Source organism: Tupaia chinensis, unplaced genomic scaffold (genome assembly GCF_000334495.1).
Source record: "Tupaia chinensis unplaced genomic scaffold, TupChi_1.0 Scaffold000341_1, whole genome shotgun sequence".
In the NCBI taxonomy this organism is placed as follows: domain Eukaryota; kingdom Metazoa; phylum Chordata; class Mammalia; order Scandentia; family Tupaiidae; genus Tupaia; species Tupaia belangeri.
Window position 1 is genome coordinate 5,029,258 of NW_006159835.1, and position 66,600 is coordinate 5,095,857.

General features: G+C 42.0%; 1 pseudogene; it reads left to right on the plus strand.

Annotated features, from left to right (window-relative positions):
• Positions 1 to 50,059: 50,059 nt before the first annotated feature.
• Positions 50,060 to 60,651, plus strand: LOC102491598 (60S ribosomal protein L5-like; annotated as a pseudogene).
• The last annotated feature ends 5,949 nt before the right edge of the window (positions 60,652 to 66,600 follow it).

Consider the following 66,600-nt stretch of genomic DNA (forward strand, 5'->3'; position numbering starts at 1 on the left):
CCAGGATGTGCTAACACAGAAGGCCTGCGTTCGGTCCTCCCATTCCTGTTTGAGAGGTAAAGGCTGTCATTAGGAAAAACAGAAGTTTCGTTATCTTCAGGAGTGTATTTTTGAGATGTATTAAAATCAGTCATGTTTCAGATCCTCAGTATTATGAAACAGAAGTCCAGCGATGTCTCCTGAGAGGACATTTAAAGATGCAGATTGCTGTTAATAATCATACTAGGGCATGTCGATTGAGAGTCAATGATCGTCTGGGAGCTGCCATTTAGGAGGCCTCTGTGGGGTGCTGAGATAACCAATCACAAAGGACAAGAAAATTTTACTCAATTTATTTGTTACATTTGTTTGTCATTGTGTTGTGAAATAAATGCTTTTTCGACTCAATATTTAAAAACATAATATAGACTTAGCCAGTGTATTCAATATTATCTCTTAAAGTGTCCTGCAGTTCTTAGTAGCAGGTAGTTATAGTATCTATAAATATGTAGTCCAGGGCTTTCAATGTCCCTTTAACCTTTTACAATGAAAATGAAACTGAATCTTAAACATTCACTCTTTCATCCCATAATCGTGAACTTATTATGTAGTTTGTACTGTGTTGACGCCAGGGTATGAAGGTGACTAAAACAGACTTGGACCCTCTGTCTTCACAATTACAGTCTAGAGGTGTAGACTTCATTGCTCACCAAAACAACTTGGCGATTCTAGCCATACCAGGGCTTTTGTGCTTACATGAACTCTATTCTAATGTTTTTGTTTGTTTGTTTGTTTGTTTTTAGTTTTTTTTGCCCTAGGGTACATATACTTACCAGGAAGAAAGAGACAGAGGCAGAGAGACAGTGAGAGGGAAAGTGAGAAATCACCCTCCCCTGGGGGGGGAGAGGTGGACAGCCACGCCACAATCCCGTCTCTATTCTCTTGGGATCTTGAGCACACATGCACACATGCTCAGCATGATTTTTGAGACACTGGTCCAGGACTCAAACCGCATGTGGGAGTCTAGCAATGTAACCGCTACACCATGGACTACTCTCTTGACAACTCAGGTTTGGATATACTGAGAAAGATCACATGGTCATAATGGTTATTCTGAAGACTTAAGCCTTAGCAAAAAAAGAAAGAAAAAGTTAAACCAGCTAGTTGGAGATGAAGTGCATGGATGTATCCATTGTTACCTGTCTGTTTGGACTTCAAAGATTCCCAAATTTTCTGTCTTCTACTTGATGGAATACTTTGGGTTTTCAAGTTGCTGAGAAGGTGAGGTACAGGGTAGTAAAAAAGCATGTCCCTGGAGACTGACATAACCTGGGGCTGGAAAGATTTCTCTGAGCAGCTGGTATTGGGCTGTGATCTAAAAGATTATTCAAAATGATGCAAGGAAGAGGGTCAGCCAAGGTGGGGAGAGGGGTCTGCTATGCTCTTCACCTGGGCAAAACCCTGAGGCACATGCACCCTGCCTTCTAGGAACTTCTGATTTAGGGGAATGTCCTTCCTACTCCCCCGACCCCAGCCCAGTGAACATCTCTTCTCTGCAGTCCAGGAATGCTTACTGTCAGAACTATTCATTTGACTTCTTTCCAAATATACCTTGTTTATCCATTAATTCATTTATTTAATAAATGCTTAACTACAGAGATCCAAAATAAAGGAAACAGTCATTTTCTACATGCCATTTTATGCAGCCAAACATCTGTAAGGTATGTTTTTCTGACTCTGATCTGGCTTTGTTCGCTACATTACAACCTCGATAGTATGAGGAGATAAGTCTTCCATCACTTGCTGTCCCATTCAGTGACTTGCACATAGTTGGCACTCACTAGCTGTCTATGACCCCCGGTGACCTCCGCGCTGATCTCTCACATGGCAATTATATGCCGCACTTTAAAAATCCCTGGCAACATCTTACAATGTTGAATGTTTCTAGCCTAACAAAAAACATAATTAGGAAGGTAAATCTGCTGAAGCTGAAACAAATCATTTAATTCATTCCACAAGCCAAATGGAAAATGATTTTGAGATTATCCACCGTATTGGGTTATCTGCTCTACTGCTCCGTACCATTAGCTCAGGCAGTTGGGAATTGCTTGCAATTCACAGAGAAGCAGATTGTGTTTGGTTTGCGTTGGCTGTGTACCCTTCTCTGAAGTGGCTGCAAGTCCTCTCCAACTCAGCGAAGGCAGCCAGTCAGGGTAGCCCATAAGCCAAATCGGTTTCCCCCACGTTTCTGCTTCTGTGTGGTGGAGGCCATGTACGCAGAGGTATGCCTACCTTCTTCCATCTACTCTCCTATAAGCTGTAGGAGGTATCTGGTAGATAAATAACTAGTCATTTGAGTTTTGGGGTGACATGTGCTTTCCCATTAACTTTTCACCTTTCATAGGTATGAAAGTGCCCGATTTAATTCATTTTCCTTCACAAGAGGTGGGTGCTGCCTCTGTTTCCAAGAGGTTTTGGAGAGGCATTCCAACCATGCAGAAGATCCCTCACCCATGATAGAGTTTGGGGTGTCGAGTATTTTAGGAGCTGAATTTACTTAGCTGCTTTAATGTAGTTCACACTACTGTGAAATCTTTTTTTGTTTCTCTGGCTTTTGAAAATTCATTTATCTAATACGGCAGAATAGGGTAGTACTTAAGTGAGACACTTACCTCGAGTTTGATAGGAATATGCCCTTAGACTAACTTGCCTTAAATCACTGAGCACATTGACAGAGAGCAACTGAGAAAGACTGGAGAGGTACAGCTACGAGGAAACTGAGGTCTACTGCTACAGTTGTAAAGAGAGTTCAGATGTCTACTCAGAAAACCTGGCAATGAGCTCCTCGGTAATTGATAGGAAATACAAAACATACAGACGGATGAGTATATAGATAACTAGTAGATATAAAAGAACTGGTTTTTCTCTGTGGACTTACTGTCAGTGTGGCTAGAAAGTTACTTAAAAAGTTTTCTTCATCGCCTTCGCCTGATGAACCTGGGCTCCCTTCTGACTTTCAGAGCTGTGGAGGGTGTCAATGCTACTCATGGTTTATGAATCTGTCTGATCCTGCAGAGCCAGTAATGGGCCACTCTGGCAAGGCTCCTCTTAGGTCAAGAGAGGCAGACCCAGACATTGGCAGGTGTCATACTTTATTAGGGAAGCTGCCTTATGAATTTGGCTGCATGTTCTCAGAATGTAAGAAGGCTGAGGTCTTGAGGGGGACGTAAGTTAATAAAAAGAAAACACCTGACTCAAAGCAGATTTCTTAGGTTGATTAGGCAATTTGCTAATATCATAGTATAAACAATGCTTTTCTTATGCTAATCCAGATAAAATTAAGACGACTGAGAATGTCTCATAAAAAAATCATTTTTGTATCAATAATATTGATGTAATCTAGATGCAAGATGGTCCCATCTACCTTACTATGCTTTTGTAAAAACATGAGAGAGTCATGGGACTCATAAATCTAGCAAGATGGTAGGATGGCATTCACAATGGAAATTATCGTCTAGACATTTTGCTCAGGGAGCAAATCCACTTATATACACACACATATATTTACACACACACACACACACTCACACACACACACACACATACTAATGTCTAAGAGCACTAAAGAACACTTGCTGTCTGAACTGTGATAGCAGTTCAGTGGATCTCTTTTATGCATATTTTCTCATTCCCCGTACCTCTACTTGAAAGTTGTCTGAAAAGGTAAGGGCATATGGTGACAGTAAGAAGCCAGGGTTCAGGCATTCCACCATGAAGAACTGAATTCTGCCAACAACTAGGTGGCTTGGAAGAAGACTCCAAGCTCCAGGAAGAAACACAGGCCTGGATGACATTGTGGCTGTAGCCCCAGGAGAGCCCTAGCAGAGGAGTCAGCTAATGTGCTCAGACTCCTGGAAAACAGAAGCCGTGAGATAATAGATGTATGCTATTATAAGCCACTAAGTTAGTGGTAATTTGTTACACCATGATAGAAAATGAATATGATGATTCTCTTTGTAAAATATTTCTTCACAAGGCTTCTTGTGGCATGGTGGTTAAGGTAGCTAGATCCTACATGGCCAATGACACAGTTCAAGGCCTGGACCCAGGGGCTTAAGAAACACACCAGGCGCATGTGTGTCTGTGCCCAAAATCCCAAAAGAAGGGAGAAATAGAGGAGAAGGGATTGTGGAGTGACTATGCCCCATGGGGGCATGTTTTTTCTCCCCACCCCCAGCCCAGACCCTGTTTCTCTCTGGTGAGCACATGTATCCTCTGGCAAAAAATTTAATAAATATATTCCATCATAAAACTTTTAAAGAGAAAAGCAACCAGACATTCCTATAGGATTCAACGCATGAAGCTGTGATTTACACTTGTACATCACAATATAAAGCAAGGGGCATCTGTATTACTAACCAATTGTCTACGCCCTTCAAGGGAGGCGTGTTGGTAGATAGCGGAGCTGTATTGTACCTCTGAAACATCTGACTTGTCCCTGGCACCCCTGCTGTTGCAACCCTTTTCTCAGTTGTCTTAGCACAGACACATTTAATCCAAGAAGAGGTTATTAGTCCTGAAGGGCTTGGGGGGAGATGTTGATGGTGACAATTCTCCTTCCTCTACTAATAGCTCTAACCCTCCTAGAATTTCAACTAAAGCTGAACATTGAGAATCTACAGGGTTATCCAGACAGACTTTCATGCTGGTCCTTTTCTGTTTCACCCCAGGGAGAATCTGGCCAACGATATATTCATTGCTATTTTCCCCATTATTTATTACTTAGACAGAATAGCATGATTAATTATTGATCATAGACCAGTAACTGATTAAAGTGTGGTTCTGATCAGCAGTCAAAAGTCATTTGTTTCCAGGCATTCATAGTTCCTTCATGGAGAGTGGCAGAACAATACTCTCTTTTCAGTGCATAAAATATGACACCTGTAGACAGGTTGTAGTTATAAGCCAGTAACAGAGCTCTTCAACTGTACTTTGTCTTAATAAATGTGAAATAATGATTTGCCAAAAGAGAGAAACTGGAAGATTTACATGTAGAGAATATGATGTGAAATATAATGGGAGGATTCTAATTAGAATTGTTTCTCATGGACTAAATGCTTTGCTGAAGAGAAACTCACTAGGAATAGCTCTTTGCCATCTGGGAAGCATATAGAATTTTGTCTCATGCCTACTTTATTTCTGGGTTTATTCTCTTTCTCCATCCCTTTCTCAACTTGCTCTTCTCTCTCCCTTCTCTCGTTTCCTCCCTCCCTGTGTCCCTCCTCTGCATTTTTCACTGGGCAATCTACAGTACGAGTTGGCAAACTATGGGCAAAGGGTCAAATCTGGCCCACTTGTTTTTATAAAGTTTTGGAACATGATTAGGCTCATTCATTTTCATGTGGTCAGTAAGTGCTTTTGTACAACAATGGCAGTTGAAAAGTTATGATAGACACCATATTGTCCACAATAATAAAGAAACATGTCTCCATTGCTCTGGTAAGTGTATGGGAGTCAGTCAGCACCCTATGAGGAAGAAACTCTCACATGCTCACAGACTGCTGTGGCCACTGGGTACAAGCAGGTTTGCTTCAAGAGGAAGGTATCCTTGCAGTTCTAGTGAATGCCTCCCTACCATCCCTGTCTGATCTTGACTAGAAGCTCAGTTCATTCCAGACATAACCAAACATACTTTTTTGTTTGTTTTTTTTTCCTCTTTTAAGAAAAATGGGCTGTCTGAGAACTTAATTTTATTCTTTAAGGATGCCATTTTAGTCTTCCTAGGATGGCTTCAGACCAAGTAAAAACAAAAAGTCAATGATGAAAACCAAAGAAAGACCAGAAGCCAACTGTGTCAGATTTGTAAATGCTTTTTATCAGAACATGAAGTGAAACTGGTACAAGTTTGCCCTCTGCAAAAAAGAAAATTGTACAAGAACATGTTAGTCGTTTGAAAATAAGTTTTTTAAAAAAATCAAGCAGCAGACATTTGCCCCCTCCAAAAAGAAAAAAAAAAAAAGAAGTCCACTAAATTATGTCATATCATCACATTTCACATTTCTTTGCCTAGTTATTAAGACATCAATTCCTGCACGAGAAAATTTTAATCCAGACCTTCTCTAGAGGCTAAAGGAAGCGCCATTTGTTGAACGTGGAGTGGATGACAGTTGAATAAACTGGCTCATTTGGACTTTTAGATTTATACATCAGAATCTGGAATCTCCTCCCTGGCATTGTAAAGTTCTCTAACCCAGAAATAGTAAAAGCTTCTGGAAAGGTGATGGTGTTGAATTATAAGCCCAGGACTTGAGTCAACCGAGTTTATCACTGAATCCCCCTTTCTTTATTCTTGGCCTTGATCAAGTCGCCTGCTTTCTCTCAATCCTGTTTTGTTCACCTGTAAAATGAGGATAGTAATAGTGATGTTATGTGACAGTCATGATGTTCTCGTGAAGTAATATACATAAGACAATTAGTACCACACCAAAGGCATAGGAACTAATTAATAAATCTTAGCTACCTTTGTTTGAATGTTAATGTTAAAGTAATTTCATTTCCAAGAAGGGTTGGGGGATAGTAGGAGATGACTTAGACTTTAAACTTCATACTTCTGTTCACATATATTTAGAAGGTGCTCACAAAGTAATTAAAATTAGAATGGTGCTTACTGAGCAATTTGTGAGCACAAATTTCTGAATGTCTGCTTAAAGAATGGACAATAGAATCTTTAGGAGACAAGTCTATTTACCCAACTTCCATTGAATAAGCATTATGTGTTAGACAGTGGGCAATGGCTCAGGAGACAAAGACAAATAAAATATTATTCTTGGCTGAAGATTATATAGTCTATTTACTCTATGGACATGTTAACAGATTATAATTCTGTGTGAAAAGTGACATAGTGGGGCTTATGGAATTCAGACAGTATCAGGGCGACAAGAAAGGCCTCATGAAGAAGAAGCTTTTGAGCTGAAATTCAAAGAATAAGCAGGTGTTTTTTTTAGGCAGACAGGTGATAGGGGGACATGCCAGGCAGAAGGATCCATGCAGAAAGACAGCAAGGCATGAAAGAACATTGTCATTCAGCACTGCTGGAGCATAAAGCATGTGTAGGAAACAGTGGAGCGAGGTGCAGCTGGAAGGTTGGCTAAGCTCTTATGCTCCCCAAAGCACTCAGCTGAAGTCCCATAGGTGAGAGGGAGCCACGTAGTAGTTCTGAGCTAATGAATCATCTGATTGAATATTCTTGTTAGAAAGATAATCTGGGGCTGGCTCTGTGGCTTGGTGTTAAGGCAGCTGGATTCTACATGGCCAACCGTGCAAGTCCCAGACTCGACGGGCTTGAGAAGCACGGCAGGTACAGGTGCATGAGTGTGTGCACATGCCTAAAGTCCTGAAAGGAGTGACTAATGGAGGAGAAGGGATTGCAGGGGATCATTCCCCATGTGGGTGGTACTTTCTTCTTTCCCTCTCTCTCTCTTGCTGGTGAACACACGTGCCCTCTAGCAAAAAGTAAAAAGAAAAAAAGAGAAGAAAAGATAATCTGGTTGGCAGTGTGCAAGACTATTTGAAGGCAGAGAAGCAGGGAGATAGATCACTTATGAGGCTATTACAAGTACTGAGGCAGGAAATGATGAAGTTCTGACTCAGGGTGTGGTAATGAAGAGGAAGTGATGCTGAGGAGGTAGACACTGATACAAACTGATAGGAGTTGATTGGTATTTGGGTGCAGTCTGGTTTAGATGCTCAGATCACTCACAGTATTGACAGAAGTTTGATGTATGCATCTTAAAACTCCTGTGATTTGAGGTGGGATATAGAACACAGCACGGATTCTTTCTGGTTTCTCCTGGAAGGCTGATGTTGGCCAGCTATATTAGCTTATCCTTAAAACTCTAAATGGATTAGGGACTCGGTCCTCCTAGGTCAATCCTTTTTGATAGTTATGTGGCTGCATCACTTACTTAGGTCAGATTAAATCAAGGTCAAGGAGTGCCCACAGTCTGTGACTCTTACCTTGTCATAAAAAGAAATTAGCCTTATTGGTAAAAATGGATAATTCATATGTTCTCTACAAATATAGCTTCTTAAAAACTCTAAATAAAAACTCAAATTTCTCAGAGATCATATTGAAATATACTATTTACAATTATCCAACCATTCCTCTATCTATTCATGTATCTGTCTGTCCATCATTGATTATCTTTGTCTAGCCACAGAAACCGCGAGTGAGTTTTAACATAATATAAATCAGCTCAGACGCCATTACCATCATGAGAAAGTCAGGAAAATTCAAAATTTAGATTTGAAAACATCTTTTGTCAAGTCTAAAATATACAAAGTCTGTTTGTTTCTGTGCTCTCATAATGCAAATTTTGTGCTGTTAATATCCAGTATATAATTTTATAAATGTAATATAAGCATTTTGAACATATAGGATTTTTTGTATGTGCTCAAAATATTTCTTTTTTAAAGGGTGCTTTCCAATGAAGTAATTGGAGAGAGATTTTTGGTGAGGGTTAGGGTGTGCATTTGCATGTGTGTGTATGTGCCTGTGTGTGTGTATATATATATATTCAATCCGATTCTTAAGATATGCTAATCTCCATAGCACATGTAATATTAAAAGAAAATTTGGTAATACTTTAAATGTTCTATCATTGTGAATTCATTTTATATTCATTGTAATAGCATTGATCAAAATGAATTCATTTGGTATTCATGTAGATGTCACATGTACTTCCATAGGTGTTTCATTGTAAATTAGCATTTCTCAGAGGACACTTAAAATAAGTGTTACTGAAAGTCCTCATTACACATATTGCCGAGATTAGTACATTAAGGATCATGTACTTACATAGTACTAATGCATTTCTGCCACTTAAAATACTACATTACCCATTTCTGATATCTAGCAAATATCTAAGGCAATTTTGAGAATTACTGACATCCTCAAGGAAGTGGTACTTTTATGATTAAGCAGGTTGCCTATATTTCGCTCTGATCTTTTTTTAAACTAAAGTTCTGTTAAATACAAAAAAAGGATTAAAAGTGAAATTTATATGATGACAACAATGATATTTAAATAACTTCCATATAGTCAAGCACCCAATGAAAGTAGAACCTTATCTAGATTTTGTTTTTGACAAATCATCTTGTTAAAAAAATCAAATAAAGACTGTGGATCACACTGAATTTTCCAAGAAAATATTGAATGTTTGGGTATGCCATTTTTGATATTGTCTTAGCTCAAGTGAAACAAACACACACGCAAGTGAAGGATCATCTGTCTTTGCTATTTATGCTCTCATTGTAACTTTACAATGGCTATTTGGAGCAGAATTTTTGTTGAGATCATCATGGCTGTTGGGAGAGAATAGTGTTGGCATACTCAGGTGACATCTGATTACAGAAGAATTCATGACTAGGTTCTCCACTGCCCAAGGATTCTGATAGAAAGTTCTGATGACTGGCATGGCAGTGGCAATGGGCTTACAGATAACAGGGTGAAGCTCTGGGACTTACCAGGATCTTCTGAATGCTGGTTGGGATATCTGTCTTAGTGTTATACTTTAAAAAGGTACAAAATACAGTTTGGGGAATAGGATTTTCTATTATATTGTTGATGAGAATGCAAAATGGTACAGCCACTATGGAAAACACTTTGGTGAGTCCTCCAAAAAATTAAAACTAGAGCCATCATCTCATTTAACAATCCCACTTCTGGATACTCATCTAAAGGAATTGAAATCAGGATCTCAGAGGGATATCTGCCATCCCTTTGTATTGCAGCAGTATTCACAACAGCCAGGATGTAGACACAATCTACGTGTCCATGGACAGATGAATGGACAAAGAAAACATGATATAGACACACCATGGATTATTATCCAGCCTTAAGAAAGGACATTCTGTCATATGTGACAATGTGAACAAACTGTGAGGACAGTATTCTATGTGAAATATAATTACACTTATATAGCAATATAAAATAGCCAAACTCATAGAATCACAAAGTAGAATGGTGGTTGCAGGGATTGGGAAGAAAGGAAAATAGACCCTAATCAAAGGGGCATAAAAATTGTACAATTAAAATTTGTTGAGAGTTTGGCTCTCACGTGTTCTTAGCACAATAAAATTAAATTAAAAACAGAGAATAGGATTTCCCAATAAAAAGCTGCACCCTAAAGGATTTAGGGTCACACAAAGGAAAACTCTTAGAACTAATAGGATGCCTTAGTTATCGACTGTAGATCCAAAGTTCTTTTTACTTTTTAGATTCATTTGTTTTTACTTTCTTCTCTGCCTGGACTGTCTGTTTGCAGTCTACACCTGTTACCACATCCAAGGACTGTCCCTGAGATGGACCTTTTCCCTTCAGCCACACAGTCAGGGAACATCACCTTATTTGGTGCTGACTCAGTGGGAGCCAAATTTCCAGCAGGCTACCAACTCACACCTGCAGAATTTGCAGGCACATCCGTTTTGCAAACACACAAAATGGGTAATTGGGCACACAAATGCCTATTTGCATTGCAATTTGGCATTTGTATACACAGTGATGGATTTTTTCATGTGCAAATGTGGGGGAATACAAGTGCAAAATGGATGTCCTTAAGTAGGAAGGGTGCCTTTAAAAACATATATCTTTTCAAAAAGCTGCTAGAAATTTGAGGAACACCAGAAAAATGGGTAAGTGCATAGATATAGTTCATTGCTGTTCCACTCCCACATCCTGGCAAAGTACTGATAGAACCTGGTACATTTGTTACTTTTTGAAGAAGGGCTGTGTCTCCCCAAATAGGCAGGACATCCAGAGGTTTTTCAGCATAACAAAGGACTTACCTGAAGTATTAGGAAGTCAGTTAATAAATATTAATACCTGAGCTCTAATGAAATCTGAGGAGCATTTACGCCCTGGAGTGTTTGGTATTTTGTAACGAGTGCCACACACTGGTTTTGAGGTGCATTGTTCTGTTTAGTATTAAAATTACTCACACATACAGAAACAATTTGGAGTCAAAGATATTTGCAACCAATTGGAGTGATAAAGAGAAAAAAGCAATGGTTTCTCTTGCACTGGAAATGGATGCAGAGATTTAAAGTGCTCCACATGTTTCAGCTCATACTCTGGTTTCTCTAAAGCTCAGTGCTGCCCATGCAAACCTCATCATTCCAGAAGGGCTTGGGAAGGGAAGCTAGGAGCACCTGAGGTGCTCTAAGCTGTGACTTGGGCCTGGACCCTCCTTGGCCAGTGTGCAGCTTACCTGTGTCTGCTCGTTGTTCCTGGCTCTGGCCCTTGGTTCCACACGTTAAAGTCCAGATCAGCCTCAGTCCCTTCTGCTCTGGCAGAAACTCCTCTTGGCTGTTTTGGACACTGGCTTTCCTGCTTTCTCCTCTTCTCTGGCAGTGCATATGATGCTCCAGGGAACCTGCTTCTAGGAGGGCCTGCCCTATGGCTCACCCAGATGGTTCAGACATGAACTTCTACCCAGCAACTATGAGTATCAACCAAGGCTTTGCCCCTGGTTCTCCACTACTCCTCAGAACATTCTTACCTGTTCTGAGCTCACTCGTGACTTCTAATTGTACCTGTAGCCCGATCTGCACCACTGTCCTGTGTTTGCACAGTAACATCCCAGTGCAGATCTGGCTTTTCTCTTCTCAGTTTCCTCCTCCTGGTATTCCTAGTCTTCATTTCTCTTTGTTTTGTTTTGTTTTTTCCTTTTTTTTTTTTTTTCATCTTCTTTGGTAACTTTTTTGTCTTCATCTCTCATCACACAGATGATTAAGTCTTGTTTCGTAATCACTCTTAGGTTCTACACTTTTTAACTTACTAGAGCTACCACTGTCTAGTCCCCTTATGGTTGGGTAATGGTATGTCTCTTTGCTTAATTATTGTTTCATTAATCGTCCTGTTGACTATGGCATTCATCTGATTATGCACTAGAGAGATTTCATATTATCAGAATCACATTCCAGCTTCCTATCTTGACCTTCAACTTCATTTTTCATAGTAAGAATAGGAACTTCTTGAAGAAGTTTCTCACTCCGGACAAACTTTTCTTTAGCCTCTGTGCCATTTCTCATGTGAATTTCCCAACCTGGAATGTTTTCTTTCTTCTCATGTTAACTAAACCCCCAACCATCGAGATCTCCACAAACACTTGACTCTTTAAAATAAACTACTCTAAATTGTCCCAACCCAACCAAAGTTTTGCCATTTCTGGATCCTACAGCATTGACAGCCTTATACCAGAAGCTCTGCATGGCTCAAACAGCTTTTTGAATGACCTTTTCAGGTCTTACCTGAGACTTGTATTTCTTTAGAGGTGGCCACTCTCTTTTGTAATTTTGTGTCCTTTTCGATACTTAGCACACAGCTAGCTAGTTGTATAGAAAATGCTTGCTTAATACTTCTTGACTTTGTTAGACTTTGCACCGACAATGGCTGCAGATTAGAGAGAAGGCTGAAGAGTTAGTAGCTGGGGGAAATTCGTGAAGCTCCATTAAATATTCTCTATTTACAATGCTGCCAGCACACCAGGTTATTATTATTGTTTTATATTTAAGCCCTGGTTCCTCCCCTTTCCTCCGCCTCCAGAGTAACAAGAGCCTAATAGGTTTCATGTATAAGTGCCTATTTTTATTAAAGACAAGTGTAATCTTTTGTAGACCAAATGTCCCTATCATAAATGCTAACGGAGAAAAATATTAGGACTCATTTATTTATGAACCTGTTAATAATGAGGTGCAGTTATGAAAAAAAGGCTTTCTCAGCAAAAGCTCCTGAACAAACAATGCACACTGGGGAAAAAGGAGCTAGTTAGCCTTCTTGACTTAGATAAAGCTATGGAGAAATGACAAGTGCCAGTAATTAGCGCAGCCTCTTCAACAAGATAACCCTATACATCTTTGTCTATTTCAATCACCGAAGACTCCGATTCCGTGTAAAATTAAACCTTGGATGCCATCAATTTCTGTTAACCTCTTTATATTGTTCTGTGTTCATGCCTATGTGATAGATAGATTTTGTCATTTTATTAAATGGTGACATCTCTACAGACACGTGACCTAAAAATCTGTTTGCTCCTTAGCAAAGTATTCTTAATCATCTCCTGTATGTCTCTCAACTGGAGGACTAGATTTATTCCCACAGCTCAGTGGTGAACACCTTGTCTTTAAGAACTTTGCGCTTCTGTTTGTTGGAGCTCCCTGGCATTTGGCTCTTCACCCTAGAGCTGCCTACCCCCCAAATAGTCTTGTTAGAATACTGGGCAAAATCTAGATTGTAGATCAAGTTGTTTATTATAGTCACATATCCGCTAAGAAAACCATGATTTAAAACATCTTTTCCCCTCTATATTTATTTCTGCCTCCTCACCCAGTACACTCTTCAAGCCTGTTTTAAAGGCTCCTGATTATTCACAGCCTCAGCAGTTTTTTTTAATCTGGGCTCTTTTGAAATTTTGTTACTTAATATTCTTTGCTGCCAATAGGTTTTTATTAATTTATTCATTCATTATTGCAAGGAATAACAATAAAGATTATCATCCAAATTAAGAAATAATTAGAAATTATAAAAAAAAAAAAAACAAAAACAGACACACAGTTTGACCTTGGAGTCCAGGCGTGTCTATACTACGTCTTATGCTGACCTGTGATGGACACGCAGTTTTGAAAGCTGCCTCCCGAGACTGGACAGGATTGCGTCTCATTTAAGAGGGAAGCCTCTAACCATAGCACCGGGAAGCATCGCTTAGATTAGAAGTGTACGGAGATGTTTTTCTTGGAATGTGCCCTAAATTTCCTACTTTTGGTCACTAACATCCTTCCAAATTTTATTACACTAAAATGTAGCCACCATTAATTTTGCCCAGTCTGTATTTCTTCTTGTCCTTTTCCTAGAAACAAGGAAAGTAAGTTGAATAAGCATTTTTTTCCTTTCTTAAAATGCCAGAGAGTATGTGTCCTCGAGAGATAGACGCACAGAGAGACAGCCAGGGGCAGGGGCAGGGGGAGATCTACCCAAGAGGGTGCAGTCATGCCACAAGCCCTTCTCCTGCACTTTCTTATCTTGTTGGGATCTGGACATGCCTATGTACCTGGTGTGTTTTTCAAGCTCCTGGGGCTGAGTCTGAACTGCAGTCAGCCATGTGTGAGAGACCTCTCTTAACTGCTAGGTTTTGGGGCCAGTTCACATTTTTGTTTCAATGTGTTTTTCTTAACTATGTTGTGGTGTGTGTTTGTTTTCATTCATGAGACAGCATAACTGAATGCGTAGTCCCTATGGTGCGAGAGGTGCCAAAATTCAGCTTCTGTAAACTTCTCCTCACTTTGAGCTCGGATCGTGATGGGTCCCTGGGAAATATTATAAGCTATCATTTAAATATGTATTTACACAATATTTTAAAGCACATATTATCCAGCCAGTAGAGCAAAACAGTTCACAACCAGAAAACGGAATGAAGCGCATTGTAAAGCTGTTTAAAAGCACAGGTTTGCTTTGTGGCAGAGGGTGAGGGAGATTATGGGACAGGTGCTGTTTATCTGGGCCTGTGTTCACCCTGTTGCTGTGATCAGTTTCCATGACCTGGGGCTTCCCCCCTATGGGTTAGCTAGAAAGGACCATTGAGACCTGAGTCACTCTGATCTCTCAATCTGTGACGTTTTCAGTAGTTGAAGAGGGAGATAGTGATGGAAGTGAAAGACAATTAGAAAATTAGAAAGTAAATGAAAAGGAAAGATTAGAAGAAAAGAACATTGATGTTTTGGAAATAAAACCTACCAGGGTAGCTATTCTGAGCTATAACGGAGTACATGTCGCTGTGGGAAAAGCATACAGAAATGTTCTCTTTGCTGGATAGTGGCTAAGATCCGGGCTGTGTGGATTATTAGCCAGCCCCTTAAAGTCTGACTGACCATGAGAGGAAACCCTAAGGCAACACAGATTTGAGTTCTATTTGAAAGCTCTATTAAACAAACAAATAAATAACAAAAGGAGTGACTTAAGTTTTAGAAAAAGCTGCTGTTCAGAAGATACCCCTAAATCCTGAAAAGTTTACAGAATTCAACACTCCAAGTCATATTCAAGTTTTCTTTCTCAGCTCGAGATCCTCCCACTTCCTGTTATTTTCTGTGTCCCCATCTGATGCTCCAGTGCTGGGCAAGGTCTCTGAGAAGGAACTGTCATTTCTGTCCAGCTGCCTGCATTTCCTTTTTGTCCTCTGTGGTTTAAGCACCTACACTCTTCTTCAGACATGCCCCAACTTTCAGGTATGAAATAAATGTCTCTTCCTTATTAAAAAAAAAAAAAAAAAAGCCTCATGTGGTTTAATTTTCATTATTTTTAGGTGTTAAGTTTTAGATTAGCATACTATGTCTTAAACTACTGTATTAGAATGCTGCTTGACTCACTTCCAAATTGAAGACCTTTTAAAAAAATTGAAGCAGTCCAATAATTTTAAATCACTCTACACTGTGCATTGCAATTTAAAATTATTGGAGTGCTTCAAATTTTTATAAGCCCTTGAATTTGGAAGTGATCAAGGTTCTAGGCATACTCAGTGTAGAGCAATTTAAAATTATAAGAGCTGTCAAATTTTTATATAAGCACTTCAGTTAGAAAAGGGATTTGGGTTCTGGGCATGTGCAGAGAAGAGCCATTTAAATTATTAAAAGTACTTCAATTTTTTTTCCCCCAAGCACCTGATTTTGGAAGAGTTTTGGTTTGTGCAGCTTAGAGTGACAACTTCTTTTGAGAGAGTCTATGTAAAGAGACTTTTGATCTTTCAAATAGGGCCAGCACAGCGGGGATATCAAGCAGGCAGCTGGCTTGCTGGTGTGATCTAGAGGCCATCAGAGTTTTCTCAATGGGCTGGCATCTTGTCACCATCATACTTCTTTTGGGGATAAAGTCATTTCCTGAAGACTCCTGTTAAAATGCTGATCTTGGGGCCAGCAGGTGGCATAGTGGTTAAGATGCTGGTCTCCTACATGGATGACTGTGGTTCCAATCCTGGACCTGGTGGCTTGAAACTCATGCCAGGTGCACGTGCATGCATGTCTAAAATCCTGAGAGGATAATGGAGGAAAAGGGATTGTAGCATGCCATTCTTCCGGGGGATGATTTCTCTCCTTCTCTCTCTCTTTCTCTCTGCCTCTTTGGTGAACACACATGACCTGTAGCAAAAATCTCTCTTAAAAAAATGTTGATTTCTTACATTTAATCACTGATATATTAACTGATTAATATATCAGTGGAGAGTGTGGCCCTGGTGAGTGAAGACTCACACACGTTTTGGTGGTGAGGAGGGGAGAGACAGGTCTCTGACACAAGGTAGGTGCCAGGGGAAGGCTGGGTTGTGGCTCTGGATGGGCAGCACAGGCCTCTTGGCTCTTAAGGCTATGGCTAAGACTGTTCCAGGTGGCGTTGTAGCAGAAAGTAGTCAAGAACATAAAATTCACTTTATCTGTGTCAAGATTTTCCTGAGCACTGATCCCCTCCTCCACTAAAACTAATCATTAAAAAAGGTGGATTCTCTGGTACTTTTAATGTTCATTTGCATTATGACTTGCCCGAGATATCAATTTTCTCTTTTCTGAGAAGTGAAATATTATTCATCTGAAGCATTTTAAGGGGAAATTGAAAGGAAGGTAGAATCAATAGGTTCAGCTTTAAGGTTGATTTTCCTTATTTTATCTTTTGGTTGGGAGTTTCAATGATATAAGAGAAAAAGAAGAGGACACATTTAACGAAATGAAAATAATGTTTCCCTTTCAAAGGTTTATTTACAACAAAGGGAAGGGGAAGATAAATGATGTAAAAGGTAGACACTTTACCATTGTAATTTATATTAATTTCTCACTTCAGTGAAACTTGGGTGCCTGTTTCAAATATTTACTTTGTCAGAAATAAGAAAATCATGTTGTCATATGTAACCCTAAAATGTTTTGGGGTTCTCAAATTTCTTAAGGAGGGGTGGCTTTAAGTCAAGATGACGATGATTATTATTTAGTTTATTAGTTTCTATGTGAGCCAGAGAGGCAGAGATGGAGGTTAAGAGAGACAGCATCCCCAACAGTGTCCTGCCACTGTGATGCCCACACCATCAGCCCAGCCCAGATGACGGGTGTGTATGTCCTCCATGTGCTCAGGAGGTCTCTGGGCACGATCCAAACCTTCCCATGTCGCCTGGCCTCACAGGGATGCACCACTATCTGGCCCCCAGGAATGTTTTTTTTTTTTTTCAAGAAAGAGATTTTTGCTATAGGGTGCATGCATGCTTTCCAGAGAGACAGAGAGAGACAGAGAAAGTGAAAAATCCTCCCCCTGGGGGGATGGTCATGCTGAAATCCTTTCTCCTCCATTCTCCTCTTGGGATTTTGGGCACACATGTACATATGCCTGGCATAAGTTTCAAGCCGCCAGGTCCAGGACTTGAGCCATGGTTGGCCATGTGGGAGTCCAGTATCTTAACCACTATGCCACCTCCTGGTCCCACCCCAGGAAACCTCAAAGCTAAAAAATGATTCACTAATCTGAACATCTTTAGAATGATTTTCTTCAAAAGTTGAAACTTGTTGCAGAGTATCAGGCATCCGGTTTACCCCATATCATTTTAAGGGTTCACATATTTACCATTTTTACTTCCAGGCACACACAACCAAGGGAGTGGCCAGCAGATGCCCCACCCTCCCACAGAACCCAGCCATTTTTGTGCCTACAACTGATACAGCAGCTCTTCTTTTTGCTGTTCTGGTGGTGAGAGCTAGAAGCTTGAGCAAATACTTGGTAGCTGGAAATCATTTAACTTCATAAGTGGTTTGTACTTCCTAAAAGAGGAACAAGCTGTTAGTGTATGTGCATGCCTCTGTCAAGTCAGTGAGCTCACCTACACCTGCTGGAGCCTTAGTCAGAGGGTGACGGGCTCCTCTGTCCAGGGGACGGGTCCAGGACAGTGTCAGGGTTCAGTTAATCCTTGTTCCTCAGATGAAGGCATGAGACTGTTCCAGAGCAACAAAATAAGGACAACTTCTTGTTTCTTCCAGACCAGATGAGTTTGAAGTTGAACTGCCATTCCTTCACATTAATCCAGAAGTTAACAAATTAATAAATATATTAATTAATGAACTCACCATCTGTTTATTGAATATGAATCATCATGTTAGGTGCTAAAAGACACAAAGATAAATGAGTAACAATTATTTTCAAGGAACAGCAGTAGAAGGACGTGCACAAGCAGCTGAAGTATAAGGTAATGTTTTATTATAGTGCATGCTTAGAGCAGGTTATAAAATATGATGAAATATATAATATTCTTTATTATTACTTTCTATATTGGGCCTTATTCATTGTAGTATCCCCACACATAACACAGCTGTGAAGCGTGGTTATTTGCTTAATAAATAAATACTAATTAAATTTGAAAAGTAGAAGGGATATAAACCAAATACTTGAGTAGGACTTTTCAAACCTGGGCTGTATGAAAATAACCTGTGAATTCTTAAGATATGTTGGCCCCCTCAGGCCTCACTCCCAGAGATTCTGATTTATTTGGAGAGGAACTCAGCATTTTAAAGCATTACACAGCTTTGAGAGGTGCTGTCCTAGGGGACCTCAGAGGAGAAGGTGGTGAAGAGCTCTCTGGGAGCTGGCAGACGCTGCTTTGCAGAGGTGGTGGTGTTCTGGCCTGAAGAATGGGCATGTTTATAGGCAGATTTTGATGAAGTCTGAGAGTCCAGAAAGTGGAATTTTCAATAGAGGGAACAACATGGGTAATGGTAGAGTCAGGGAAATGCATAGTATGTTCTGGAAGATTCAAAGCCTGGGTGACCCTACCACCTGCTGTTTGACAAGGTGTTGTGGAACAAAAGAAAGGGCTGAAGCAATATTCTGGGGTTGAAGCATGAGGGGATAAATATGCTTCTCCAAAATATTTGAATTTATCTGATACATGCTGGGGAGGTATTGGAGATTTGGAAACTGACAGGGCATGGTCAGATCTTTGTTTTAGGAAAACACTTGCAGAATGGAGAATGAATTGGACATAGAGAAAACAGGAGGTGGGACCAGCAGTTAGCATAATGGCTATGTCGCTGGACTCCCATGTAGTCGACTGCGGTTCGCGTTCCGGACCCGGTGGCTTAAAACTCACGCCGGGCGCATGTGTGTGCATGCCCAAGATCCCAAGAAGAGAATGGAGGAGAAGGGATTGTGGCGTGGTCATCCCCCCTGGGGGGATGATTTCTCGCTTTCTGTCTCTCTGTCTCTCTCTGTCTGTCTGGTGAGCGCATGTGCCCTATAGCAAAAACCTCTCCAAAAGAAAAAAAAAAAAAAAGAAGAGAAAAGAAAACAGGAGGAGAGGAAAACAATTTGGAAGCGATGGCTTCTAGTAGACAGGGTGAGAGAGGAGGCAAATCTGAGCTAGGGCAGTTTAGATGGCATATAAACAGGAAAGTGGGTTTGGGAGACGTTTCTTAAGAGGCAGTCTTGAGTAGAGTTGTTGGATAATTATGCGATGAGGTTGGAGACCAAGGTGCAGGTAGTGAACACCCAGAGAACATCCAAAAAGAGGAGCAGGTTCTGAAAGAGACAGAGGTGTAGGCAGGACAGCCACATAGAGAAGTCTAAGGGACTTTGGGAAGTACGGACCCAGGGCTCAGGGCAAGAGTTGGCCTAATAGGTAGAAGCCATAACCCAGAAGCCCCTTTCTCTCATTGCTTAGGAGTCTGGTTTTCCTTTTATCCACATCACATGAAACAAGCACATCTTTTGTTTCACAGCATGCATCAAATGCCACTTCTCTAGTTTTGATCACCAGAGCTGCTGTTTTACTCAAAGCTTCTAGAAGAAGGCCATTTACAGCTCTTATACCTTCCTCAAGAATGAAGGTTTTGAATAAAAGCCAGTCATAGAATTAAGTCAGGGCAAAGTGGTGTCAGGGGTGAAATTCAAAAGACAATACGTAATAATTGGTTTTAAAATAGGAGCCAGATGAATCATAAGGTCAGACATATGAAAGGAAAAAGCTTTCTCAAGGAGGCTTTGGGGCTAAGGCTGCAAGGGGCTGTTAGAAAACAAAGTGGCAATGATTGTGGTAGGGCCTCCAAGTGAGATCTGCTCCCAGAAGCCACTCGCCATTTCCAATATGTCTGAAAACGCTCAGTGAGAAGAAATGGATCTGTCTCTTTGGACTCTTTATGGCTTCTGCTGAAAGCTATTTCCACTGTGTCTAGTCATTGTTTGTTTCCTCCAGAGAATCCATCAGTCAGGGAGAAGGAAAGGGTCAAAATGTCAATGGGTTTGCAGGAAAGCACTGGTCACCAAGGGGAGTAGCTGTGGGACCCGCGTTTGGGTTTTGCAGAGGCACACTGGTAAGTGGAGCTGAGAGGGGATGGCAAATTTTCCAACACTCTGACTTCACAGTGGCGGTGCCGAGGCTGAGTGAGCAGTACCTCATTCAGAATCAGGTGTCTCAGTAGATGCAGAGTCAGGAGGAAAACCAAGTCCTCCTATATTTCAAGTCAGAGTTGTCCCCCACCACCATTGCCCTGAGACAGATAGCCCTCCAACTCTACACAGCTGTGGTGTTACCGTGAGTGTGCTCTAGTGTGCGCGATCGTGTTAATGGAGTGCAAGGGAAATCTCATCCATCCTAAACCTTTTTTGTTATTGTACGCTGCTAGCTTTTGCTCTTTGTTTTGTTATCTTGAAGTGCAAATTTCAGATGGCTTTTTTGAGTGACATATAAGAGGCTGAAATGAGATTTTTCCATAAGAAATATATGTACAGTTATTGCTCAGCATGGCATTTCAGCCACCCAAACTTCCCTCATTCAGACCCTTTTGTTACATCAGCAGAGTCATGCTTTGACAGATTTTTAATCAAGATGTGTGCATAAATAATTTCCACCTCTCAGAGTTCCCCTGAACCCTGCTCCCTATTTCTGTATACCATCCCCTGTGGCATGATGTGCTGACCGTGACTGCCAGAATCAGGGAGGGAGCCCTATCTCAAGCTGACCCATTTATTCCCTCTCTGAAATTTGGAATTGGGATGCAGTGGTTCTTCTTAGCTGGACGTGGAAAGTCATGGAAACCAGTGGGTTCTAGGCAATCTGTCTTGATTGCTGAGAACACAGCACTTGGTACTGGTTGGCCAGGGCTCACGTGCTGACTCTCTCTCCCTCACAGTTGGACGTAACCTCTCTGCCTCAGTTTCCACAGTTGTAAAATGGGGATAATAATAATAATAATAATAAATAAAATGACAAGTAGACTCATAATGTTGTGTTAACTGAGTTGAAATGTATTATGTACCAAGGACAGTACTGGCATCTGTTCAAGTGCTTGCCATTAGCATCGTTGTTGCTGTTGCACTCGAACTACCATTATGGCACTTTCAGGATGGACTGTGAGGAACGTCAGGAAAGGAAATAGGTTTGCAGAGAGCGATGGGAAATAAACAGTTGTAAAATGAGAAGCACTGTCAAAATATTGTGTTACCTGAATAAGAAATATGGAGGGAATAAGGACTTTGGGTTTTGATGCCTCTCTGGGCCAAGGTTCTTTTATCTCTTGAGAACCCTCTTGGGTCCTCTGAGCTTCCTTGTGATAATGCTTCTCCCATGAGTTTCTTTGAATGAGGGTTTGTACCATGTGACCAAAGGATACTCAAATAAGAGCAAAGTTAAATCATGCAGGGATAAAAGAAGACAGAAATCTTTTCTCTGTACTTTTTGCCTTCCTGAGGGAGGTTTCCTGGCTTAGCCCTCTCTTCCCAACTAGGTGCATCTCTGGCGAAACGTGATTTGGGCTAATTCAGTTTCCGTCAGCAAGGACTGATCCCATAGCTGCCAGTGCTGCCCTGGCCCTGGAGTCACATGAATACTATGAGCTGTAGGACAAGAAGCTCAAGGTCTCCTTGAGAGCCATGCTAACTCTACCAGGGAGAGCATAGTGTTCTCAGTGTTGTGTCCCATCACCTCGCAGGGGCTGTGGCACACAGCAGGGCTCACTCAGGATTAGATGGTGTCCGTATGAGTATTGTGTGCCCTGTCTCTGTGGCTCAGGCAGTAGGACAAGCGAGTCAGAAGAAGGGACCGGTCCTGAGTAAGGGGGCAGGGATGAGGACTACATTTCAGACTCCAGTGTTCCTGGTACAAGTGACGTGTAGGTCAACGTTTAGATTGTCAACCTGCTCCATTTTTGCGTTTATTCCTAGACTGTCCACTCTCCCAGTGATTTGCTCTTCCAAAAATGCCCAAAGAATCAAAGAGGGAAAAATCATTACTTGCATTTAAATATATTTACTTCAGATTTTATTTTTTCATGAATTTTAAAATTAATTAAATAATTGCATTTGGAATTTATGATGAGTTGGGATTTTATTATAATCTTTCTAGCACTTGGGGACACCTTCCCAGTTTTTCTTTTTTTAGATTTAAACATTTTTTTCTTCTTGTTTTTAATTTTTTTCAATAAAAAATATTTGTTTTGTAAATGTAGGGGGAGGTAAAGAATGCAATGAAAATTGGGCCAGCTGATGGTGTAATGATTACACTGCTGGACTCCTGTGTAATAGACTGCAGTTTGAGTCCTGGACCTGGCAGCATAAAACTTACGCTTGGGGTGTGTGTGTGTGAGTGCGTGTGTGTGCATGCGTGGGTGTGGGTGCCCAAGATCCCAAGAGGAGAATGGAGGAGAAGGGATTGTGGCATGGCCATCCCCCCGGGGCATGATTTCTTGCTTTCTATCTCTCTGATGAGTATACACACCCAATAGCAAAAATCTCTCTCTCTCTCTCAAAAAAAAGCAATGAAATGCACAGCTCTTCCCAGCTTTTAATGACTGAAGATTCATTGTATTTCCCTTTCCTCCTCATCTGACTGAGAAGAGGGGACTGGTATGGAAGAAATCTCTGCCTAGACATAATTAGCCTTCATCTCTCTGGGCTTCTCCAAGGGGTGATATTTAAAATGCTTGGTCCCCTCACTACCACACAGACTCCAGTAAATGGGAGAGAAGTTGCTCTAGTCAGAAGATTGGCTATAAACTACTTGTCCAGTAAATTCTTGCCGAATTATCAACCTTGCTGTCTCTGGATTCAGTTTCTAAGATTTTAGGAGTTTATTTTTTCTAAGAGCCCACAGATCTCAGTGCTGGACTTCTACGCATGACATATTTGAACCCTGCCAGTGCATCCCATACACCCACCTCTAGGAGCTGCAGAATAGCCACATACCAGGGTCATTGCAACCAAGCCCATTCCCATCGTTGACTATAATTCTGCTGCTATTTCGCATCTCTTCTAGTCAGAAAAAGCAGCAGCAATTTTCAATACTTGCCTTCATTTTGTTACTTAGAAAGTAAATGTAGGAGAAAAAAATGGAGGAGAGATTTTTGTAGCGTGGCTCCTGGCCCCTGGCCTTTTGCATTATTCTCCACCCACCCTGGTTTAGTGGTCACACCGTGCAGTGGACACAGATATGCAGATACAGCCAGAGATGGAGGGAGGAGTGCAGGCCCTTTTGGAGCCCATTTGTGGCACGAAGAACGAGAGTGACCTGACGCTTGTCCTCACGTCTTGTGACACGCTTCACACACAGACACACGCAGTCGCCGGCAGGGTCTTTTTTCCCTTTAACTGAAACTTCCCTCCTTGATGATTTCACTTCAGACACTGCTTTCCCTAAACCTCTCCTTGGCTAGAATCATGCTAATGTTGACAGTCCTTCCCCCACCCCCACCCCCTTTGTTACATCCTGCAACCCAGAGAGAATGTGAGGTGAGCTTGTCGGAGGAGATGAAAGATGGCAAGAAATGGGTGTTTGGGGACCTGTTCTTTGGTGACATCGACTCTGCAATCCTTTTTTCACTCTCAGTACCTCTCCCTCTCTCGCCTTCTCCCTCTCCCTTGCTCCCCCTCTCATTCTCTCTGAAATGGTGTGTGCCTCCAGTAATTTACATAATACTCTTCTGACACCTTTACTTTAGTCATCAATCACAGTACCTTCTCTCAGTCTATCTTTTGTCTGAGCATGTCTCTTCTTTATCAGGCCATGCACAAAAGATTAATTTCACAGTTTTTCTCCCTTCTTTCTTTCCTTGCAAGATACAAAGCTCATGAAATGACAGAAGCAAGATAATGAAAACAACAATGCAAGCAATTTTTTTTTGTTCTTGCAGGTTGGATCTCGAGATACTTTTTCTAACCTCATTGTGTGCCATCTGTCTTAGAAAAGGTCTGCTCTGTATTTTTTTAATACCTTTCTGATGCTGCTCAGTAGACTACCTGGTGGGGGGGTTGGATTACATATTTAAATCAGGTCAGAGGCTTTGGTTTTTGAAATCTTTGAGACAATTAAAGCAAGGGGCCCATCTCTAATGGCAGCATGGACTACTGCACAATGCCCACGCCCCAATTAATATTAATGAGGTCTTATGCATAGCCAATTTATGACATTTGATTGACTCACCCAACCACCCTTCAACCTGTCTTACAAAGTGAAATATATGGTGAAGAGGGTCTTATTTGCATATGCATATGTTCTTAATATTAATTAGACTAATGGATTTAAGGACTTGGAGATAATATGGGCACTGGCAAGGAAAAATAAATCTAGCACCCACAAAACAGAAAGTGTTCCTCGTCCTATCCCTGCACTTGAACAAAAGAAGTTGAACTGTAAGAACAACTCTTGCCAATATTTCCTGTTTTTATTCTTGTGTGCTAAAAGATGCAACTTAAAACATGAAAATACTTACCGCAAGTATTAATACTATTGATCTTTTTCTTTTTTCATTTTAATTGAGAAGGGCTAAACAGATTAGGGAATAACTTATAAAAATAAAAGATTAGTTCAACTGCATGTCTGTGGCAGTAGGGTAGATCTCTCTCGTCAGCGAGGGAAATGCTGCAGCTTCAGGGAGATATAGTGTCTCTCAGGAACACACTTGTTGTGTAGGACAAGGGGTTATGTCAGAGGAAGTGTTTCTATGAACACCGGCTTTTGCAGGGTCACCAGTGATACCTATCCCTACGGCAGAGCGGCTGGAAGAACTCCTTCGCTGTAGCCTAATTAATCCTGAAGAAGATAATCAAAACTTTATAGATGTTATTTGTCGGGGTGTGGGGAAACATATAATTTTATCTACCAACCCTTTCCCGGTGTGGGGAAACATATAATTTTATTGACCAACCCTTTCCCCCTCCCCTGCCAGCCATCCTGTAAAGCCTAACTGTGATGATTTTTGACCCAAGTGACATGAAGAAGAACATTTTAGGCCAGCCCTACAGCCTAAGAGTTAATGGAGCTGCATTTTACATGGCTGATTGTGGTTTGAGTATCAGCCCTGTTAACCTGAAAAACATTGGGTATATGTGCATGTGTGCCCCAAATCCCAATGAGATGGAAAAATGAAAGAGAAGGGATTGTGGTGTGATTACACCCTATTGGAGAGGTGCTTCCTTCTTCTTTGTCTCTGTCTCTCTCTCTGATGAGTGTACACACCCTGTAGTAATTATTTAAAATATATATTTTTTTCTTTTTAAAAGAACATTAAAACCAGTTAACTAGCATGTCTTCCACAATAGGATAATGTATGGTCATATAGTCTTACTTTCTGACACTGTAAATAACAATCCTCATAAATGATAGTGACTATTACTTGAGTGCTAATTCTGTACCATGTATTTTGGAAAGCACGTATCTTACCCATTCCCATCCATATTCTATTTTTTGCCAGCTCTGTAAAGTATGAATTTATATCCTGAGTCCCCAATTCTGTTTCAGTGAATTGAAGCCCAGAGAGATTTGAGACATTCCCAAGGTCACGTGAGGACTGCTGAGGCCAGGATTCACACCTTGGTCTTCCAAGGTGAGTGCTGCTCAAGAGCGTTGTGCACTGGAAGCAGCTCAGCCTACAGACAAGAAAAATAATAATGGTGTCCTTGCTCTATTGCCTAGTGGTTAGGGTGGCCAGAACCCACATGACTAACCACATGGTTCAGTCTCAGACCTGGTCGCTTGAGAAAGATGTCATGTGTGTGTGCTTGAGAGCTCAAAATCCTGAAAGGATGGAGAGAGGGAGGACAAGAGATTGTGAGCTGACCATTCCTTATGCAGGGTGTGTACTCCTCTCCTCTCCTTCTCTTTCTGTCTCAGTCTCTCTTTGGCAAGCATACTCACCCTCTAGCAAAAAAAAAAAAAAAGGACAACAGCCACATAGGAAGAGGGACACATTATGCTTTCTTTTAAGTATGTCAGTTAACTTGAGCGTCATAAAGTCCGTATGTCCACATAAATAGTTGTATTCAACAGTAGAATGGGTATTTGTTGCCACACAATTAAAAACATGTGAAATAAGTAAAGAAGCCTGCTTAATTGACAGTGAAGTGAGTGCCTTAGTAAAACAAATATTTATTTATATTTAATAGTCTTGAGGAAAATCTACGGAATAGAACATTTTATTGATCAGAAATCTTCTAGCACTTGCTGGGATGGTCACATATACAGAATGAAGAGTGAGACAGAGGTCCGTGTGGGGAGAAAGCCAATGAGGCACAATCAGAAACAGGGAGAAAAGGGAGACCTCCAGAGCCCAAGACAGCCTGTCCACTCTACTAGTGTCAACTCCTCACTGCTTGATATCCAGTGGCTGGGCACATTTGCATCTTAAAGCTCAGCTGGAGCTGGGATTTTGCCTTCCAGTGACATTTCTTATAATCTGATGAACAGCCATGCCCTTACCTAGCTCTCCATTTCCAAACCAATGTGTATGTGGCTGTGTATGCATCTTAACATATTTTGCATATTTTGGCAAGGGAAGAAAGAGGAACTTGTGGGATGGTGAAGAGACACTAACACAGGTCCCAGGCTGAGTTCAGCATTCACAGGACAGTGGGGACCAATGTGGTGAGTCCTTCTCTCTGATCACCATGTATTCTGCCCAAACTTTTTACTTTTTTTTTTCCCTTTAAATAATCTCTGCTGCTGAGAGTGCTTTGACTACATTGTAAAGATGTGACAGGTAGTGAAAAAGAGTGTGTATGAAGCAATCATGGAACTGATATGCTTTATTCTCTTCTCACGTTAAATATATGTTCATTAAGCAAAGGCTTCTTTGCAGAGAGACAGTGGGAAAAGGAGGTGGAGGAGAGAAAGACCGAAGTGTGCCTGATGCCTGTTCTCATTCATAGCTGTCTCGGCAAGAGTCAGCCTCGCAGAGCAGTCAAGTATATGGGCTGTGGATCCAGCTGCCTGGGCCAATGTCCTGGCTCTACCCCTGATGTATGGGGGATCTTGGGGTTTATTACTTGGTCTCTCTGTGCCTCAGTTTGGCCTTCTGTAAAAGAGGTACATTAAGAGCATTTATCTCATATCAAATGGTTGAGAAGCTTAACTAGGTGTGTAGTACTGGGCATGGTAGTCAGTACTATTTGCTCTCAGCATTGTTTATTTATTTATTTTTTTGAGAGTTTTTTGCTATAGGGCATGTGTGCTTGCTAAAAAGACAGAGAAAGACAGAGAGACAGCAAGAAATCACCCCCCAGGAGGGACAGCTATGCCACAATCCTTTCTCCTCCATTCTTATCTCGGGATCTTGGGCATGCACGCACATACACCCAGTGTGAGTTTAAGCCACCAGGCCCAGAACTCGAACCGCAGTTGACTATATGGGAGTTCAGTGACATAGCCATTACGCTAACTGCTGGTCCCTCAGCATTGTTAATACCATGATTTCCCGCACCTAGTTGAAACAATGAACTGCCCACTTTTCCCACTAAGAGTTCTTAGAATTCATTCAGAAATATCCTCTTCCAATAAATACATATGAAGGGGGGTCTTCAAAAATTCATGGAAAGTGGAGACCAGCAGTTAGTGTAATGGCTATGTCGCTGGATTCCCATGTAGTCAACCGCGGTTCGTGTCTCAGACCCGGTAGCTTAAAACTCACGCCGGGTGCGTGTGCGTGCGTGCCCAAGATCCCGAGAGGAGAACAGAGGAGAAGGGATTGCAGCGTGGCCATTCCCCCTGGGGGGGGGTGATTTCTCGCTTTCTGTCTCTCTGTCTCTCTCTCTCTGTCTGGCGAGCGCACTCACCCTGTAGCAAAAACCTCTCAAAAAAAATTCATGGAAAGTGCATATTATGAAGAAACTATGCATGGATTTCAATTTTTTGTACCAAAATAAATTTGTACTTTAATTCCATTTTTTCTGCCAGCTTTTCAAAGGTTGCTTTACCAGTTGCTGTGGATGAGAAGGACAAATGTGATCTCTGCCCTCAAAGAGCATATGGTCCAGCTGTGTGGAAAAATATTAACAGCTGAACACATAGGAGACAATGAGTGTTAAAAGTAAAGATTTATGTAAGTCTCACCAGAGGGAGCAAAACAGGGAGCTGCCCATGTTCAGAGGCAGGAAAGATCCCCGGAGCTGGAAACTGAAGGACAGGTCAGATCGCCACTGGAAGGAGGTCATGGAAGAATATGACAAGAGGTAGTAAGAAAGCCCAAGTGAACTCCCAGAGGTGGGAGGGCGAGTGGCATAGGATCAGGAAACTAAAGGAAACCAAAGTGGCTGAAACTCAAAAAATGCAGAAAAAAATAAAATAGCAAAGGTGGGCCAGTGGTTAAGGAGGCTGGATCCTACATGGCAAACTCTGTGAACTCTGTGGGTTGAATCCTGGATCTGGTGACTTGAAACATTCACTAGGCATGTGTGCATGCATGCCCAAAATCCCAAGAGGAGAGTGGAAGAGAAGGGACGGCAGCATAGCCATCTCCCCTTGGGGTGGAGGTGTGTGATTTCTCACTTTCTCTCTGTCTCTCTACAGTGAGTGCACACGCCCTGTATAACAACAACAACAAAAAATATTTAAAGGAAGGAAAGAAGGAAGGCTGGGGGTAAGGGAGCAGGCAGAGACTAGGCCACATCAAGTGTTGCTGGCCACTCAAGAAAGTGGGCTTTATGCCATGAGTAACAAGAAGCCATTGGCATATTTAGACAGGGCAGTCAACTATGTGCACTCAGAAGCAAATTTTGAAGAGATCACTATACTGGAAGGATGAGAGTTAGAGGGAGAGGGCATACTTGGATGGTGAGTAGCCACTTGCTGCTGGAGTGATTACGGGCAAGGGCAGGGAAGGCTAAACTTGAGGGGTAAGTCAACCTCCAATGTCCATCAGCCAAATGATTGTTTTAGACAAGTGCTCGGTCGATCGTTTTAAGCCAGTCCAAGGAGGGCAGGTTGTGTGCTCCAGCACAGGAGGGACCTTCCTAAACTGGAAACCCATCTGTGAGCTCCAGAAACATTTTTACTTTACTCCTTCAGTTCTAGGTTCCTGCCCCCACCCGCCAAAAGGAAAGTATGTCAAGAGTACTTTAGGAAAAGCATACCCGCAGTCTCCCTCTCTTCACTTGCTCTGTCCCTGCCTCTCCTGATGGGGAGAACACTGAGCTGTGGAATCTCTTTTAGAAGGAGAGAGCATGCAGTAGAAGCTTCCTTTCTCCTTCAGCTGTGTCAGCTTCAGGTTAAACGCACAGTGGGTGGGCTCACTGGACACATGGTGGCCAACCTGGTACACCATTTTCTCTCCTGAAGAGGGACCGGGGTCTGGGGGCCAATATTTCTGTGATTGCAGAATTCTCTGGTTTAGACTGCTCAGCATTTTCAAGGCAGTAGTGGTCAGGCTTCCGTGAAAGAGAGGACATCACTAAAGGACATCCTGGTTGACTAGCCCCCATAGACTCAGCCTCCATCAAAGGACAAAAGTGTGATGTTTGATCCATCTTGTCATTCAGCTCAACGGCCCGGTGGGCTCCTAGAGATTCCAGACCCGCAGGCTGCCATTTGGATCAACATTTGGGAAGCAGGATGCTTATGGAATCCATTTTGGGTTTGGCAGCCAGAACAAAGAATCCAGGCTGGAAGAGAGCAAAGAGGTGTAAATGTGGTCCAGAGCTGGGGGCTATCTGGTGTCTCATAGCTGACCCTTTTGTGGAAGGCAAGAGGGTGGGGTGTTTGGGGGGAGGCTGTTTGTAAGGAGATCATTTAAACTCCCACAACAAGCCAAAAGAAAGGGAGCCAAATTGCAAATGAGGTCTCTCAGGCAGCCACCTCTCAGAGATAAGCAAACCCAACCTTTGTCTGTTCATCAGCAGGTCAAAAGGGCTTTTTCTCTGAGCTGTGTGGTTTATGCCATGTAGGAGGTACAGGGCATCTTGCACATCTGTGGGAGGCAGCACCATCCTCTCAGCCCTTTCCAGCAGGGCACGCCACTTCTCTGTGACTAGAAGGGCTAAAGCCAGTTTGGCTGCCATCCTAAAGAATGTGGGCACTTGCCTTAAAATCTTTGGGTACTGTCTTTCCAGCCTCTACACCCTTAAACATACACCCTAGTGAGCCCTGTTCTGAGTGAAAATACGCCAAAATATTCTCTGTCCTTCATATTCGGGGGAAAACCCTTTAGGCGTTAGATACTACAGTAATTACTATATAATGGAGTAAATACTATACTATAATAATTAACTTGTAAACCTTGAAATAACATTTACTGTAATTTAGACCAAATATGAACTGTGAGTAATGAAGCCCGATCCAACACGAAATCATTTGCAGGGTACTTTAAACACATGCCTGGGAAAGAGAGAGCAGCAGTTTCATGTCGTTATACCAAAATGGGCCCAAACGCAGCCCTCGCACAACGTAAGTGCATGCAGCTGCCATTATTTTGAAATATCTTGTTAGCATTTTTTCCCCCTTTTTAATAAATTGCTTCCCTCTTGCCTTTTTCTAAATTGTCCTTTTAGGCTGTCAGAAGGAACCTAGGGTTTTGTTTTGTTTTTGAATTTAGTTTTTACCCAAATGATTGCAAATGCTCTATGCAAAACTAACATTTAAAGCCTGGGCAAGAGTCTTGGAATTGGGCAGAGGGCAAGAAGTTCTGGGTTGCCTGCATTAGCTGTGAACTGTGGATGCTTCTGCAAATCAGCTCTGTGGAACTACATCGTTCTCACCACAGTGATGCCAGAGTCCTGGGACACATAGAAAGTAACAAGGCCATTTATTTACTAGGTACTTCATGCAATTGTCTCTAAATCTCTCCTTTTTTTTCCTTTCTGAGAAATTTTGCTATAGGGCGCGTGCGCTTGCCGGAGAGACAGAGCGAGACAGAGAAAGAAAGCAAGAAAATCACCACCCATGGGGAAAGGCCACGCTGCAATCCCTTCTCCTCCATTCTCTTCTCAGGATTTGGGGCATGCACACACACGCACACACACACACACACACACACACACACACACAGAGCATTAAGTTTTAAGCTGCTGGATCTGGGACTTGAACCACAATCAACTACATGGGAGTCCAGTGACGCAACCATTATGCCATCCACTGGTCCCATCTAAACATTTACTGTAATTTAGACCAAATATGAACTGTGAGTAATGAAGCCCGATCCAACACGAAATCATTTGCAGGGTACTTTAAACACATGCCTGGGAAAGAGAGAGCAGCAGTTTCATGTCGTTATACCAAAATGGGCCCAAACGCAGCCCTCGCACAACGTAAGTGCATGCAGCTGCCATTATTTTGAAATATCTTGTTAGCATTTTTTCCCCCTTTTTAATAAATTGCTTCCCTCTTGCCTTTTTCTAAATTGTCCTTTTAGGCTGTCAGAAGGAACCTAGGGTTTTGTTTTGTTTTTGAATTTAGTTTTTACCCAAATGATTGCAAATGCTCTATGCAAAACTAACATTTAAAGCCTGGGCAAGAGTCTTGGAATTGGGCAGAGGGCAAGAAGTTCTGGGTTGCCTGCATTAGCTGTGAACTGTGGATGCTTCTGCAAATCAGCTCTGTGGAACTACATCGTTCTCACCACAGTGATGCCAGAGTCCTGGGACACATAGAAAGTAACAAGGCCATTTATTTACTAGGTACTTCATGCAATTGTCTCTAAATCTCTCCTTTTTTTTCCTTTCTGAGAAATTTTGCTATAGGGCGCGTGCGCTTGCCGGAGAGACAGAGCGAGACAGAGACAGAAAGCAAGAAAATCACCACCCATGGGGAAAGGCCACGCTGCAATCCCTTCTCCTCCATTCTCTTCTCAGGATTTGGGGCATGCACACACACGCACACACACACACACACACACACACACACACAGAGCATTAAGTTTTAAGCTGCTGGATCTGGGACTTGAACCACAATCAACTACATGGGAGTCCAGTGACGCAACCATTATGCCATCCACTGGTCCCATCTAAATCCCTTTTCCTTGTGCTTGCTCAGCCTCTGAGAGACTCTGGGTAGAGAAATGCAGAGTGCCGACTACCCCCACCACAGGAAGGTAAGGAAGGGGCGTGTATAATATTATGTTGAACCGCATAAAATTGCTGTTCTTCTAGGTCAGAAGTGATGTAGCATTAGCAACAACAGATGGCTCTTCTACCTGCGAAGTGTGCAGTATGCGTCTGACACGGGACCCTTGTGCTTTCTTCTAACCATTCCTTAGATTCTACTTTGCGACTCTGAGGTGCCTCTGTTGGTTTAACGTTGCCCAGCTCCCATCCTCCCTCCTCAGACTCACACTCTTAGAAAACATCATCTGTCCTTTCCTTACTTTTCCAGCTTTTTTTCTCACTCATCTTCAAATCTTTTATTCTAGTCAGAATGAGCCTTTTTATTGTTTCTCACTTCAACATTCCCAACTCAGATACTTTTTGTCTGATTTGAATTCTGTTCATTCTTTTAAAGAGACAATTAATCTCTACCTTTTCTCTATTGCCTTCTGTGAACAAAGACTGAGTTGGTTTTCACTGAGCATTTACTAGTGTCTCCCATTGACTGGAGGCATCATAGGAAGTACTTTATTTGATCATCACAGAGCATTGGAATGGATAGCTACCATTCCTCTTCCTAAATTAGAGACAAGAAAACTGGCATATATACACTGTGCCCAAGATCATGTACCCAAGATCTTTCAGTAGGCTTATCAACCAATTTCCCTTTGGTGTTCATGACCTGGAAATGACAACCCTTTCCTTGCAAAGGACAGTCCAGTCTAAGAGCAATTTTTTTTTTTTTTGAGAGATTTTCACTGTAGGGCGCGTGCGCTCGCCAGACAGACAGAGAGAGACATAGAGACAGAAAGCGAGAAATCACCCCCCAGGGGGGATGGTCACGCCGCAATCCCTTCTCCTCCATTCTCCGGATCTTGGGCACGCACGCACACGCGCCCGGCATGAGTTTTAAGCCACCGGGTCTGGGACACGAACCACGGTCGACTACGTGGGAGTCCAGTGACATAGCCATTACGCTAACTGCTGGTTCCCAAGTCTAAAAGCAATTTTGAAAGCCACCTCCCGGTCCTTAAAGGGTTGAATGAGAAAAGGGGTGATATGTTTGCAGGTATTGTGGAGATCCAGGGAGGCTGTTTTTAATTTTACCACAATATTCAAATCATTCAACTTTTTGAAAATGGGCTGCCTAAGTGTTAAATGCGGAATGGATTTACCCTTTGAGAATCAGATGCCCCTTATTGTGGAACATTCAGGACACTGTGGGTATGGGCTTCACACACACAGCTGACCTCCCCAGCAGGACAACTTGCTGATAGCATGGGCCCTGGAGTAAACTGGGTAGGTTCAAAATCCCAACTCCCACATTTGCAGTCTGCACCCCACTTCTTTTCAATACACAGTCACACACACACACCTCTACACATCCAGTTCTCCTTTCTTGAATCTATGTACATTACTTATACTTTTCAACCCTTCATAAAAGTATAAAATTCTGATTTTAATTCAGGTCTGAGTGGAAACCAAGAGGCAGCATTTCTTTCTATTCCCTTTTAGAAAAAGAAAAAAGAATTACTTATTTTATTTATTATTGTTATTTTTTTAACTTTACCAGGAAAAAGAGATAGAGAGAGAGATAGAAAGGGAAAGTAAGAAAGCAAGCTACAAGATCTGAGACTTGAACCACAGACTGCCACATTAGGAGTCCAGCAACTTCATACCACACCACCTGATGGCCTCAAGAGCCAGCATTTCTAACATGCTCCCAGGTGGTGCCAGGATAACCTGGTATGAACGATGCCTTGAGTGGCAAGGCTTTATTATATATTGTATGCTTAATTTCTGGCTCCCAGAACTGTATTCTTAACTATTTTTTATTAGGATTTAAGTAAACAATATTGATTGAGTGATTAATTATTAAATAATCAATTACTCCCCAATCCAAATAGGCCAAGTTTGATGATAAGAAAACTAATCCTTCAAGCACTTCCTCTCCAATAGGGCTCCCCCCATATCACTCTTTACCTTTGTGCCAACTAATACATTGTTAATAATTCCATGTGATTTCCTTCTTTTACTCTTTTATGGAAATTGCCCTGACATCTCATTGCTTTTGCCAGTAGAGATTTTAATTGGGACATGGAGAAGGTTTTGAGCAAATAGCAAACAGTGGGAATTTAGATCAATTAGGCCAGCAGTTTCAATGACGGGTATCTACAGAGATAAATTATTTTAGACCAATCCAATGCATTTTACTGGTTTTTATTTTCCAATAACATCACACCTATGGATAGGACCTGTTTTCCCTTCCTGTGTTTAGAGGAAGTGACCACTGGGCTATCACTTCGCAAGTGACTGGAAAGTGTTAATGCTCCTCTCCGTCTCCTGTGAGTTGTTGGCATCACAGATGGGGTTTCACTTGACGCTCTATCCCAGAGACTCTGTGTGTGCATCCTGATATTTAACACAATGGATTGAAATCATATATATTGTTTTCTTTTTCAGAGAAGGATCAGAGATGGGGGAGTTGAATGCTTTTAAGCAGTTTTTCAAGAAACAAAAGGCTACATTTTTGAAATGCCAGCTATTACCAGTCCACAGTTCAGACTCTGGGAAGACTCCTTAGCACTTGCACAGGCCCTCCCTCCCTGGAAACAGTACAGGAATTACACTGTGAGATGTGACCGTTGAAACAGGCTCAAAGTCAATGTGCATAATTACTTACCACAACAGTGGTTAATGTGCCCTGAAATACTCCCAGTTCCCCTTGGCCTGGGGCTTGATGGTTGATATTCAGATTTTCTTGATAAATGTCTTGGATGCTTTGCTTATTCCACTTCCCAAAATACTTCTGGATTATAATGCATGTGCTTTTCCTCGTCATTGATGTTGGGCGGAATGGAGGAAGAAAAACCTCGGAGAGCCGTCCTATTACAGTTATGAGAGGGGATAAATAATGTCCTAGAATGTTAGCATTAAAAGGAACAAAGTAATCATCTTTCTCTAGTTCAACCTACTCATTTTATAAATGAGGAAATAGAGGCCCAGAGAGGTAGAGCAGCTTGCCAAAGGTCACACAGCTAATTAGTGGTTGAGTCAAAATGAAAACCCAATTCCCTTGAATCGCAGTCCCATGCTGTTTCTTTATCCAAGTAGACGGCTGCACATGGCCCTCTTATAGGGAGAAGTGCTGATTTCTTGTTTGGAGTTATGTGAAGGGCTGGTTCTCCTTGAATTACCCTTAGCAATGCCCTCTTGCTTTTCAAATTCTCTGCCCTGGGGAGGAAAATAATTTCCACGTCTAGGAATCACCTTTTTATTAATCCCCTGTCACAAAACTGTCAATGGGAAGAGTGAAGTCAAGGAAATGTCTCTATCCCTTCTCCCTTCTTTTTGGCAGTATTGCCCCTTTCTCTTCTGAAACTCCGAGCTCTTAAATTACCCCATGTCTCTGAGTCCTCCAGTGTGGTGACCAGCTGTTCTCCTTGCTCTCCCTTCTGTGTCCAGTGACCCCTCCTTGGTCTCGGTCCCTCTGGTTGTACTGTTAGGATTCTCAAGATCATGAAGATGTGTTTTTCCCCATGTAGCAGCACCACAGCATAACCCAGAGGAGCGGCCACACTGCTTGGTTCAGGTGTGCCATGGACGTATGGGCAGCGCTGAGGGTGCAGGGACACGAGATGCCCTGAAATATCCTGATGCTTCCTTCTATGGGCAGCTGGTTCTGTTCCACTAGCTTTGCAACATTCACCCAAAGAGTATTAGCATCCTTCAGATGTACCAGGCCCCGTGAGGATGCACATTGAAAGAGACATGGTCCCTGCTATTAAGAAACTCACAGAAGAGCACGGCAGTATGAAAGCACACCAAATCATTCTCCAGCAGGGTCTCGTGAGCCCATGGGGGAGGAGGGGCTGCGTCTCCAAGTGCGTCAGGGCAAGCTTTGCGTAAGAGGTTGGATTAAACTTGAAGGGCAATAAGGATCTTGGTGGTGTCAGGGGTGCTGAGAAGAGGTTAGGGGAGGTCCAGAGGGAATGGGTATTGCGAGGGAGAAAACAACATGAGCACAATAAAGAGACAGGAAGGCACAGGAGCCTTCAGCAGTGAGACAGAATACCCCAGTGTTCTTGGCTCAAGGTGACTCTGGCTAACGTGTTGGCACAATTTGCTGGAAAAATAGGCCTTAATGTGGCATGGGCCTAAAGGCAGCCTGTATTCCTAAGGACAGCATTCAAGCCTGGTCAGGCCTGGGCACACAGACCCCTCACACCTGTTACCTCACAGGCCTGCCATCTCCCGTCCTCGTCTGGACTGCTCTTGGACTCAGATCTTGTGTTCTCTGTCCTCATGGACCCCTGCTCTTACATCTGCCCAGATGTTCTCTTACTTTATTTCTAGCTTTGACCTTCCTTAAAGCACCCGGGTTCCTCTTTCCTTTTCCGCGATATCATCTCTAAACATTTTATAATTAGTAAAGGATTGTCATACCACACTTGTGCTGAGGTCTGCAAAGATGGCTCATTTCATAATTTCTTTAAATCAAATGGAATCTGGCGACAAGCCACTGCCTCCCCAGAATGATGGTAAATTCAATCTCAATGATTGTTACATCTTGATTCTCCTTTCTGGAAGTTACAAGCCTCCTTGTGCCTGATAAATGGAGAAACACCTCTGTTTGTTAGTCCAGCATGATGGTTTCAGTCTCTTCTCTCTTAAAGCCCGTGTTCTTCCCAAAGCTGGGTGATTCTGTTGGCCTACCTAAGCTTTGCAAAGAGAATGGGCTAGTGAGCTAGACTGGAGTCCCTGTGTCTCAGGAAGCCCATAAGAGGGACACCACTGTTCTCCTTTTCAGCCTCTGCCTTCCCAGGGCCTGTTAGTCTTCTCTTTGTTCCAGGTTTGGGATCATCTTTCCTCTCTCTCCTCCCTCCAAGCTACTTACTCACATTTCTCCATGTCCCTCGCACTTTGGCATAACCTCCTTATTGCATTTAGGCTTTCACAGAAGAAAGGAAAGGGGGCATTTCAGAATCTTTAGCTTCTATCTTGCTACACAAACCCTTCAGAGCCAAGGGAGCATGGAGGATTTGGCCCCTTTCTTAGAAAAGGTAAAATTTCCAAATCTAAAAAAGAAAAGAAAAGAAAAAAGGTAGATTTGCAGCAAGAGGATACACAGAGCATGAAACTCCAATTCAGTTGAGTATGTCAATAAATTTCCCACATCGCAATTCCATCTATCCTTTGCATTTCAGATTTACACAAGTTACCTGCCTAGGCAAACTCTCTCTGCCCCAGTTTCATTATCTATAAAATGTTGATAATAATAATAATTACTTCCAAAGGTTGTTACTAGAATTAAATTACTTAATACCTGCAAGGTACATAGAACAGAACCTGGATCATAGTTAAGCTCTTAAAACCTGTGAGCTGCTTCATTAGTTATTATCCACTTGGCAATTAACTTGCCACAGAGGGCTGTAATGATTTTATTATGAGTATGGCGCTAAGCAGGCACACATGATGAAATCTCCTGCCCATTGCAGTGCTCCATACGTTCTCAGTGATTCTGACTTGACAGAAGGAGCAAGATTTGTCCCACAGATCCCAGAGGAGAGTCTGCACCCTGAATAACTATTCCAACTATTGCTCACCATATGTCCACAACCAAAAAAATAATTTTGGAGGGCAGGAAATGAGCACACATGTGCACGTCTACAGAGAGTAGCCTGCTGAAATCAACGCGTAAGGCATATTTACCACCGAGGCAAATGCCTTCATGTGTTTATAAGTGGCTATTTCTGAACACCCAAAAGGGAAGAAGAGAGAAGCCAAATTCAAATGGCATCATGTGTTTGTTATTTTGGAGCAAGGTTATGTGGAAGGAGAGCTTCCCTTATGCCTGGAAAACTTTAAGGGGGAGAAATGAAGTATTTAAAGGTATTTTAATGATCATGAAAGGCACTGGCTTAATAGGGCAGGAAACTACAGTTCTCTTTTTAGTCCCAGAAGGAAAATAACAAGGCCGTAGCTTAGCCTTCCCTGAAGAGTCGTAAACTGGACTGCAAAGAGGCAGCCCCTTGAGACACCCTCTCTGGGTCTCTGCGGCCCCTTAACTGAGGGTTTGTCTGCCCAGGTTTGCAATGTGCTTATTAATTAATGATCACAGGACTGTGCTTAGGTAGGTTCTGGGAGGAGCTGCTGCCTTCCTGCATGCAGGGTTAGGACCTTCCTGGACACGCTGGCCTATTTAGTCCTGTTTTCTGCTGGCTCTCCAGCCCTTCATAGTCACGACCCACTGAACTATTCAACACTACCTTCTATTCCCTACTCAAACGTGCAAGTCCTCCTGCTTTTCCTATCTTCAGCATCAGCATCACACACAGGTGATTCTTTTTATGCACAGTGGTAGTGTTCTGTTAGGTCACCATGAATACCAAATTAGTAAATACTGTGCCATTGCTCCTAGGGGAGATACAGGGTTAGGTTCCTGCAAGTTTGTGGTCGTAAGATTTTCAGCAACTGATCAATACATAACCTTGTTTTATGCGTGTTTCTGTTTAAAGACAACTTAAAAGGCAGTTGCCTGAGCACTCCAGGGTTAATCAGTGATTTAGGGTTTAATAGAATTGATGCCTTGGGGTGTGCGGGGATGTGCAGGCCCTGGGGAATGCTCCCCTCTGCTTTTATCTTCTCTCTTCCAGCTTGTGGGCCTGAACTGCAAGCCCCGAAGCTTTTCTCGCACTTCTGGCCTATAGCTTACTACAGCAGACCCCGTCCGTCATAGTGCCTCTGTTGAAAGTCCTGAGTCCTACCCCAACCCCCCCTTTTTTTGACATCTCCCACTCTGGGATGAGATCATTCTTGAAAAGTGCGAAGAATGTATTTTTCATCTCCCGAATTCCTTTCATCTCCTCAATGACTTGACTCTCCATTAAACAGAAACATGCCTTGGAACCGCGGTGGGGCCTCAGGCTAGCACGTTAAGGACACGTGCTGCAGACGTCATGTGGAGGGCATCAGCAGGCTAGGGGTCTGGCTTGCATCAGCCCTGTTCTGACAGCTCCTCCCAGGGCCGTTCCTTGGAAGTCGTTACGAGAGAGAGGAAGAGAATCTAAAGAGTACAATCCTAAATGGGATGACATAGTCATGGAAGGCCAAAATGGGTTTATGGAAGACTTGGCAACTCAAAGAGACCAGACAAGACCTCTAACCAGGAGAGCGTTCAGCAGAAGACCGGAAGGTACCGATGAATGATTCGATATGCGTTAACTGACTTCCTATTTTATGGCGGCGTTTTGTCTCCAGATTCTTAACAATGATCACACCAGAATCAGTGGTGTCTTCTCTAAGAGAAATCTTGGTGTGTTTCCTAGTGAATTTTCTTTCACTCTGGTGTTGCGAGTGTAATTCCATTTGTGTGTTAGCTGCTTCAACGCTAGCTTTTTTCTCTTTGTCCACTAACTCCAGCCTCAGCATCTTACTTTTCAGTGCCTTCCCTTCATTCTGTACCCATTCTGTGCACACTGGTCCCTGTACACATTTTGGATTAGAATCGAGAGCCAATTATCTTCCACGTATGTGAGAAGTCAGTTATTCACTGGACCTTGTTCATGTTGTTAGGGCCATGTTTGTCAATGCACATGGCCTGATTTTAGGCTTGAAAGGAAATATGAACAGGCAAAGTTTCATTGGAACTCAGGAAGAAAAATTCAATGTTAGAATTACATCACCTTCACAGGGCAGTCTGACTAATATTCTCATAAATCCCCCCAAAATGAATTTGGAGTGTATGTGTGGGGGATTTTAACCCACTATTGTACCAAGAGAGAAATGGAAACATGGGCTTAGCACATGACCTTTCAGACTCATGTGCAGTGGCAGACTGAGGGGCGGGATCCAGGACTCAGTTCTCAAAACCAGGTCTGCCCAACACAGCGTACCTGCCTGTGTCCCTGTGCCACTGACCAACTTCCTGCCTGAAAAAAGCTGTATTTGCTTTTCATGAAACCCAGACAACTAACCCCGCCCTGTCCAGCATTCCCCACATGCTCCCTCTCATGGTGGCTCATGGACCCCATCAGTCTGTGACGAGGAATGCCCCTTGGGCCAGTGCCAGGGTTGCCAGAGAGATGCAGCAGCTATGGTGACTCTATAAACTGAGCCTCGGTTTATAGTGCAGTGCCTTCTGGGAAATCTGTGTGTGGAAGGGCCAGAACAATTGGATTAGAGTGTGTGCATCTTTTTAAGGTATGTTACCTTACATACAGTTTCGCGCTGCAGGAAACCTTTCCTCTGGCAAAGTGTTTGCTTCATCCCATCCCTCCCCCCAGCCTTTGGTTTATTTTTTGTTTGTTTGTTTTTGTTTTCTATTTTACATTGAAGGATCAGTATACCCAAAATACATCCATCTACCTTTGCCTCTCTGTTTGGCTCATCTTCTCAAAGGCAACAAGAGCTTCTTCCTCCTGCAGGGGCAGTAGGAAGGGGAGGAAGTACACACACTGATTTATTTCAGCCTGTCAGTGGTTTTGAGGACATCAGCAATGGAGGGTGCCCACTCCTCCTCTGTCATCAGCAGGTGCTGAGGAAGAGCTCCTGCCTTCATTAAAAAGCACACAGTATCCCTTGAGAATGACCACTGGGCACTCATTCTCTGCTTTCTCTTGTAGTCCTAGGACAAGGTCCGGAGCCTCAGCTTCCAGGCAGCCTCCTATCAGAGCTGAGCAGAGAAAAACAGTGAAAGCAAATCCTTCTCTTTTGGAAGGGCACTTGACGATATTGGTGCCATGCTGGAGAGTTTCATTTTGGGTACAAATGAGAGGCAAGCATTGCAAGTGACAGTTATGGCAAATCAGAGTACAGTGGATGGTTCCAACCTTTATTCACATTATGTGTCATAATAAACGTCTCTTTAGGAAAGACAGTATGTGCAGAGGCAGACAGAATACCCCAGGCTGCATCTCTCTAAGAAGTAGGAGAAACTGTCATTGTGAAAATGAGGGTGTGACCAGGGGATGAGATCACTCCTCCAGCTGGATCACTCAATGTATCTCCTTCTGCCTTTCTAGGAAACATAGCAGGGTATTGGGCCCGTTTTCCCTAATATTAAGGAAACTCGAGTTGCATCTGGACTGCATCTTTAGCATAAGTTGAGGAGGACATTACTGAGCCTCAATTTGGTTTTAAGCATCTCTAGAGTGAGACGCTCGAGGCTTATCCAGGTTATGAGTTGTAATCTAATGGACAGCAGGAAAGCTGGGCACATGCCATACCTCTGGCTTTGAGAAAGCCAGATACACAAGGTTCCATGACATCCTCAGGTTCTCAGCTCAGTGACTGGAAACACGTGGCTTCTAGATCTGGGTCCACTCAGTACAAAGAGCTGGAGTTCTTATGAGTGGAAGAGGTGTTCTATATCAACATACACCTGCTCATCACCGCAAAGATTTTATCTTCTGATTCTCACTCTTCGTAAGCCAGTAAGAGCTTATACAAAACTTAGAGCCAAGTATTCTTCTGTTTATCTGGGTTGCTTAACTCTGGGGAATTTGGCAAAAGAGAGGTCTGGTAGTATCATAAATATAAATGGCTTGACACGTCATGTTCATAATGATCTCTGCATGGCACCTGCTCTTCCAGGTATGTCATGAATCTGAAGAAATCAAATGCAGGATTTTAAGTGGTGCTCAGCTGTGTCCTCAAGACTGATGGAGAGAGCATTGTTTACACTGATCCAAAAGAAGGACAGCCTTAGAAACAGAACTAACCTTACCTTCACCATGAGTTACATAGTAGTGACTACAAGACTTGACAGTACTGAATCATGTGAACAGGCCCAGAGATGTTGAGTTAGCTGGGGTCTGTGCCTGTTCTGGAAGTCCAGTCCTACCTCCAGTATTTCCACTAGTGAAAGAAGGGATGTACAGCTTCCTGTGACCCAAGATGTGGGCTACAGAAGAAAGGACATCCTGGCAGCTTCCCAGGGAACTCCTGCTATTGAACTGGAGTCTGAAGTTGAAGGTGAATATGCAGAGCTTTGCTCCATTGTGTCATTGTCAGTTGGAGCAGAATGCCTAGTGGTATATCAGGGAGGAGAACCCTGTAAAGAAGAGGCCAGTAGCAGGGGGTAGGCCAAACATTCAGGAAGGGACCAATAAAGCAGTCCATTTGGACTCTGTCACAACTACTCAACTCTATGGTTCTGTGGAGAATGCGGTAGATTTGACCTGTGGGCCATACTCTCCTAACCCATGATCTCTATGCTGCTGCTGAGATAATGTTCTGATTTGCTTGGGCAGCACTTCTTCCTCTACTGGTGTTTTTTTCTCAGGTAAATGTAAAGGGACAGAAAAGAGGAAGTGAGACTTTTCCAGTGCTGGAGAATAGCACTATTGCTTGGTATAATATTACTTTCTTCTCTGACTATGCACATGGAACATGTACTCACACAAGTAGACATGGACCTCAATCACTTATAAAACCCATGAGTGCAAATGCAAATAGGCACATAGAGATACATAGACTGTGCCAATACCAGAGGTGTGTTCTCGGACACACATGGGCACAAACTCTCAGAAATCCAAGTGATTTTTTTCCCACAGTGGGAATTTCATACAACTCTGTAAAATTACAGCTATGCTTAGGAACTCCTTAGATACCCACACTCTTCACCTGGCTCCATTTGTCAACTATCTTTTGCTACAAAGAAACCTGAAGGTTGACATCAGCAGGAGCAACATTCTGAATGAAAGGTGAAAACTTCCTTCCTTACCCACCCTCAATTTTCCTATTCTTCCCTCTTTTGCCTGAGGGCTGCCTTGAGTAATGACTGAGAAGCTACAGCTTCTCCACTTTGCCCTCTGTGTGCAGAGCTGCAGTCCTGCACAGAAGAGATTCTTTCTGTGGTCTCAGCACTGCAGAGGAAATTGATAGTGAAGCTCCAATGCAAGGTCTTCCACTTTTGTAGGCTGCCTGCATTGTGTCTCTTTCAGAGGGAAGCACTCGGGAAAGCTGCAGACTCCAAGAAACTCATTTTGTTTCCACACACACACCTCAGTTAGCTTAGGGCAAGTAGCTGTAAGATCCCAGCTGATTCTTTTCCTGGGCTCTGCATGTGAGGAGGATGCACAGTAGGTAGGATTGCAGTTGGTTGTACTCTAGAATTTAAGAATTTGCCCCTACTGTCTTGGCCATCCCAAGCGTACGGCATTTCATCATCTACAAGCATGTGGAAGGATGCCTTGGCTTTAAAGGGTGCAATGCCATTAAACTGAGGCTGGGGCTGGGCTGGGCTGGACTGGGCTGGGGATGTGGTAGTTTGCTAGTAGAACTCTCCCCTTCCATTCATGTGGTAGGAAAGGAGGAGGAGTCATCTTGGCACAGTGGTCACATCAGCAGAGTCACTTGTGATTGCTGGGGACTCTTGGAAATGCTGAGGAGTGGCATAAACCAGCAAGGTCCTGCTTCTTAAGGTGTCAGCAGTAGTTTTGAGAGTACAGAAGGGTGAACTCAGGGATTCAGCAATGGGCAGTGAGAGCCCCTGTCCATCCTCACCCTTCATACAGCTATAGCAAAACAGGCTTGGTAAAACTGAGAGCAGTTCTCCACTCATCGCTCTCACCTTCATAAGACAGTCTGCAACCTTCAGTGCGTATTTCTCTCATCATGTAAATGTTCTCAAACAACCTGCTATTTAAGAAAACTTTCAGATTAATTAACATGGCTGTGTATCTAATGCATTGACCTTAAGCCAAAGTTTGCCAAACTGGGCTAAGCTTTAGAAAGTCTTTGAGTTCCCTGAAAGTGTAAGCTAATTTATAAAGGAATTTGTATATATGCGTATGTGAATTTGTACGTGTCTATGTGTGAGTACATATGGATACATGTGCTTCATAGCTTTGATGAAATTCTCAAGATCTATGATGTACAAAAGGTTAGAAACTATTTCCCCCAGTCAAAGGAATGTAGCCCTAGGATTGGATTTCAGATACCATGGCGGGTGGATGTGGAAGGTGCTTTTGGGTGCTGTGGGCTTGCTGCCCCTCATGGCCTTGCATGAACCAGCTTACCCTCTGGCCCACAGGTGAGGAGGAATGTTATAATACAAGTGCCTAGTCACAAAGAGGGGTGACGCTTTGTCACAAAGAAAGGGGCTGATCTGATTTTTCAGGTCCTTGATCTGTGATGGCAAAGTTAAACTAAATATGTACTCAGGCTCGGTATGGAATCTTACCAATGTTGCAAGACGCAGAAACAATAACATAGATCCAATGCTAGCTTTAGGTCTGAGCAACTTGCATGTATTAACTCACTTATCCTCCCGAACACCTTATGAAGTCAGTAGTATGCTAACTATCTCAAGTTGACTCCACTAGAGAAAATAGTTCATTTCATATGGTTGGAAAGGCTATTGGCAGGAAAAGAGGTTTTTGTACAGGTCCTGGGCAGGTGTTCCTGCCTCTTCCTTGATGGTGCCAGGCTGGGCACACATTCCCACATGCTTTACCAGTACCATTCTGACTGGTGAATGTGCCTTTCAAGAGCACATGGCTCGTCTTTCTCTGACCTTCCCACCCATGGCTGCATCCCTGGTGGCATGGCCTGCCAGGTCCCTGCCGCCCAGATAATCTAGCAAGAACACACTCCATTCTGACTGCCAGAGTCCCTGCTTGGACTGCCTTCTGACTTCCTATTTGGAATGTCACACTGGAGCTGGAACTTGGCTTCCCTGCCTACTGCCTCTGCTGTGGCTCAGCCAGAGGGAAGGCTGTTCTTTCTCTCCTTCGTACAACTGTAGCAAAGCAGGACATCCATCTGATGTGGTCTTCATTTGGTATTAGATCTAGTCCCCTTCTTTCAGAATCCATAGAGAGCTGTCAATAAGCAGAAATTCAGAAAAGCCCCCGTAGCCGTGTGTGCCCAAAGCGTAGTCTGGGCAGGTGGAGAGAGCGGAGTCCTACCCCTTGCCAGTTGTGTGATGCCGCAAGTTACTTTACCTCGCTCAGCCTCCATTTCTTTAAGAGGAAAAGTAGGACAATGATAAGCTGTAGGTTATAAAGATTAAATGAGATCATGGACATGGAAAATGATTGGCATCCACATGCTGAGGACGGATCTGAGATGTGTGAAACACTTAGTCCATGATGGCTCTTATGACTGAGAGTCAGAGGAGGGTCACTCTGGGCTGGGAGTGAAGGGTTGCTATGTGCTCTGATACTTGCAGAGTAGAGGAAAAGATTCTAGAATGGGGAAAGACCAGAGACAGAGGCACCAGGCAGGGGTGAGAGTCAGTGTGGAAGGACTGAGGTTTTTTCAGTGAGTGGATTAGGGCAGCAGGGACAAGGAGGTGAGAACAGGTTGGAGATATGTATCTTCTAAATATAGTTTGGATTTATTAGGTAGCTAATTTGGACCAACTTAAAAAGTAAAAAGTTTCTGAACATAGTGGAAACACGGTAAAATGTTATTAATGGTGTCTGAGAAAGCTTAATCAGGCAGCAACGAGTAGGAAAAAGTATGTGGCAAAGATGGTCATGAATTCACCAAAGCCAGTTTATTTTTACCCTGAGTGTACAGCTAAACTCTACCTCCCAGTCTCTCTTGCAGTAACGGGAGGCCGTATGATTGAATTATGGCCAGTGAAATACCAGTGGAGAAGACATGTGGCATGCCCAGACCAGAGCCCACAGTGTGGTCCTCCGGGTTCCCTTCCTTACCTAGAAGTAGAGCTCCAGGGGACTTCAGAACCCGGTGGGCTGCAAGTTGTAAGGAGCCTGGGTCACTGAATGACCGCATGCATCAGAGCCCCCTCTCTTGCCACTGTTGAACTTTGTAAATAATGTTCAGACATCTACTGTGTTAAGTTACTGTGAGTTTGAGATTGTTTGTTACAGCAGTTAGCTTATTCTAACCGATATAGGTTAAAGAGAGGCCAGAAGGTGAAACAGGAGGCTGCTGTAATGATTCAGGTATGAAATGAAAAGCTCTGACTAATTTGGTAGAAGTTCAAGTGAGAGTAGTGAAAAGTATTCCCTGGGCAGATTCACAGGACTTAGTGACTAAATAGATGGCGGTAGTAGGGATGTGTGTGTGTTTGGGGGGTGGGGAGCTGAATGTAAATGAGAGAAGCTAAAAAAAAAAAGTGTGTGTGTATGTGTGTGTGTGTGTTTTAATCTAGTGACTAAGAAAATAGCGAATCCACTGGCATAAATTAAGTTACCAGGTGATAGGACCAGCAGGTGGTGTAATGGTTATGTTGCTGTATTCCCACGTAGTCAACTGCAGTTTGAGTCCTAGACCAGGCACCTTAAAACTCATCCTGGGCACATGTGCATACATGCCAAAAATCCCAAGAAGTGAATGGAAGAGAAGGGATTGCAGCATGGCCATCTCCCCAGGGGATGATTTCTTGCTTTCTGTCTGTCTCTTTCTTTCTGGCAAGCGCATGTGCCCTATAACAAAAATCTCTTTTAAGAAAAAAGTAAAAGCTATCAGCAGATGAAGTGGGTCTGGGAAAAGATGATGAATTCATTCTATTTGTGGTGACTTTGAGGTGATGGTATATAGACAAGTGTTTCCAGCCCTGACGCTATTGGCATTTTTGGCTGGCTAGTTCTTGTATGGGGGCACTTTTCTGTGTGTTGTAGGAGGTTTGAAAGCACCCTTGGCTAGATGGCTGCCTCCATCTCCCAGCCAGAGTGTCTCCAGACCTTGCCAAATGTCCCCAGGGGTGGGGTAAAGTCATCACCAGGTGAGGACCACTCTTCTAAGTACAGATGTGGGTGAGTCTTAAATGGCCTGGCTTCCGTGAAGGTCTTCAATGTTTTGGAAAGTGTATTATGAAACATGGATTTCAAAAAATTTTTGCACCAAAATAAACTTGCACTTGAATTTCATTTTTCTACAAACTTTTTGAAGTCTCCCATATAATGAGGGTATTTTTAGTTCTGCAAGACTCTGATTTCTGCCAGTTATCACAGGTTAGCAGTTCTGTGCATATCCTATTGGAGAATGTTCCAAGGATCTCGGGCCGTGTTCTGGTGAATCTTCAGGTGCTCTAGGTTCCGGGCCTCAGAGGAGATGAAGTGGGAGGAGACCCAGGGGCTGTGACTGGGCAGAAGGACTTAGGAGAGCCGTCATGAGGACCAATAGAGGCTTCCTTTCCCACATCCCAAAGCAGGGCAGTGTGGCCTCTTTCATGCCCAGAAGAGGCTCAGGATCTCTGAGGCATGTGTGGTTGCTTCAACATATTATCAGCTGAGCCTGTAACAAGCTTTCCAAATGGCAAGAGCAAATCTCCCGGACGGCAACTGGCAGCATGGTTTGGGAGGATTCCCTTTTCATTTCCTATGCTTTATGATTTTTTTCTTCTGCTTTTCAAAGAGCATTTTTACAAGCTAGTATTCTATATTGCTCTGCCTGTACTCTGAGAAAAGATAAATATTTTCAATGTGTTTTCTGAGGCATATGCTCCCATTGAGAAAATGTATCCCTTATGGACGTAGCTATTTTGACCTCATTAGCTGGGTAGATCAGAGGGAATTTGACAAACAGGGCCCTGTATGCCCAGGACACCTCTGTTAGGTTTCCAGGGGAGCTGGGGGGTTGGTACCACTGGGGGTGCACCTTTGGATTTCCCAGAGGGCTGAGCAGGAGGCTGAGGGGAGCCCAGTGAGCAAGTCCATCAATGAAGAAGGCCTGAGAGAGTGACCTTGCTCCTGGTTCCCAACTCCAGGGTCCCACTTAGCGAGACTCATGAGGAGAGACTGAAGCACAGGTTCAGAATTCTATAGAGGCTCCGGGACCACCCCAGGGAAACTCACACAGAATACAAAACCTCCACCTGGTAACTGCAACTCTTTTCTCTCTGAAAGGCATTCTGAAGATTTTACCTGATGGAAGATGACCTACTTATCGCAGCTTGACCAAACCTTACCAATTTTAGCAACAAAAGTCTCGTGTCTTCCTCCCTGCTCCTTGGCTTTTGGCTAAGCTGGGTTGGTTGGTCGTCCCACCTGGATAAATCAGCCCAAGTGACAGATGTTTGTGCCACAAGAATAGTGGCAATCTACTGTTCTCAATCCCGTTTATAAAACCTCAAATGTTACATTTATCCTTTTAGGTCTTTTGGAAACCCTGAATTTTGTTTTTATCTAAAAATAAAGTTTTTTCGTTTCAGACTTATTATCTGGGTGACTTCAAGTAAGTCATTTAACCTCTATGTACCTAAGTTTTCTCATCAATAACTTTGTGGAATTCTACCCTACCACCACCATTGTTTTTTGGACAAAATTAGATCTGCATATATGAAACACTTGTCCCAGTGTGGATAGTAAGTAGTTGTTCTTACTATGATTAATATCTGGTTCTTAACACTCTTTATTAATAGGTGGTAACTCCTGAGAAGGGTGATTTTTGTAAGCCAACATGCGCATAAGGAGGACAGTTTCAGCTCTTGTCTTACGTGTATTACCAGCAGCCTCTGCACAATTGGCAAGGCGGTACCTGAACTGTGGTGCAGCACTTTCTCCACTTGGCTCTCGAGACTGCACTCTGTCTGGTTTATTCCTTTTCCAGTCTCCTTTGATGCGTCTTCCTCAAATCCCAACCTTTACATGTTGCTGGAGTGTGTGCGTGTGGGGAGATTTCCAGATTTTGGTCCTTGGAATTTCTTGCTCTGTCCCACCCTCCTTTCATAGATCATCTTAACCCATCTCATGGTTTTAAATACTATCTTTACATGGAAACTTCTGAATTTCCATCCCACCCTCCTCCCCTTACATGAGATGTCATGTGCTCCATTTATTCACACCAGCAGGTGTGACGCCCCTTTGTTTCACTTCTTTGGCACAACTGCCACAGTCAGACCTAGGCTTTTTCTTTCCCCTCTCATGAAAGTGGACTATTGTGTTATTTACTCTCTGTCCACCACCTTACCCTAATTTGGTCCTTGAAGGTGTTCTCGCTCTCAAGCCTCCTTGCCATGAGGTTCTGTATGGATTGATGTGTCTGAGATGTAGGGTGCGTGGAGGCACTTCGCAGTCTTCCCTGGAGCATGAAGGACGGGAGCAAGAAGAAACCAGCTTCCTCTTGTCTAGTAGCCAGAATCAGAAACATCATGCTTGCTCCAATTATGCCCAGGAACATTGCCTATCTCAATTTATCTTAGTTATTTTATTGTACTCGTTTATCTTTTAAAAATTAAGGTGGGATGATAAAATAATGTAACTAACTTTTAAATACAAAGGATTTAATCTAAGTGATGTAAAATTCCTCAAAATTTTGGCACCTTGATCATCATCATGATCATCATGTTGCTGTTCTTTTGCAATCAGTTTTTCTGTGTACCTTAAGATATTCGTGGAACAATAATTAAGTAATATTTTTTATATGTGATCTATTCTTTTGAATAACATTAAGTGCTTCTTTGAGCATAAATATATTAAGGGTAAATATTGGAAAACTAACTAAATGATGCACACATATTTTACTTGCTGTGTCATCTTGGACAAGTCAGTTAACCTTCCTGGACCATGTTTACTGATCTTTAAAATAAAGGAGTCACACTTTCGAGTCATCAAGGGCATTGTAACTCTGAAGTTCTGTGATCTGGAGGACTGTTTGGTTATCTGACAGTTCGTAGGTGATGATGATACTCATGTTGTTACTTGGGTGTTTCTTCTCTAATGGCTATATGTTTATGTGTTGTCTCTTTGTGGCATGAGTGTGTGTGAGTGTATGGAGGGGGTGGTCAGAAGTTACAGGTTTATAGACTCAAAGACCATGTACGACTTTGAGACACCATCCAGCTCAGTCCTGGTCTTTGGACCAAAATTATCTAATCAGAGAAAGGGTTAATCTACCTTGAAATTCACAACTCTTGGAGTTTTTGTTTTTAAGATTTTTTTTTTTTTTTGTCAGGGTTGAGCTAAATTTTTCATGTAGTCCTCCAGCCATGGTCTCCCTTGTTCTCCTTAGAAATGGGTGTACATACACGGTGTGAAATATGAAACTTGGAAACGTAAATTTATAAGAAGAGGCTGATAGGAAGGAATGGTAGATACCTGAGAACAGTAGAGCCCTTCACACACGCACACACGCACACACACGCACAAACACACGCGCGCACACACGCACACACAAATAAATAATAAGAAAAGACCAAGGGTCTAGCTGTCTACCTACATATGTACCTACCTGCCTACCTATCATCTATCTATATGTGCATGTATCTGTCTCTGCACCTATCCTAGCCTAGAACAGATCCATTCTGCTCTGGTGTGTCTATCCTATTGTTATGTTAGTGGTTTCTGTCTTGAGAGGCAAAGAGATGTCAGAGGCAGTCATCCATGCTAATACTAGACACACCACCAAACAAAAACTCACACGGAAGTGTGAATTTGAGGGCCATTTAGCACTGTAAATTTCCCTCTTGTATAACAATTATGGAAACATGCACGCTAATTGCCAATGCAGTGCGGCACTGTGTGAATGTGAGCAGTGTTCAGTCGTCCTCATAATTCCTCTTTTTATGGCTGGTGGTGAGCTTGTCCAGAGGATGCCATCCCCAGCCCTTGTACGCAGGAGGATTTCTCCTCATAGTGGTGCCTAATATTCCCCGAAGTTGTCCTCATACTTCTCAAACCAACAGCTGGCTCCTTGTGCCTAGAACTTGGGTTTCAGTCTTCAAACACATGCTGCTTTGTTTCTTGGTTTGGGGGTTGGTTGTTATTTTATTTTATTTTATTTTTTCACTTTTGGGTTAGCTACCTCCATACAGTGTAATTGCACACTATTATTATATTCTAGAAAAGAGTCTGTAGCCTTAAACTATTGGGCTCCCTAACAATGGTAAGGGTGGACTAAATTTCTGTGCAAAAATCCCACTTACTAGAAGACCAGAGTGGTATTTAAAAGGTGGAAATTCTTAAAACTAAATTTATCCTGGTTTTACCCACTAGGATTCTCATACTTCCTAAGAAATGTATCTCTAAAAAACCCTGCCGTCTCTCTGGGGAGTCCAAAGAGAGATAAGGCCAAACACTGGCCACTGCAGGCTGATACCTGGTCTGAATCGTGGCTCTGGCCTAATAGCTAAATATAGGACCTAGAGAAGCATACTAATTTTCTTTCAATATTACTCTCCTCCTTTGTAAGATGGGAATACTAGGAGGGTTGTTATTAGTCAATGAGATAATGCATGCAGACTTTACGAAGTATCTAGTGCATATTGAGTACTCATTGCAAGATATTAGAGTTTCTTGGCAGGAATCTTGAAAGTGGAATGAAAACTAGCTTTGGGGTTAGCCAGAGGGTGTTGAAATCCAGTTTGAAATCACAGTTGACATGTGATCTCATGTGACCCTCATTCATATCAACCCCATGAAAATGGGCCCCAGGTCCATGATAAAGAACCCTCCCAACCCTCATGGCTGGTGATCCTAGCTGAGCCCCTGGCTTCAAGTACACTCACTTTGCTACATCTCACAGTTATTCTTTGGATGAATGAATAAAAACAGAAGAAAGTGCTTTGGAAGTTTTAAGTGCTGTACTTGGGAGGGGGCAGTCTTCAAGAAGTTCATGGAAATGGAATCAAAGTACAAGTTTATTTTGATACAAAAATAATTTTGAAATGTATAGATAGTCTTTCATAATACTCATTTTTCATAAATGTTTTAAAGACCCTTCAGGTACCTCCTTGTCACACTTTAAATGTTAGAAGTTACACCTTACTTTCTTAAAAGACTCAGGATACAGAATGTAGCTATGAGATTGTGTGTGTGAACAGAGATATACAGAGCTTTGAACTCGAGCTCATGGCCAGGCTGACAGGAAAGGAAGTGGCCAACATACCGATCGGCCACTGGAGTCCAAACTTTCTAGGTAGGCTCTCCACCTATGCCCCAGGATTGCTCCTGAAATTATGACCTTCCGAAGCAAATAGCATATTTCTTTGTTTGCCTTTTAAGGCTGATATCATGCAGGAAGGAAAAATAAAGGAGAGTTGACAATGCAAGGGAGAAGAAAGGAGAAGGGAAAAAACAAACAAAACAAAAACAAAACCCGTGATAGCTAGTGAGTGGTATTTCAAACTCATTTTTGTTATGATTAAATTAAAATTACGTCTGGATTCGAACTGACAAATTCTTTCCTTTAAAGTGTTCTGGTACACATGATAAATATTTAACTTAGTAGGTTTAGAAATTCTCGGTGACACGCCATTAGCAGGCATACCCTCCCAGCCCTGCACTCACAGGTCTGTGTAAGGATGTGCCGGCATCTGCATTGCATTTGGTGATTTTATTTCCTGTTTTATTTTGTGCTTTTGTTTATTTGGTTTGTTTGTATAATCTCTCAAGTCCAGCCACAGCCTGTTCTTTATAACATCAATCTTCTTTCCCTCCACCCATATCCCCACTTCTCTTTTTGCACAATAAGGTCTCGGGGGTGTGGAGGGTGGGGTATGGCAGGAAAAAAAACTATTAGATTATAACATTTTATGGCCTGTCAAAGCTCTAATGACATTAGCCACCTAACTGCAACGTAAAAACCTTCGTGACATCATATAACAGGTTGCCATGGGCTTGACAAACCTTTGTGAAATAAACTAGAGAAAGGAGCTGAAAATATCCACAGCCCGTATCTGTCCCCCACCCCTGAGCGCTTATTGCCACCCATGGACATTCCCTTCTTGCTTATTAGCCCCTGAAGGGCATTTTTAATATAAAATATATATAAAGTCTTCCCAAATCAGAAAGGTCTCCAAGTCTCCAATTTAATTGGAATGGCAAATGCTAACTAATTGGCATCAAAATTTGATTTGTGGGAGAAACCTCCTTTTTGTTGGAAACACAACAGTGTGTCTGGGAATACAAGCCCAGTCCTTCAAAAATCATCTGTGAGCGTCGCCGAGGAATCAATTAAAGTTGATTTGGCATATCTGCTTTTGACAAATATAAAGAAATCTCTGATTAGGCAGAGAAGAAAAGACGCTTTCTCTTTCTTGCTCTCTCTTCCTCTCACTTCCCTCTGCCTTTTCCTCTCTTCTCCTCATTTCCCTTTAAAGGCAGTAGGTGTCAGAAGGGGGTGGGTAGTGATATGCAAAACACGGCCTCCATAACCAAAGTAGCCTGCAAAATTAGGTGTCAGCATGCAAAGCTTATTGATGTATGAATGCGGAAAATGAAAGGCGGCAGTAGACAGCCGGGGCTAAAGGTGAGACAGGCACAGCGAGAGCAGCTGTAGATCCACGTCAAGGTGTTGCTATATGAGCTCGGGTTTTTTCTGGAGGGCCACAGCCTAACAAGGTAAGCCTGGCCATGAAATGATGGAACAATACAATATAGGCACACACAGTGTGAATACCAAATAAATTGACATGGTGTCTCACCCCCTCCTCCTCCACTGCCACCCCCCCTTCAAAGTATGCCTGTGTATTCATTAATAAATTCATATTCTGAGTTTTCAATAAAAGAAGAAAATGCAGTGTAAACTGGAGTTACTTAGTGACACCCAGCTCATTGCTTTTTATTGTTGCTTGCAGCTACGAAGCCTTCACAGTGCACTAGTAGAATTTATTACTGTCTGTCTCTGTGGCAAGTTGGCGAAGTGCGCCTTTTGAAGAAAATTGACCCACACTTCATGAATATGATGAAAAATGCCAATAACACTACAAAGACGAAGCTCTTGACATTACTCTGCAAAGAGCTAAAAGACAGTAATGAAAGTATTGCAATTACAAATCATTACCTCCTCTCCAGCCAATCGCCAGCTTCCCTCCTCTTTTCTTTTTTTTCTTTTTTTTTGGACCACTCTCAAGCTCTGCTGGCTGCCCCAGGTGATGTTTTGCACAGCATGATGGGAAATGGAGGGTATGTGAAGGCTGCAACTAACTTATCAAGGAAGGGAAAAGGAGACAGGAGGAAAAGAACGGGAGGTTCAGGGGGCTTGAATACAAGCACCCCTACTATTGCACCTGGAAAAAGATAGTAAAAGTGAAAAGTCTTAAAAGCCAATGATCAAAAGATCATGACCCTATTGATGGGCTCTCCTTTCTGGAAAGTGGGCTTAAGAACACCCCACCTACTTCTTTGCTAATCGTTTTCTCTTGGCTGTGACCATTTTAATTTGGTTTACTAGAGAAAATCCTTAACCTTTTATTATTTCTTATTGGTTACATATCTAATTCAGACATTGGCAAACACATGATCAAAAAAATGTGTTAATGCATTTCCAACATAAGAGGCTGGCTTATCTTATTATCCTAAAGGTGATGTTGAAAAAGAGGAAATAAGAGAGACTAACTTATACTCTAACTTTAGACTTTAGCACATTTTAATGACAAAGGTCCTTTTCCTTACCATTTAGACAATTTTTGACATTGGCCTTCTCTTATCTGCTGATACTGTTGATCTTTGGAGCCTTTCGTTTATTAGTTTTTTTTTTTTGTTGTTGTTGTTTTTTAAATACATGCAGGATGTGTGGAGAGGTTATATAAATATTAGGTTGTCAGAAAAGTCATGACACATTTTTGCATAGAAAAACATAGAAAAAATATGTCATGAGTTTTCCAACAACACAATACAAACTTGCAAACACCCTATTCATAAACATCCCTATGCTTAAAGGAAGACAGTGTGATTCATCTACAAAGATGGCAGGATTATCTTCTCCTTCTACTATGATAGAGGTTATTAAAAGTGTTGGACATTTGGGACCAGCAGATGGTAGAATGGTTATGTTGTTGGACTTCCACATAGTTGACTGTGGTTTGAGTCCCAGATCCAGTGGCTTAAAAACTCACACTGGGACCATGTGTGTATGCCCAGTATCCCAAGAGGGGAATGGAGGAGAAGGGATTGTGGTGTGGCCGTTCCCCCTGGGGGGTGATTTCTCACTTTCTGTCTCTCTGGCAAGTGCACATGCCCTGTAACAAAAATCTCTCAGACCCCCCCCTCCACCAAGAAAAGAGAAAAGCTTAGACATTTATACAGAATGTAAGAATTCAAAAATAGAACTATGGAAGAAATTATGAAGAAAAGAGTGTAACCACTTCAGAGAGCTGCCTTGGGAGGAGAAGAAAGAACAAGAACAGATAGAGCAGAAAAATTATTTGACTGAGGTGGTCCTCCTGCCTAAAAATTCCCTCTCCCACCTCTAGCTGAAAGGTCCATTTTGTTCTGTCATGCTCTGTAAAGTCTGCTAATTGGAGATGTGGTTTGATTCTACACTATTCCATTAGAAAGGCAAATTCCTTTGGTAAGGATAGGATGCTATAAATCATTTACATATTAGTATGAAATTGCCACATTAGATTTCCTTTCATTCTAAAGTCTAGCTAAACTTTGGAATAACTATAGTGCATAGGATATTTTGCATCATGAAATACTAAATTAGGGAGAAAGTAGTGACTAAGTAGGTGAACCAGGGCAATGTGGGGTTTAGAATGCACTGGAAAAATTCAGTTTTGAGCAGAACAGATGACAGGGAGATACATAGGAGAGAAGGTGGACGGGGGCTAAAATAATGTAGTCCATTTCAAAATGTTGTCTGAAGCCAGCCCTTTGACCAAGAGATGGAGAGTAAGCACAATTGCACTTCTTCTGCCTCCTTTCTCCTGTGTTATGTGTTCCTTTGCCTTTTTCCTAAGCCAGAATTTAGGTTAATTGTAATATTATTATGAGTCAGCTTTTGTGGGCTAGCCTGAGGGCCTGAAAATGAAAATTACCAAAAAATTATAGTTTATATGTCAAAATGCATTGCAGGTCTAAAAGCCCAACTTATTCATTATAGCTCACACTCTCAGCACAGATGGGTACTGTGAGATTTGGGGGCTGATGGGTTTTGAGTGGTTAATAGGTGGCCAAACTTGCTAGATGCTCATGAAATCGAGGAACAATCATGACCAGTTGATCAATCATCTTTACTTTTGGCAAAGGAATGCTTACATACCAAACACACTGAACTAGGATAGGTTTGTCTTTCTTTCTTTCTTTCTTTCTTTCTTTCTTTCTTTCTTTCTTTCTTTCTTTCTTTCTTTCTTTTTCCTTTTCTTTTCTTTTTCTTTTCTTTTCTTTAGGTTTTTGCCATAGGGCAAGTGTGCTCACCAGAGAGACAGAGAAAGACAGTGAGAGGGAAAGTGAGAACTCACTCTTGAGGGGGGATAGCTTATTCTTCTGGGATTTTGAACATGCTTGCACATGCACCTAGTGTGATTTTCAAGCTGCCAGGTCCAGGATTCGAACCAAGGTCAGCCATGTGGGAGTATAGTGCCTTAACCATCATGCCACCTGCTGGTCCCAATATTTTATCTTTTTAATAATTTCTTACATTTTCAAACATATTTGATTATCTTATATCTGAGGACCACTAGATCCAACAATCTGTGCTTATGGACTATTGTCAGCTACGAAAGAGCTACCAGTCATGCACAAGGCCACACCTCTCTATACTATCTATGGTATCTATTACTAATAGATGAAGTGGTAATCTTCCACTAATCTTCAGAATCCTCATACTGTGTTCCTATAGGAAATTTCTATTGATCGATGAAGTTGACAAGCCAGAGTACACCTATTTGTCACTCTTAGGCTTCACCAGTTAATTTGATCTCATTTATTTGTAGCAAAACCTTCTCCCTAGTAGTAGCAAATAGTTAATGCATTTCCTAAGTGGGGAAACTTTATCACCGAGTGGTCAAACTAATAGGAGAAGTTACCAAATTTTCATATATACACTCCATCACTCCACATGAACACAATGAGTGTCTACTATTTGCTTGGAACTCTTCTGGGTCCTGTAGACACATCAGTGAACTTCTCTAAGATTTGACCAGAAGTCAAGGCTTAGCAGCTCAGCTGCCCATTCATAGCCAGAAACTTACCTACCAAAGAGCAAGGTCACATGAATGGAAAATGGAATTAAAAGGATCCACCTTTGGAGACAGAAGGTGGCATGGTGGTTAAGGCACTGGAATCTAGTATGGCTGGCCTTGATTCAGTCCTGAAATTGGCAGCTTGAAAATCAGTGGACATGTGCACATACACCCAAATCCCAAGACAAGACTGGAGGAGAAGGGAATGAGGCATGGCTATCCCCCTTGGTGGGTGATTTTTCACTTTTCCTCTTTTTGTCTCTCCAACAAGCACATGTGTCCTATGGCAAAAAACTGAAGGAAAAAAAAAAAAAAAGACCCACCTTTTACTATGGGCAGTGGCATAACAGAAGGAACTTATAGAAGAAAATACATGCTGACACTGGCGCTCTTGACAGGAAACTGGGTAGTGCTGCATGCAAGCTTTATTTTACATTTAAAATTGAGATTTGAAATAAATTATTAGCTAGAAACGGATATAAATGAATATGAGACTAGCAACCACTAAACAGCAGTGCCTGATGTGCATGCTTAAATAGGAATATGACACAAATCGTATATCTACAAATATCCACATTGCTAAATTTGTCCAATCATCAGAAGATTTTGCATGTGCTCTTTTACCTTCTGTGTGAATCAGAACATGCCAAATCATCTTGTAGAAAGAGCAGTAGATGAGGCTGGAAATAGAAGCTGACTGGGCTCTGTAAGGAGGAGCAATGTGTGTGTGTATCACTGGGTCTATTCTAGTGACTGGCACATAATTGGTGTTCAATAGATTATGTTTAAATCAAATTTTTCAGAGGGTCAAAGGAAATCGGAGTTCTCTGAGGGGTTAATTTTCAAGTCTAGTCTATTCGTCCTCAGAAAACTCAGCAAAGGCCACAGCAAAAGATAAGCCTTCAGTAGAAGTTTGATAAATGGAATTGAATTTGATATGACACTAGAGAACTTGCATGAAAGGACAAGGGCAGAATAACTGTTACAGACCCAGATACTCAATAAATATTGGTATATACTCCAAATATATGCTTTTCATTCTCTCTTTCTTTCATAGTGTTTGACCTGATGCATGAGTTAGACTAACACCTGGTTAGGCTACTGTAAGAAAAAACTACCAACATTTCAGTAATTGAGACAACTAGAAGTTTGTTTCTCTCTCATATGACAAACTTATATGTATATTTCTTGTTCTCATGCATCTTTTCTCCACATAAGATTAGACTTTTTCCATCTTACTCTTTGCCATCCCTTAAGGCCTTAGGAACCTCTAGAACCAGACAACAGGTAAGAGAAGAAAGTATTTCAAAGACACGAAACTGAATTACTTATATCTCATTGATAAAAACTTCTTCAGATCCCATCTGATGATGTCAAGGGGTAGAGGGTAGGGTTGGCCACCAACTTCCCAGTGGGTAAGTGGAGCAGGGACTTTTGTTAGATAGTCTGCCATCCTGCACACATAGGCAAGTGGGCCTTAAGCTATGGTTAGTTGTACCCGCTTCAAGTATAATGTGGTTAAGTAGTTAGATATTTCCTATTCTCTGCCACAGATAAAATTTTACCATTAGCTATTCTTTTGAGCTTTTCTTCTTACAGCTTCTTACTCAAAAGTATAAAAAGTAAAGAAGCAGTAACATTTTCAGAAAGTTTACCTTAAGGAAGGTGGTGAAAGAATTCAGATCCCTTAAAAAGCCTGCTCCCAGGCTTAGATCTGTTATGTAGGTACTACTGGTAAGGCAGTAGAGAACCACCAAGGGATACCCATTTATGACCACTTGGCCTTGGTGTGGGTGCAGATAGAGTCCGTACAAGCACTTTTCTGTTAGATCTAAAGGCAGCAATATTTTCCAACTTGTGTGTCTCATTTATCCCAGCACCATTGTACCCCTGTTCTGGGTGTGTAGAGTGTGTCTTAGCAGAAAATGATGGGAAAATTCAGGAGAGTTATGGCTGGTGGTCTTTGGTCTGAGAAGCTCCTACATGTGGCAGAAAGAATAGCCTTGAGTAAAAGGCCACCAAGAGTGTCCTAAGGACTGCAGCACATGTGGGCCTACAAGAATAATCTGCCCACCCTTCTTTACATTCTTTATGTTTATGTATTTACTTAGCTATTTATTTGTTGTGACTTTTAAGTTGCTGAGTCTGGGACTTGAAGCACATTCGGCCATGTGGGAATCCAGTGTCTCAACCACCACGCCACCTGCTGGCCCCCCTCATACTCTTCTTGCCATCTTAACACGTGTTAAAAATTGCCATTTAATGAGCAATCATTCTGGGGGCTAGCAAATGGTGCAGTGGTTGAGGTGTTGGACTCTCATGTGGCTGACCATGTTTGAGTCCTGGACCTGGTAGCTTGAAAATCACACCCAGTGCATACCCAAAATCCCAGGAGAAACCTGTAAAAGAAGGGATCGTGGCATGGCTGCCACTTGGGGGATCAGTTTCACTTACTTGCTCACTGTGTCTCTACTCTCTGGCAAGCACACACGCCCTATGGAAAAACCCATTAAAAAAATTATTCTGGCTTTTCTCCCCCTGCAGTGCTTGTGGGCCTGCAGGTCTATGTCAAGCCATAGTGGTGGCAATTCTCTGTTCCACAGGATGGATTGTGTTAAAAGTTGTCAAGAATAAGTCCTACTTTAAGAAATGCCAAGTGAAACTTAGAAGAAGATGAGAGGATAAAACTGGTTACTATTCTCAGAAATGCTTGGTGACCCAAGATAAAAAAGGTACAACACACCTGAATATAGGATGGTTTATATAGCAAACAGAGGTATCATTTATCATACAGCTTATGCTGATATAGAAGGGGATATGTTAGGCTGCACAGCTTATACACAACGACTTCCAAAACATGATGTGAAGGTTGGCCTGACAAATCATGCTTCAGCAAATTGTACTGGCCTGTAGCTGACTCATAGCCTTCTCAGAAGGTTTGTCATGGACACAGTCTGTGAAGGCCAAGTGCAAATGACCAGAGATGAGTACAGTCTTGAAAGCATTGATGGTCAATCTGGGGCCTTCACCTGCTGTTTTGATGCAGGCCTTGCCAGAACTACCACTAGCAATAAAGTTTTAGAGGCCCTGAAGGAAGCAGTGGATGAAAGATTATCTATCCCTCACAGGACCAAATGATTCCGAGTTATGATTCTGAAAGTAAGGAATTTAATGCAGAGGTACATTGGAGGTGCATCATAGGTCAGAATATTGTGGATTATATGCATTACCTTATGGAAGAAGATGAAGATGCTACAAGAAACAATTCTCTCAACACACAGGGACCAATGTAACTCCAGGTATGATGGAGGAGATATATAAGAAACCTCATGTTGCTGTATGGGAGAACATAGTCTATGAAAAGAAGCCTAAGAAAGAAGTCAAAAAGAAGAGGGGAAATCAACCCAAGATGTTCCTTGCTCAGGAGAAAAATCGGGTAGCCCAGAAGAAGGCAAGCTTTCTCAGAGCTCAGGAGCCAGCTGCTGAGAGCAAAACCAAATAATTTTCTATGAAGATATTCCAGAAAAAGACAATAAACTTAATGACAAAGCAGCAAAAATAAATAATTAATTAAATTTAATTTTTTAAAAAAGGAAAAAAGCATTCTGATTTTAGCTTTGGGTACTTTTTGGTTTTGTTACCTTTACAGACTTCTTGAACTTAAATATGCTATACATGTTCTGACTGACTTCCACCCAGGCTGGCAACCTTTTTGCGAGTAGGCAAAATAGGCTACCTTGCTTTCTAAGGGGTTGGGTGGGTGTAGAGCTCAGGTGAGGGTCTGTTTCATTGTGCTAAAAACATCACACTTCTTGGTGAAATAAACACCCAGATTATTGAAAGAATGTAGAGATTTGTTGGCAGTTCTGGGTCAAGGTAAGTCAGTAGTTATATATTTTTTCTATTTAGAATTACACTGGGGAGAGGCTAGCCTCAGGTGCTCAGGAAACTGGCTACACCATCTTGTTACTCGGCCATAGAAATTTAAATGGGTCTATATACATGACTTCCAATATTTCAGGCCATTTACTTGCTTTGTAAGTAATGCAGCTTCTTCCTCAAGTTTTGCATTTGCTCTCAACTAGATGGCCATGATGCCTGGGCTAATGCCTTTTAATATCTAAGCCTTGTACATCTAGTGCTTGGTTAATAACAGGGAAAAAGCTCCTGTGACTCACCTTGACCTCGAGAGGGAAAAAACATCCTTTTAATAATCCAGGAGTTTATTTGGATCGAAGGCATACTGCATGTTACACAATCTTCTTGTAGAGCTGCACGGGTCACAAAGCGGCACCCTTGTTTTTTATGAAGTCAGCAAAGATGTATAGGGGCCAGGCTCGCCGCTTCACTGAGAACCTTCAAATTCATCTTTAATATGTAACCCACTAGTAGAGCAGAAACCCCCACTAACTATAATGGGCTTTCTGCTGAGAACTTTTCTAAATGTATAATCGTTGTTGCAATTAAGGATACATTTTCTAAATGTCCTGGAAAAGGAGAACGTATCTATTTTTTGGAGACAATCTATAATCTCATGTGTCCTACCACTTTAAACATTCTCTCTGACACTACCTTGTGAACTATGTAAGGAGAAAGATAAGTACCTCAGTCAGTGCTGGATATGTACAAGTTAGATTTGTTGAATGAATGAATGAATGAGGGCTTAACCTACTTTGAATGTTTCCGATCAGAGACAATTTTTACCCACAGGGGATGTTAGGCAGTCCGGAGGCAGCTTTGGTTGTCATAGTAGGAACAAAGGAGTGGGGGGTGGTGGGAGGAGATGGGGCACTAATGGCATCTAATAGGTAAAGGCCAGGGGTGATGCGAACATTTTATTGTACACAGCACTGCCCCTAAAACAAAGAATTATCTAGTCCATGTAGTCTTAGTGCTGAGGTGAAAAAATTGCTATACATACTACACAATGCCACATGCATCAAAAATGTCTGCAAGGGAACCAGCAGTTAGCGTAATGGCTTTGTTGCTGGACTCCCACGTAGTCAACCACGGTTCGCGTCCCAGACCCAGTGGCTTAAAACTCACACTGGGCGCGTGTGTGTGCGTGCCCAAGATCCCGAGAGGAGAATGGAGGAGGAGGGATTGCAGAGTGACCATCCCCCCTGGGGGGTGATTTCTCGCTTTCTGTCTCTATGTCTCTCTCTCTCTGTCTGGCGAGCACACGCACCCTATAGTGAAAAAAACCTCACCAAAAGAAAAAAAAAATGCCTGCAGGATGGCCCTTAGTTTTTGGAAGATTCATTTAGCAAAATATTTAGTGAACATTTTCATGTTGGGGCTGAGTGGTAGCATAGCAGTAATACAACTAGACCTGCATAGGAGGGTCTAAGGTTTGCTGGACATGCACACATTCTCATGATCTGGATTGACTAAGAAGACTAGGGATGCTTTTTATTTATTTATTTATTTTTAATTAATTTTTTTTTTTTTGGAGAGGTTTTTGCTATAGGGCGCATGCGCTTGCCAGAAAGAGGGAGGCAGAGAGACAGAAAGTGAGTAATCACCTCCAAGAAGGGATGGCCACACTGCAATCCCATCTCCTTTATCCTCTCAGGATCTTGGGCATGCATGCACATGTGCCTGCCGTGAGTTTAAGCTCCTGGGTCCAGGACTTGAACTGCAGTCGACTATGTGGGAGTCCAGTGACATAGCCATTACACCAACTGCTGGTCCTCTAGGGGTGCTTTTTAAAAGCAAACAGAAGTCTAGCTCCTTGGCTTGGTGGTTGAGGCAGCTATATCCCACATGGCCGACTGTACAGGTTAAGTCCTTAATCTGGTGGCTTGAGAAACATGCTAGCCATGTGTGTATGCATGCCCGAAATTCCAAAAGGAGAGTTGGATGAAAGAGAAGGGATTATGGCATGGCCATATCCCATACAGGGTGCTTTCTCTTTTCTCTCTTGGTCTTTCTATATCTCTCTGGCAAGCACACTTGTCCTCTAGCACAAAAAGCAAAATAAGACATTTCTCACGTTGAAATTCAACCAGGGCATCTACCCAGAAAGCCTTTTGGTATTTTCTTTTCCAGATCCTATTTCCCTCTGGCCTGTCCTCCCATCTTCTACCATATTCACCAGTATTTACGGGAAAAATGAAAGCATATTGCAAGAGGGAATGTCTGCAGTTGAAAGTACAGTTGTTTCTAGTTACTAATTTAACTGTAGCATGTCTCTTCTGCACCACTCCTTCTGAAGATAAATATGTTTATGCTGTAAGTGCAACCCTGTGCAGCAGGGGAAGCCCTTCGGAGATGGGCATCGAAGGTAAAGAAACACATTTACACAATGTTTATTCTAATGAGACTCTCAAAAGCATTTGAGATTTTTAAGCATATGCTTCCAGCATTTCTATCTTCACATGACTGCTACATTGTGGAAACGCTGTAAATAGAAATAATGGGCTCAGTTTATTTTTAATTGGAAGACTTCTGCTTATAGCTGCAATCGTGACACTACCGAGCGTGTCTTCCTTTCACATGGAAGGAGGGAATGGAGAGTTCCTAGGGTTTGGAACTTGAGCCACGTTCCCCAAGTCTGTGGGTCTCTGAGCCTCAGCAAACCCAATGCCTTTGAGCAGCATGTGGTGTAGGATGATTCTCTACATTGCTTCATAATGTTTTTAGGCGCATCAACATTTATCCCTCAGTTTAATAAAAGTTATCAAGTAATATATACATTTTTTTCAGAAAAGTTTCTGATAGAGTTTTAGGCGTGTGGATGGGAATAATGTTATCATGTTACTCACGTTCTCCCAAATAAACTTTACACTTGGGAATATAATGTTTATCCATACAACATTTCTGAGGCTCAGTTTTTTGTTTTTCCCAGCTTTAAGATGATGCAGATAAACAGAGCTAGCCTGTTATTTTAGAATTCCCTGCATTGCTGGGAACCTTCACAGCTGTTGCCTCAATCATCCAGACTAAAGTGGAGACAGTGCACAACCTGGCGTGCCCTGGTCAGTAGAGAGAGAGTAGCTGCTTGAACACCAGACAGTAAACCCAGCTCTTCTACAAAATCCTGTGATTTACAAAACACAACCTGCTTTGAAAAGACATTTCTCTTTTCACTGATATTTGAACCCTCCCCACCCCTCCACTGGATTAACATCTCTCCGTCTACAATGGGATGCCAACCTTGAAGTATAATTACCTATGGAGAGAAAACGTACTCTGGTATATTCATACTATAGTGAGAATGTCTAAGAAGAGTTTATGATAGAGTATGAGAATCCTCATGTTCAGTAATGCCCAATTGGGTTTATTGGTTATGCTGGGAGAAAAATGGGTTTAGAAAAAAGATATTAAGAGATGATTTAGAACTGTCCTGCCCAGCACATTAGTCACATGTGTCTATTGGGTCTTGAAATGTGACTAGTCTGAATTGAGAGGCAATGTGAGTATCAAATGCAAATCAGATTTCAAAGACTTAGTAAGAATAAGTTGTAAAATATTGAGTTATATACTGGGCTGGGTAATACATTGTTAAAATTAATTTTATCTGTTTATCTTTCCTTTTTTTTTTTTTTTTTTGTTAAGAGAGATTTTTTGCTCTAAGTTGTGTGTGCTCACCAGAGGGACAGAAAATCCCCCCTACCCCCTGCCCAGGGGAGATGGCCACGCTGCAATCCCTTTTCCTCCATTTTCCTCTCAGGATTTTGGGCACACACACACATGCCAGCATGAGTTTCAAGCCACCAAGTCCAGGACTTGAACTGTCGTCGACCATGTGGGAGTCCAGAGACATAACCGTTAGGCTATCTGCTGGTCCCTCCTTTCTCTTTTTAAGTGTGGTTACTAAGAAGCTTTTAGATGTTAAGCTGACACATCTGGTTCACTTTTGTGACTTGCATTGTGTTTCTGTTGGATAGCACTGCTTTTAGAATGCTGTCCAAAAATGACCTGGCTTTCCAGACTCTATTTTCATACCCTGAAGAGTTTTAAATTTGGTTTAACCTGAACTGTATACTGTAGTTTCAAGTTCCATAAGTAATAAATTCAGACGTCACAAAAAAAGTTCCCAAAGCAGGGATTCAGAATCTTGGGTAACACCTGAAAGGGGTCAGTAGGTGAATTTTATTTTATCTTTGAAAACTCTAATATTAAATGCAAAAAAAATTTTCGAGTGTGAATTCCACTGAGGACAAGTTTCTTGACTTCTTCAAAAGCTCCTGAATGTTGTCACATGGTACAACTCCAGGGGCTGCTACTCCTTTAGAATTGAATGGTGACTGATATCTGTCCCAGAACTTACTCAATGTGTTGGTGTTGCCTGTCATTCCTTTGTCTTCAGTATTTGTGGCTTCCTGTTGCCTTTATAATAAAGCCCACTTAAGGCTGATTATTAATATATATAAATACCTTTTCAGTTTCATAGCCATATATATTTCAGCCACAAAATTCTACCCTATGTTCTCTGAGTCTAACTCCCATTTAAAAGGTATGTGTCTTTGTAAGTACTGTTCTCTCTTCTTGAAATTTTAATCAACCTTTATCCATCTAAATTATACTCAACATGAAACTAAGTTATAAGCGGATGGGAAGAACATATTTGCTTATTTCTTAATTTCTTACAGGATTATTATATCACTTATGCGGAGACCTCCATAAATAAGTAAGAAATTGAAATAAAATACAATAAAAATAAAGGCAAAAGATAAAAATAAAAATATTAAAGAAATCTTAAGCTATGACCTAAACATTAAAAGATGTTCTATTGGGTTAAAACAGGAGACCAGAAATTAGCATAATGGCTATGTCGCTGGACTCCCATGTAGTCTACTGCGGTTCAAGTCCCAGACCCGACGGCTTAAACTCACGCCGGGAACGTGTGCGTACGTGCCCAAGATCCCGAGAGGAAAATAGAGGAGAAGGGATTGTGGCATGGCCATCCCCCCTGGGGGGATGATTTCTCGCTTTCTATCTCTCTGTCTCTCTCTGTCTGGCGAGCGCATGCGCCCTATAGCAAAAACTTCTCCAAAAAATATGTTCCATTGGAAGAACATTTTATTTAAATTTTGATGTGTGAGACACTGTTTTAAATCCTTCACATAAATGAATCATTTAATTTCAGCATTCTCCTGCTAATTCTTAAATAGATGCAAATAAAAATCTATAAAAAAGTCATCATTGATGATGAGAGGAGAAAGAGGCAGTCATATAGAATCAATAGGACTATAACTTGTGCAAACTTTTTAAAAGCTAATTTGTTACTCTAATGAAAAATTTAAATGCACATGTCTGGAAAACTATTGTATACAAATATGAGAACTGCATAAAAATGTAAGAATAAGTTGGTTTTTTGGTTTTGTTTTGTTTTTAATAATGGACAAATATGAGAACTGCATAAAAATGTAAGAACAAGTTGTTTTTTTTGTTTTGTTTTGTTTTTAATAATGATCATCTGAATTGGTTAAATAAGTTCTGAAAT